Source organism: Python bivittatus, unplaced genomic scaffold (genome assembly GCF_059951505.1).
Source record: "Python bivittatus isolate LINGU-HERP-01145 unplaced genomic scaffold, Pbiv_v1 ctg000080_np1212, whole genome shotgun sequence".
Lineage (NCBI taxonomy): Eukaryota > Metazoa > Chordata > Lepidosauria > Squamata > Pythonidae > Python > Python bivittatus.
In genome coordinates, this window is record NW_028277035.1 from 44,230,207 (window position 1) to 44,296,166 (window position 65,960).

The following is a 65,960-nucleotide window of genomic DNA, read 5'->3' on the forward strand; positions in this document are numbered from 1 at the left end:
ACTTAAAATGAGATATGTAGGTATGGTGTGAACATATAAATGGGATAAGAACACATCTACTCTAGCCCATTCTGGAGTGTGCCAGAATTGAATTGATTCCCCAAAGTTGGAATCTGCTTGCCTGAGAGTAGTTTCCATTTATCTTAGTGAGATTTCTCAGAAGATATGTACAGGAGTATTCATTTGTGTTAATATATTTTGACATTTGTTACTAGTGTGGACAGGGCAATTTATTTTAGGTGCATGAAACAAAAGTTTAATACTTTGTGTAACAAAAGGGGAGAATGCTAAAAACAAACTCAGGTATGCTAACAGATATTTTTACTGTACACGACTAGTCTACTATGGCTACCCTCTGACATGACAAAAAATATGAGATGGGATGACTGTGCTAAACTCCAGCATTGTTTGGAAAGGAATTCAATAGTTGGATGTGCTTTCAGCCATTTGTAGTTTCCGTGGTTCAACCAGCCTGCTGTAAGGAAGAAGCAGTACATGGCAAAATTAAAAAAGAAAAATTATCACAGATGATGATCCAGCAAAATGATATATAGAATCCTGGAACTCCATTGGTCTTAATATTCCAAAGAATGATATATGTGTGAAAGCTGCAACATACACTGTAATTTAAATGCATACCTGCAAATGGTTTCAAATCTAGTGAAAAATATGTATATTCAATAATCACAACATGTCCTTGTATCTAGGAGCAATATCAGATCTAGAAGCTCTCTTAGGCTAAACATGGTACGTGTAATCCCGCCTAAGGAAAGGCTTGCCAATTCTCAGGTCAATTTTGTCCTACATCATCAAAATCTTTGGGTTACCCAAATTGAAACAGAAATCATACTCATTTTGGGGCAGTAAATTCATGTGAATGGCTGCAAAATTTGAAAATATAGCACTTACTATGTAGTTGTACTAGTGAAAAATACATAAATTTTCTAGCCAAGAAATTTCTCTTGCCCCTGAACATTCTGCAATTTGAACAGCGTATGACAAGTTGATGTGGCTGCACAATTTGTAGTACTGCTTGGGCTAATTGCTCAACAAGGCAGTTGCTGTGCTGGCAATTGGCGCAATTGTCAATGTGTATGTCAATTAGGGAACAATACCCTTGCTTCTAAAGTCATGGCTTGAGCAATCCCTGTGCCCCATGGCAGGGCGTATTATATAAAATGGAAGATTTACGAAAGTGAAGCCCAAGTCCAGCTATTGAGAAATCAAAAACATCTGAGTCTAACCTTCATATATGTACTTGGGGATAGAAGGAAGAAGAGGGAGATTAATTGCGCAGTTAACTCTAAAGAAACCAACCAATTGAAAAAACCCGCCAGACAAGATTCTTAATATTTTTAATTGATTTCACCTCATACAGTTGACCTCCAACAGCCTTTGCACCACACTATGCTATAGGGGATAGCACAGGAAGAATCATTGCTTTTTTTTTTTTTTAGTGCCTTTGAGTCCTTGGAGATGTCCCTGCAGTTTTCTTGGCAAGGTTTCAGAAGTGATTTGCCATTGCCTGCTTCCTAGGGCTGAGAGGGAGTGACTGGCCCAAGGTCACCCAGCTGATTTCATGCTTAAGGTGGGACTAGAACTCATGGTCTCTTGGTTTCTCTTAAGTACGTCCTGAAAGTGGGCATGTGAGGAGGAGGGCTGGTATCAACGTGAGAGTTATAACATAACCCTGTTGGTATCCCCCTACAGCAGTTAGGATATGCAGAGAATTACTTAGAATAATCCTCACTATAATCTATCTCTGTTCATCCTACCCACAGTGCAGTTCAATAAACTAGTCTATCCATATGACATGAGTTTTTTGTAACCTCTTCATTGCCATTTAGTGGCTGTTCAGATTTGTACAGCCCAATTAAAGTAGCCCTACTCTTCCTTGAAAGGGGAAACCTGACTCATCACCTACCAGGACCTAGCTCCCCTTCTGTTTTGGATTAAGAACTCCTGGAAAAGTGTACCAAATTAACTGGGTAACAATGGGTGTCACACAATCAATACTGTCATCAGTGATACAACTCTTGCCAGCAATGAAGCCACTTTTGTAAAGATGCAGCATATTTAATTGATTGTTTGATTTATAAGCCACCTAACTTCAAAAGAGAGAGAGCCAGTTTGGTCTAGTGGTTAAGGGTTCAGGCTAGAAACCCGGAGACTGTGGGTTCTAGTCCTGCCTGAGGCACGAAGCCAGTTGGGTGACCTGAGGCCAGTCACTTTCTCTCAGCCCTAGGAAGGAGGCAATAGCAAACCACTTCCAAAAAACCTTGCCAAGAAAACTGCAGGGACTAATCCAGGCAGTTGCCAGGAGTCAACACTGGCTTGAAGACACACACACACACACACACACACACTCTCTCCCTCCCTCCCTCTCTCCCTCCCTCCCTCCCTCCCTCCCTCCCTCCCTCCCTCCCAAGGTTGCCTAAAGTAACATACAAACATCTGAAATCACCTCATACAACCAAACAGACAAAACAAGACGCCAATGTCAATAACAAACAGCAAACATCAGGGACGTTAGAAACATGATTAAAATATGACATGTCTAATATGGGTTTACATATTGCTCTGCCTCAGGGCCTGCTGGAAAGGCCATGTTTTCAGAGCTTGCTTAAAAGAGAGCAATGCCAGGACAGTGCAGACCAATTCCAACCGCCAATCATTGTGAAAGGCCCAGTGATACACAACAGGAAGGGAAGGGGAAGGAATGTGACGCAGTTCCCCCCAGCTTCCTCTCTCTGCCCCTGGACTCAGGCTGCAGTGCAGGAACTCCTACAGATGAACCAGCATGCAAAGCATCTTGGAACTCTTAGGGAAAATGTCCTGCAAGCATTATCAAATTGTCTTGGTATCTGTTAAGCCAACTATTATTTGGCTAGAGATGAATTGTTTCTTAGTAAATTGGACTAGGAAAGTACCTCCCGACTGGGTGCTTGCAAGGTGTACTGGAATGACATTTCCTCCCCCCGAAGGACACCTGGTGGAAAAGCCTAGCCTACGTCTTTATTAACCTTCATCCAGCCAGAACTGTCTCTGCACTCTGGTTTGTGAATTCTCTGCCACACGCCTGAAGGGAAGGAATCGGTATTCTAACAATACCACATGACTGAGCTTCATGTAGAGCAAGGTAGAAACCTGTGACACTCCTATCAGCCCCAGCCAATTGTAAGGGATGCTGGAAGAAGGCCACAGGTTCCACAGCCCTTATGTAGATTTAGGCAACAGGTAAACATGACTGAACCGTAGGATAATTCCATCTCTGACATTTTGGGAGTACAAGTCCCAGAATACCCTGTCAGAATAGCTTGGGATTCTGGAATTGTAGTTGCAACCAAGGACACCCAGTGGGGAGATGCTATTCTATAGTGATAAGCAATCGTGTCTCAGCACCACTATTTGATATAGTTTTGCAAGATAAGATAAACATACTGTAGAATAATTTGCTGAATCTCTAATCTGTACAACTTGTTGCAAAGTTGTCACAAAAGTTACTGAAAGGCCCAGGAAACTCCTGGTTCTAGAGTGAAATATTTTGGTAAGGATTAAAAAGAAAAACAGTTTTGCTCCTAAAACTGAGCCCAAAGTTAATTGAAATCAATTCAGGTCATCCAGAAATGCCTATCCAGAAGATGATCTATCACCAGCCCAGCCACATTGTGTGATAATGGGCAAACCGAAGTATGGCCTTTAATTATTTAGATCATAAAGAGTATTTTTGAAACGGCAAAGATCACATTTTCTTGCAGAGAATTCATAGATTCCTGATCAAAAAAATCCAACCCCCCTCAGCTAGAAATTATCAGTGAAAAAGGACAAAGGTCAAAAAGTCATATGGGCTTCTGGGCAACAAAAATTAAAATAGGTGGTATCTGCCCCTGAATATTTCTGTGTGCAGAATATTGGGATAATCACAGCTTCTCTCACTCCTAAACACAGTGGCTTGTAAACAATGGAGCAAGAAAAACTGACGTGGCAACACAATTTCTTTATGGGGATTGGAACATCTTTCTGGATGCTGGTCCCTTTCTATTTATCGATAAAAGATTTAGTAGGATTTAGCTCCCAATACAGTAACTGTTGTTGAATATCATAGACTCATAATCTTGGCTTGAATACATCTAATGAAGGAGAGCCCAGTGACCTTGCTGGGTAGCTCTAGGTCAGTGTTGTCCAAACTTGGCCACTTTAAGATGAGTGGACTTCAACTCCCAGAATTCCCCAGCCAGCCATGCTGGCTGGGGAATTCTGGGAGTTGAAGTCCACTCATCTTAAAGTGGCCAAGTTTGGACAACACTGCTCTAGGTCGTCTCCCAATAAGCCAAGAAAGCTTCAATGTCTGATGCTGCTTACTGGTGAAACACTTCCATTAGAAGCTCAAATGGCTGGAGTTGTGGCTGGGCCCATACATCGACTTAAATCACTTTTGGTTGAACCACAATTTATTGAATAGATATTCCCTATAAACTTCATTTATACAATCTGCTACATCATAAACCCAAAGTACAAAAAGTACCACCCAAGGAGAACATACCACTGGCCACCAGCCTTTTGCAGTTCACAAAGCAACCCCTGAGTGAGGAGAGCTAAACAAGTCAGACTTTTTTGCAGTTTGGCTGGGTTGGGGGAGTGAAGGATCATCAAGTGTACTTTCAGCATTGCAGATTCTTAAGGCAGGCATTGCAGTCCTTAAATTTTTAAAACCTACCTTTAGATGGAGAACCAGTTTGGTGTCGTGGTTAAGGTATCAGACTAGAAACTGGGAGACCATGAGTTCTAGTCCTGCTTTAGGCACAAAGACAACTGGGTGACCTTGGGCCAGTCACTCTCTCTCTCTCAGCCCTAGGAAGAAGGCAAGGGCAAACCACTTCTGAAATTTTGCCAAGAAAACTGCAGGGACTTGTCCAGGCAGTCGCCAGGAGTCAAAAACTGATTCCAAGGCGTGCACACACACACACACACACACACACACACACAAATACAATAATACCTTCAAAAAGGCCTTGGCCTAGCCAACTTTTGAACCAGGCCTTCAACATGCTATGCAAAATCTAGTGTGCCCCTCAAGCCACAATCAGTTTGCATACCTCCAATAAACCACAGTGGATAAACCACAAAGGCTGAATTCACACAAACCAGTAAGCTAGAATCATACAAGTCACACTGTGGCTCCGTTCAGTGAGTGAAGCCAGGTTGTATCTCCCCACACTTATCTGGATGGAGAGGATTTGGATCCAGTTGCTCACGCTTTGTGCCAGCCTTTGATTTAGGCTACAGTGCATTATGAATGGGGCTGGATTTCATGGCAGTCCAGAAACAGCAGACGTTCTAAAAGCGGGAGTTGAACTCACTGAGATGGGGCAATTCACTATGTTTTATGTATGCTTTGTCATTTCATTTTCTCTGGCTCTTATTCCATGCTCAAGTCCCATTTATAGTGCAGTTTTTGAACTCGAAAGCCCTAGATGTATCAACATAATCCTTAAGACCTTTTCCAGAGCTTCTACTCTGGGTGACTGCACCAAACCAGGTGAGGCAAGTGGCCACTCCAGAGAGCACTTTAAGTGGTAGCCCATGGCTTATTGTATAGCCTTCCTTGACATGTCTGCCTGGCACCTCCGCTTAGCCCGAGATGCTCAGTTGCAATCAGAGTTTGAGATTACTGTGAGAGTTGCATCCACAGGCATTTCCTTGGCTCCTTGTCATGACATTGTTTTTAAAAACTTCACCTTTAAAAAAGACGGGACACTGGCATGCCACAAAACCAAGTGTGAGCCCCGTTGGCATTCCTAGAAAATAAAAACAGTGGGAGGCAGCAGCTCAGAGTTTTGTTTGGAAGTGTGCCTGTCTATCAAGAAAAAAACAAAAGACAAACGTCAGCTAGGCCAGTAAAGAGTGTCTCAGGTTGGAAGGAGAGGAGGGTGTGGAGAGCAACCTCAGTGTTGGGCATGATGGCCATCAGATGGCCCTTCTGTAAATAGAAGAGGGTCTCCCCCTACACCCCCCCCCCCAGTCATTATGTGAACGTGCTCTTAGCTTTTCCGTGGTGCTTACCAACCCAAAGTGATTGGTTACCCTACGGGTTTGTCTCATGCTGTGATAGACCTTGAGCAGCAGGTGGCACTGCAGGAAAGGAGGATGTGGGGAGGGGGGAGACAGCATCAGCTGGAATGGGGGAGAGGTGGAACTTCGCTGCTTCCTGCCTTCTCCGATGTTTAGTTCCTATGCAAGCATCTGTTAGCCATTTCTGCTTTGTTTTGTTCTGTTCACTTCCATGAGCTTAGCATTATTCTTTATGTTTTATCAGAAGCCTCCCAGAAGAGCCAATGTGGCACAAATAGGATGTTCCTCTCTGGAGATAAGAGTTTCCCAGAGGCGCAGGCAAGTGTGAAGGAGATGATAAATGGCTGGGAGCTGGATTGCAAAATGCGAGGCTCCTCCTGCTGGGAAAGAGATATTTGACTCCAGTGAAAGTACCAAATGCATTAAGATCAAAGCCTGCAGTGAAACTCCATTAGCTTGCTCCCATTTGGAGCTTAGGGCTGGGAATATTATACAGTTCTCCTTTAACTGGGAGGAAGCCCCTTTGATGTACTCTGCCTCTGAGTATTTGTTTATTACATTAAAGCCCACCTTTTCAACGGTTTCTGCAGCGAGCCACACTGACACTGACACCAAGATGGTGACACGAGCATAATGATGACACAGTCACACCTAATCTGACACATATGTGTAAGTGGTGGCATTTGCATGCTTACAGCATCACACGTGTGTTGTCATTGTCTCTCCTCCCACTACTTTGCAGAAACCCATGCACCTTTTTCCATAGCTCTCATGATTCTCCCTTCTACTTCTGTCCTCAGGATAATCCTGCGGGATAGGTTAAACTCAGAGACTGTGACTGGCTCAAGGTAACACAGATGGTTTCTCACTAAATGAGGATCTGACTCTGGGCCTCCTTGCTCTATGCTTAGCAATCACACCACACTGGCATTGTTAATCATGAAAACAGCCTGACTTACAAAATAGCATAGCTATGCACACCAGCCTTCCCAAACTGTCACCTTGTAGATGTGTTGGGACTAAAATACCCAGAAATCCCAGCCATGACAAAGACACAGAGGCTCTGGAAAATGCCAGCTTAGGGAAGGCTGGCGAGTTTCTTTGCTATGACTTCCTAGGAGAAGTTCACCCTCCCCACCCTGAAACCTTCTGCATCTTGTTTGCTTAATTTTTCCCATTGCTACTCCAGCATACAGACCTGGGTAACAGAAGCAAAACAGTATGTTGGAAAAAAAATAGGCAGCTCACAGTAATTAGAATATTTCATAAATCTTAATCCAACTAAAAGGCATATCTCAACCTATTCATTTCAACTATGTTGGATATAGGCCATAGTCTCCATAGAGAATGTACAAATTAAGTGTGTGTGTGTGTGTGTGTGTAAAGCCCAAGTAAATATAAGTATGGTAGCAGCTGGGAGAGTATTAAATCTGTGATGCCCAAATTCTCTGAGAACATCCCGAAGCAAAACTGCAGAAAGCAAATTCACAGCCTTTGCAGAGATGATGCTGTGACAGTATACAGTAATGACTAAGAAAAGGAGCAGTGAAGTGTGAACCAAATGTCCTGAGTTTAATTCTCCTTCATAGAGGGCCATGGCAAAGGTACAGTCACATCTCAGCCTTAGCCCTTCATTCACAGTATGCGGATTACTAATAATGTGTACAAAATGCTTTGGATCCTGAAAGAGAATTCTCCTTGTTCTCTTCTTGCTTGTAAATATATCAGCGGTATTAAACAACTGATGGGTGGGCTGTAGGTCTCTAGGCAGACACTGGAGAGCTGTCTCTTGAGAATGCTCTAGCCCTGGACTGCGGCGATGGAGAAGGAATTCTTCTGGTCAGGATGGCAACCTGCAGCCATTGGGCCATATCCAGCCCGGGGTTCTTTTTGCAGACTGCAGGACTTCAAAGTGGCAACAGTGTGATTTTTCCAAAGATTTTCTGCTGGAAGAACAAGAAACAAGGAATATGAAATGTTTCATGGGTTTAACATATCTTCATGCCTAAAACCCAAACCAAAAGGGAAACGTGCGATGCAACAATTTAGGAGAATCAGCTGCTCAGCCACAGAGGTGCACTAGGTGACTGGCCAGTCACTCTCGCTCAGCCTAAACTACCTCACAGAGTTGTAGGAAAAATGAGGAGGGGGAACATAATGTATGCTGCTTTGAGCTCATAAAGGAAAACTGGGATATAAATCTGACAAAATAAATACAATAGGCCAGAAAATATTGATTGATTGATTGATTGATTAGATTTCTCTCCCGCCCATCTCCCCTACAATAGGGGACTCAATATAAACCAAGAAATGAGTTTCTATTATGCTGCGACTTTCACAAGAGCAGATATGATACACTTGAAGAAAAGTCAGTTTTATAGGAACAGAAATGGGAAACGTGGATACTTTTTACCTCCACTGCCTACAATGAATCTTGTAACACTGAGGTCTCTGCAATGCTGAACGTTTAATTGTGAGCACCACAAATGTACTTAAAAAAACTGTGCCAGCCTGGCCTCAAAACAGGAAACCAGGACAGACTGATAGGGTGCCTATAATGTTGTTTCAGAGTAATTCCCACCCATTTTCGTCTCTTCCAAGTCCCTTGAGCTAGCAAAGGAGCAGGCATCTTTCTGGACCTCTGAGACACCCAAGGTATGGATACTGTAGATAGCAGCAAGAATGCCACAGTAATAGTGGGAATATCCCTAGGAATGGCCATAGGCAGGGCCTATGTATTGTGTGCAGGAAAACCCCGGTTCAGTCCCTAACAAGGAAACTGTTGCCTCAGCAGTCAGAGTTTGCAATACTGGGCTAGAAGGGACACTGCTTTCACTCACTCAGGATAGCATCCTATGTTTTTACACAGCAAAGCAAGAGCTACGAGATCTGGTCTGCAAAATTCTGGTCAGCACTAGATGGCAGCAAAGAGGATATTCTTTCAGCTTTTGAGTGGTCATCTGGCTTTCTGCAGCCCGGAAAAGGGAACTCTCCTTACCTCATCTGGCGCCCATTCCAAAGGAAGTGTGGATCTTGCAAAGCCCCAGATCTTCCTTAGTCGTCACATCAGCTGAGATGAGCTTTTGCATTTCTGAACACAACCCTAGAAGCAGCATCATGAGAATGCCCTAATAGTTAATAATGTCAAGATCTATTCTTAAGCAGACTAGATCATGGGTTACGTTAAATTTTTCATGGTTGGGTAGATTTTGGCGGGGGAGTGGTGGTGGTGGTCTTCAAGTCAATCTTGACCACTGGCAACTACATGACCTAGTCCATGTAATCTTCTAAACAACATTTTTGAAGTAGTTTGCCATTGCCTTCATGCCGAGAGAGAATGACTGGCCCAAGATCACTCAGTTAGCTTCCATGCCTAAAGCAGGATTAGAACTCAGGTTTCCCTGAAGCATTTTAAACACTAGACCAGACTGGCTTCGTAGATTAGTGGCTCTTAAAAAGCTACTTCTTGTTGTTGTTGCAAACAATTCCCGTGATTCTTCCAGAAGCAGATTTTAAAGACTGGAAGAATTCTGTACTTAAATTCATCTTTCAGGCTGAACAATCAAGAGCTAATAAACCACATTACTGTATATTTGAAAGCTCAAACAGGAGAATGGCATTTCCTAATATTTCACATGATTTTGATGCCTTTCAACTTAGTTAATCCATTTAACAGCCTTAGACTATTCTACCTTGGGCATGAAATGTGAAGATAGATTACTTACTAAAATAAATTTGTTTTTGTTCTCCTAAAAAAAAGGATGAAATGTGAAGATAGATTACTTACTAAAATAAATTTGTTTTTGTTCTCCTAAAAAAAAGGAACACAGTTACAACTGATAATGTGTTTCTGAATTGCTCTTGGTCTGGAATAGGTAGCATTAAGTTTTAATGACTATGGTATTTCCTTTAATTCTATTGTCAAGTTATCCCAATCTGCTAGCTACATTTCTTACTGGAATGATAAAAAAATAGCAAGGTAGAAATTTATGCAAGCTTCGGAGAGTCCTACCTTGGAAGTAAACCTTTGATTGAAAGAATTAATAGAAACAACTCAGGGTTCTCATTGTGTTGTTTTACTGTGTAGAATGCAATTTGTAATTGGCTCCCTGAGATAAGTGAAATAGCCACCAGAAAATTAAATCTTTTTGAAAAAAATATATTTATAAATTTTAGATAATCCAAGCAAAGCCATTTCTGAAACTGACATCATTCTTAATATGACTGTATATCATCCTAAACAAATCCTTGAAGAAATCTGAGAGACAGATAAAAAGAAAACTATGTGCCAATTAACATGGAAAGGAATATGGCAACCCCCTCCCCCTTTCTGAGCCATTCCTATATTAGTTAGACAACACTGTACCTTTAATTCATAAATGGCACTATAGCATGGTTTAGCTTAATAAATACGGCATATGTAAGGAAAAAATTTAAAAGATACTAGACCGATACTCATCTCTGAGTAAGAAATTTTGCAATCTCTCTCAGCCAACTAATTTCTCTGGGGTATCGTGAGCGCTTCCTTTCATGACAGAAGTTAGGGGCATGGGAAACTTCAGCGGGAAGTGTGGAAAGCAGAGAGGAAATGAGCTGTCAAAGGTACTTGGGGGAAGGGAAGCTGGCAGCAGGACTAAACGAAACAGATGCTTTTTTTTCTTCCTGATTCTGAAGTTTGCTTTAGTCCATAACGCAGCCAGCCAAATAAAATATTTCTCTCAACTTTGGAATCCTTGAGATATGCAGTTTTCTTAGAATCATGTCAATCAAGGAGAATATGGGTCATGTAGGAGGGGAAAATGTACCCTTTTCTAGTAGCCTGCATATTCTTTCCTTTAAACTTTTTGTGCAATTTTGTGCCTACTGAAGGAGGTTGTAAAGGGTGGGGAATGAACTAGAAAGTTTGAGGATTTGCTACAGCAGCCTAGGCATCTTTGAGACAGGAAGAATTCAGTTCCCAGAATCCCCCCGTCAGGAATAGCTCTTGCCCAGAATTCTAAGATTTGACATCCACACTTAGGATGTTGCCAAGTTTGGCAAACCCTGTGCTAGAACTGAAACAGTTTATTGGCCATGCCTCTACCTCGTGGCAGAAAGGACAAATAGCTGAAGAGTTGATATAAATTGCTTCCTTCACACTGATGATGGGAAGAAAATGTTGAGGGCTCCACCATACTGCAATACCAAAGTGTCATTATGCAGTGCGAGAGCCAGCAGAAAACTATACTGGCTTGAAGAAGTGCTAACTGCATTTATAATGCCTATTTCACCTTAGCAATGAAGCAGAGAACGGGTTCTGTATGCAGCACAAGTTGGGGGAGGAGAGAAGTGGGTGGGAAACGCCTCCTTTGATGACAGTTCCTGGCAGCAGAAAATCTATGGGACTTCTGCTGTCAGGTTTCCAATCCCATCAGGCAGTGTTTCTCAATCTCAGCCACTTTAAGATGGATGGACTTCAATTCCCAGAATCCCCCAGCCAGCATGCTTAAAATTGCTGAGGTTGAGAAACACTGGCACTGGGTGATCACGCTAGATCAGGGAACTGGCAGCAAAGGAGGTCTTCTCTCCGATCACTCCTGCCGGTCAGAGGGGGCAGGTAAAGGAGAGGGAGGGAAGAAGGGGAAGCAGGGTTTTTTGGTGCCGTCTCTCCTGGCACCAAACAGACCACACCTCCTCCGTGGAGTGGCAGCTGAAGAGCTGCGTTCCCAGTGAGTCTGAAGTGACCGTGCACCTGCAACCCCATAGTAAAGCCACCCACAGCTCCACTGAGAGGGTTCCAGCTGCAGCTTTTCCCCTGTGAGAAAGTTGCCCTGGCCTTATGGAAGGGCTGTGGGCTGCAGAGCCCTTTTCACCCACTTCTCTTCTTCTTTGGGAATGGAAACAAAGGGAGCACCTCTTCAGCTACTCCGTGGGTGGAGGTGGGTCTTTTTGTTGCTGGGAGAACTGGCCCCCCTCTTTCTTCCCCTGCTTCTTCTGCTATCCATGGGCTGGGAAAAGAAGTGGGTGAGATGGCTTTTTGGCCCAATGGGACAGCCCTGGCTCTCCTGCCTGGAAAATGAGTGGCTGGCAGCCAGAGGGGATGGCATGTTCTCAGTAGCCTCAGGTGGCCAGTAGGACCAGGACAGGTCTTAACCCGAAATTTACCTCGGAACAATTGGCCACAGAGTGACCATTTTGCATTGCTTGTGCTGGTGGAAGTTGAAAAACAGCTCTTTTGAAATGGAGCAAGAAAAAAGGAGCAAGGCTGCTTTCACGGTGGGCCAGGAAACAGGTCTGAGGAAGATGCTGTGCATTTATGTCCTTCAGAAACACTTGGTAGGCAGAAACATCTTTGTACCAGGGCTAGCAGATAAGCCCTTAGAAAGAAACCAGAAGGGATGTAGACAGTCAAATCTTTCTCCACCCACCTTTCTGCCCTTGCAGCTCCATGCAGCCAGCAAAGCAATTGAAGTATGAAGAATCCCCAGTTTAAGGACGACCCATAGTTAAGAACAGAGCCTTTTGTAGCAAAATTCTAGTTAAATACACAATGGATCGAGTTCATTACACAATACTACTTATACAGTATTATACAATAATACTGTTCCAGCTTACATACAAATTCAACTTAAGGACAGACCCTGGGAACGGAACTCATTAAACTGGGGTCTACATGTACTCCAAGGCCAGAGTTTCCACTGAACATCAGGCCTGCTGTGACTGGTGTTCCTTAAGATGCCCAGAAGTAGTCCACTCTGGGTTAATCTAACATGCAAATCTTATTTTTGTTTTGCAGATGTGGGGGAATGGCACAGATGCATCAGGGGAGTCCTTCCCTTTGAGAGAAACACCAAGCTCTCTCCCTAACAATTCAGCACATTTGCAGTGTGTTGCTGAAGCAGCATTCCAGCACTTACTGTTACCCATTGTTTACAGCCTGGCTTGTGTCCTGAGCCTGGCCTCAAACAGCGTGGCCTTGTGGAGTTCTTGGGTCTCCCGAGCCCAGGCCCCACCTGTCATGATCTTCATCTACAACCTAATTATCATTGACCTGCTATTTGCCCTGTCTCTGCCATTACAGGCAGTGTATCATGCCAGGCACAATGACTGGCCCTTTGGAGAAGGCCTGTGCAAAGCCACCAATGCCCTTTTCCTGGCCAACATGTTCAGCTGCACCCTCTTCCTGGCCTGCATCTGCCTGGAGCGTTATATGGCTGTTCTCCATCCCGTCCTCTACCTGCACCTCAAATGGCCTCTGTATCGTGTGCTGCTCTCCATGGCTATCTGGTCTTTGGTAGGGATTGGATTACTGATATTCTTCTCCAAGAGCACCGTGACTCATCGCTTCTCCAATGGAAACACTGCATGCATGGAAAATTTCCCAACCCAGGTCTGGAGTGGAAGTCTGGCAGCCATGGTGCTATCTTCCTCTGCCCTGGGCTTCTTCCTGCCCTTCCTTACTATCATTATCTGTTCCATCGTGATTGCCCGCCGAATTATGAATCTGGGCCATGGTACAATACAGGCATCTTCATTGCGTAGGCACTCCCTTCAAACCCTCTTGATGGTGACGAGCCTGCTTACCCTCTGTTTTCTCCCATTTCACACTATCCATGTTCTGCACACCCTGGGCCGTATTGGAGTCCTTTCAGCCCCAGGGCTGCTGCACTTCACTTGCTCAGCCCAGCGTGCAGCTATGGCCCTTGCTAGTGTTAACAGTGCTCTTGACCCTCTGGTATACTATTTTAACATGAATCCTGCCAATCGGAAGCTACCATGCTGTAGCATAGGCAGCCAAAATCTTATGGAGCCAGGTGAGGTTGCTAATCCAACAGGGGAGGGCCTTAGAAGGAGCATGATTCTCAGAGACTGAACCTTGTCTGAGGCTTCTTTCTGACACCTAGGTGAACGTGGTATCTTTTCCTGGATATTACTCTATAGCTCCTCTTGGGCAGAGAGAGAGAGATTGAGAGAAAGAAGGAGGGAGAATTTTTATCCATGAGTTCTTACTGACTTAATGCTTGCCTTGACTGGCATGATGTATCACTAGCCCAACCTATATCTTGGGCTTGACTAAGTTAAGATATAGAGGAATGGATAAATCTATATTTCCCAACATTGTATTCACCATAGCATTGTTCTACAATTCCCACTGTCCCCAGATAGAATTTCCATGGACAATGCTGGTTGATAATCAGGTTGAAGAAGACTAGATTAGAATGTTCTTCCAAGATCAAATCAGAACTGTAGCCCAGGAACAAAGAGTCTGAAGTGGTGGGAGCAAAGGCTGGTCTAGAGGAGAGGAGAGAGAATAAAAATAACCCAGGAATCCAGACTAGAGCCATCAGATGTGTGTTACAATGATCTGGGGTTAGAACTGCCCCTTTCTGCTGCCATCTACTGACCAGCAGGTGGTTGCAGCCCAGTTCCAGTCACCCTAATGCAGACAACAGCAAGACAATAATTGATTTGGGAAGCAACACAACAGTATGCCTGTGTGACTATGACTGGCTTTCATGCATTGGGCTGAGCCATAATGTAGTTTGGTTTGGGCTTAGTGCACTGTTGAAGTTAGCATTGTGCTTTGTAAACTATGATTTATAGCTTTATGCAGTGTGTGAATTCAGCCATTATAATTTATTCAACAGACTATGGTTAACAAAAGCATGGCAAGGAGAAACTTTGGAGGCAAGAATCAGAGTTCAGAGATAACGTGAGGGAAGGAAAGCTTATCATGTTAATCAGGACTGAAAGCATTGTAATTGTTGGGATTGTGATTTTATATTTATTTATATAATTGTGCGATGTTTTGGCTCAAAGTCCAGAAGATTGGGAGATAAGTAATCTGTACAAATCAGCTTTGGAAATAACGTGAAGTAAATTGATTAATTTGTTGCATGTTGTCATCTCCTTATACGTTTCCCAGCTTAACAGCTAAAACATCAAGAGCTGCAACAGTATACAGGATATAAAAGACATTTTTCTCATCTACTTGATTAAAAGGCCCCATTAAAGGAGGCCTGGCTACACTAGGCATAGCATGATTTCTTCACTTCTTGCCACTGCCAAATCTGGACATAGGTGTGAACCAGGTCTTTTACAGAATCTTAACTGATATCCATCTGGGGAAGAAGATCTGGAGAAAATGTAAAGCTTTCCATTTGAAAATGTTAAGAAGACAACACATATCTATGGTGTTGATAATGGATTTTAATACAGACTTCTTATAATGTGAGACCTATATGGATATTCTATAAAGTGTGATGATATACAAATAGTCCTATTTCGTCAACAGTACCTTCTGGATAGTAGAAATGGGGCACATTCATTAAGGACACTAAAATACAAAACCTCGGGGTTAGGGTTATAAGTAACTTTTAAAATTTTTGGAAGCAGCTCTCAGAACCTGTCTAAAAGTTATGATCAAACTGTAGTTCTTTGTAATGGGGCAGAAGGGGGACATAAATCCCATGTATCTAATAATCATATCAATTGGAGCTTATTAATTTAAATTCAAACATAATGAAATAATTTTTTATTGTCCTCTACCAACTTTTTGGGAGAGTAGCCCCCCAGCTTGCTATGCAAAAACCCAAGCCAGACGTATTATCTAAATTAGGCAATAATGGGCTCTGACAATGATTCATCATGTTAGCCCTTTCAGATGAGAAATATGAAAGTAGTTAATAATATTTAGGACTTTTAAAGGAACTGTATTATTTCTACAGGCAAGGTGAATCACAGCAACCATAAGATAATTCCCAAATTTCTCAGTATCGTGAGCCCCTAACATTTTAAAAAGGATTGGCCTTTCTCATTGCTTTGTTATTACAAATTCAGAATTGCTCTAAACTGAAGTCCTGAGAAATGCAGTCATTTTGTAAAGTGAAACAGAAAAACAATATTCCATATAAAGATTTTTCTTTGAGCTGAATGTCATTTCTTAACAATAAAGGGATAGAAATTTTAGTCCCAGTTGCTTTATTCAGAAAACTGAAGACATAAGGATAAACAGCTTAATATCCTTCCTGAGTGTGGATGGTGCTTAGAGATAATGTTTTTTTCTTTATTTAACTTTGCCTCTCTTTTTAAAATATTGCGAATGCAGTAAATGCTTTACTAGTTCAGAGGCGTTAACTGCAGTCCTAAACGCATAACCACACTTCTGTTTAGTTAGTGCTTTTTTGTCCAATGTTTTACTGAATTAAGTAGGTATATGTACTCATAAAAAATTGGGAGAAAATTTCACCCATAGTATAATACACATCAAGTGCTATTAAAAAGGAGTCAATAGAAGCTAAATGGTGCTTTTGGTGCTTAAGTCCCACTATTTTCAATACAATTAACACTAAGCCAAAAAGTCACATTTTTCTCACTCTGCCTGTCCGTTTATCTTGGGCAAGGAGGAGTGAGACCCCTACCTTCATTTCCCTCCAGTCTGTGGTTCTTGCCATCTTTTGTCTTTCTTCCTTTTAACTGGTTTTATTATAATTCTCTTGCTTTGGTTATCGTGAGCTGCCCAGAGTCATTGGGAATCAGGTGGCATACAAGTTTGATAAATAAATAAAGTAAACAAGAAAGCCTGGTGTGTGGTTCTGCGTGTGCAAAGCCTGATGCTGTCAGATTAAGATCCAAGCTTTCGTTCCTATTCTGCCTGGACAATAAGTCTGTCAATGTCTCCAGGCAGGATGGGGAAAATGTTTCTGGCTTAGCTCTAATGTATCTAAAATTTAACATCTGGTTCTCATATGAATCAGACCAAACTGGCTGGGTAACATCTCTGGCTCAAACAAAACTGCACACAGATAGTGCATATTCTGTTTGGAAAGCATGGAAAGCAGTCCATGAGGTACATCCAGTCCAGATGCTCCAGCTGTTCCTCCATGGAGTTGCCAGTCTATTTGCTCAAGGCAGGGTACTGCTATCTTGCATACACCATGAATGATAGCCAGTTATGCAATAGGCTAAATGTAGGTATGTTTCAGCACATGGCTACTCAGAATGAAAAGTCCCACCAACCCAATGGTACTTACTTCCAACAAAGTATGTGCAAAATTGCAGCATACAATTACTGCTATGAATAAACTTCATTCCTTAGGAAATGTAAGGAAAACATTTTTACAAACCTAGTAAGCCACAAGCTAAACTTACTGGACTGGCTGCTTCTGAAACTCACACACAGTACTGTTCTATGCAGATTGTCTTTCAGTCAGAAAGAATGGCCTCCAGAAAGTAGAAATTGGGATCAGAAAGTTTCTCACTATGGTCAGGGCAAAGGCAAGAACCACAGGCTTGGCCACATGTTCATGGCTATAAATACTTACAGTATGGTATATACAGTACCGTTAGGTGAGGCTGAATATCCCAGCAGTAACTGGAGAGCAAGACCCTCATGAGAAAGCTTTTTATTGTAAGAAACACATTTAGGTTGTTTGGTAGAAAGCTCTTATGGGCTGGAACCTTTATTCTCTGACTGCAGGGCCATCATTTGTACCCGAAACAAGCAGAGCAAGAGTAAACCTGTCAGATCCCACATGGCTGCTACTTATTTTTGTACAAAAGAGGTATGTGAAATTTGACTGGTAGCTGACAACCCAATACCAATTTGGTAGCTGTTGAAAGTATTGAGAATGACTGTTCTTGTCCTCAGAATGCTCTGTTAAGGCACTCCTGGCAATTTAACTCCTGAAGAAAGAGAAACTGGGGCTGGTTTTTAGAGGGAAGAAGACAGAATCTTTGAAAAATAAGAGCTCAACAACACATTGTATTGATCTGCAAGCCAAGCTCTCAACATCTTTTATGATGAGCATATTCAGGGAGGAAGCAGATGAGAGTGTGATTTGGATCAGGGCTCTGATAAAAACACTTTCCTCCCATGCTGATTCCACATTTCCTCCCATTGAGCTTTGAATAGCCACAGAGGAGGAACACACAGGTGGTTTATGGGTAAATGGGGCAGCAAGGCAGGGAGAGGGGGCAACATCTTTCATCATCAGAACCTGGACCAGCAGGCCTTTCCAGTAATTGAAATGTCAGAAGAAAGTTTCCCCTGCTGGAAACATACACCTTCAAAGTTTCTCTGCATCTTTTATGCAGGTGCAGCTGGGATCCTCACAATTGGCATCCTTGCCAATTTTCTGCTGATAGAAGGATACCTGAGACATAGAGGAAACATGCATGTTCCATTGGGGACTTACAGTAAATCTTTTTTTATTGTTGACTCTTAGCTGCCTGTTTTGATCCCGTGTTTATCCCCATGGTGCAATCTCCATCCTGCTGAGTAAACCTGACACAAAGACCTTTGCTTTCAGGTGTATCGATCAGGAACTGTTTGTTCTGTCTAAGGCAGTGAACAAAACCTCTCTATTTCATCCATCCCCGGACACCACCATGACAGCTCAATTGCCGCTTCTCCTGCTGTTTGTGATTTTGAATCCAGGGGAGCTATTCTTGGTGAGATTCCAACACATCAAATTTCATATTTATTTGATTCTGTTAGAATTTATGCCCAACTCCCAACCGTCACATATAAGGTATTTGTCTATAGAGAGAGAGATAATTGGAGACAAAATGGGAAAGGAGCGAGACAAGGTCTAGAGTTGTGAAGAATATGATGCAGAACTATTTCCCATCCTACTCCACCTGAAAGGCACCATAATATTTCAGACCTATTCATGAGACTTGTGATATGCCCTCAGGTCTAGTGACTCAGCACAAGGCTGGGATTTGTGAGTCTCAGGGGGCTTTTTTCTATCTATTGTTTTGTGACATGAGATATGCTTCATTGTTATTCATTTGTCTTGTAGGAGAAAAATATCCATTGTTGAAAACAATTGGTTTCCGCAGCACTCAGCTAGTCTATTGTGCTCAATGGCATTGGTGGACCACCTTCAGATATGTCTATTCCTGTTAGGGATTCTGTTTGAAAGTGCGTGGAAGCCATATGGACTTGTTGCCATGTCATCAGGGATGGCCAAGAGCACATTCCTATCCCCTCCTCATGCCTACACCATTCTGTTAAGAGATGGAAGATTTTTAAACATTTACATTTATATTTCGGACTCCAGAGGTCAAGTAGCACAGCTCTTAATTGTTCCCAAGGGAGTTTTCATGTTGACTTTTAAAATTTTAACTTCTCCTCCAAAATAAAACCACCCACACACATACTAAATCCCAAATAAGAATTGGAAAACTTTCACAAGGCTATTTCCTCCCCCACAATGTTGCTTCACTCTTTTGTGAGCTTCTTAAAAGACATAATAGATATGTGGATTTTTCCTTCTGCAAAGGTGATCTCTCTGTGCAATTTGAAAAGAAGCAGAAAAAAGGAATCCTGCTGCAAAAAGGCCATTAACCTTCACATGAGTTATATATGGGATGTAGTTAGAGAAGCAGACTCCTCAGTTCAATGTTCATGCATATGCGTATGCATACGTGTATGAGTGGGTGGGTGGTTCTGTTTTAGTAAGAGCTAGCACGTTCTAGTGTCCGCCTTGTGAGGTGGTCCAGACAAGAAGCACAACCAGGAGTACTTGTTCTCTCTTTATTGTAAGTTACATTAACAGGATCTTGCAAGTCTGAAAGTACATCTCTCCCCCCTCACCTTTACAGTCCAAGAAACTAAGGAGGGTCCCTTCTGAGATGTTTGCACACCCCCATTTCTTCTGCGGACTCAGCTGCCATTTGTTTGACTGTTGCCTAGTCTTTGGCTCTTCTTTCTCTCTCCCAAGGTCATTCCTACATACTATTACAATAAGCCATAAGTTACTTTGGTGTAGTCCTGGTTGCTTCTTTCCAGCTCTCTTCCAAAGAAGTTCTTGTCCAGCTGGAGAAAGGAAAAAGGTTTTGTCATCCTTGTCTGGGAAATATGTAGTTTCTGACAATGACATTATCTGCTGGATTGCAGGTTCCACTTCCTTGCTATATAGCAGCTTTCTCTGACAGGGTGGTGGAAATTGTACATGTCTGTATTGGGGAAGGCAGCTGTAAAAATAACTGATAGAGCCGGCTGTTATAACCTTTTATGCATTCACTTACTACATCACAATTTACAAACAGTTCTAAGATTTTGTAAGTGGGCAATATTTTGCTTGTCTTAAATCAAAAGGACATTACAAATGAATTGCAAAACACAGGTAGTTCTCACTTACCGACTGCCATTGGGACTGGCAACTCCATTGCTAAGCAACATGGTTGTTAAGTGAAATGTCACGTGACTGTGCTGTACTTATGATGTCAGTTCCTCTACAGCTGTTAAGCGAATCACAGTGGGTTGCTAAGCACGATATCATGTGTCTGTGACTTGCGACTTCCTGCCAGTTTCCCCATTTTTTTATATATATAATTTTTATTAAAGAAGTTTTTCCACAGAGTAAAAACAATACAAATTTTAAGTTAAAGATAAGAGAAATAGATAAAGGTAATAGAAAAGTAAAAAAGAAATAAATAGGAATAGAAATACAAATAGAAATACAAATAGAAATACAAATAGAAAAGAAGGAAAAAGAAAGAATAATAAAGAAGTGGTTTCCGGTCTTCTTAACAGCATATAAGTACATTTATATTTTACCTTCTCTCTCTCTAAGTTTTCATCAAAGTTTCCTTCTTTCCATAATCTACCCTCTCTAATAATCAAATCCATAAATCATCAGTTCGTTTTTTAATTTTTTCAGCAAAAAGTTCATAAGGGGTTTCCAGTCACTAATAAATGTAGTAGTTGATCTGTCTCTAAGCAAACAAGTTAATTTCCCCATCTCTGCTAGTCCTGTCATCTTCACCAACCATCCCTTCATTGTGAGTATTTCAGAATCTTTCCATTTTTGCACATATAGTTGTCTCATAGCAGTGATCATATATAATCTTCCATGGCTTTTTGCTAGTTGTCTGTCCATTAATCCCAGCAAAAATGTGGTTTCAGTTGAATCTTAATGTTTAAAATTTTTTGTATCACCAAAGAATTTTATTTGATAACATTTGATATATTTGAAACAAAAATTTTCTGGCTTTTTTACAAGTCCACCAAGCATGATAAAATGACCCTTCATGACGTCCACATAAATTGTCAGTTTCCCTTTCCGACTTTGCTTGTCGGAAGCCGGCTGTGAAGGTCATAAATGGTGATCACATGACCGTGGGATGCTGCAACCGTTGTAAATGCGCACTGGTTGTGAAACGCCCTAATCATGATCATATGACCTCAGAGACTTTGTGACAGCCACAAGTTCAAGGACCGGTTGTAAACCTACTTTTTCAGTGCCATCATAACTTCGAACAGTCGCTGAATGAGGCAGTAGGTAAGTGAGGACTACCTGTATATTGGAAGAAATACTGAGCAAAAAAGCCAAAGAATGTGCATCATTTAATAAAAAGCAGAGAGTTTATAAAAATGGACAGGATAGAAAATGTGTAAATACTTTATACCGCTTTTCTTACAAAAAGGTGGAAAGCTTTTCAAGATAATCTTTTAGACCTCACTGAAACCATGGATGACCGTTTTGTTCCTTTTGAAACTAATTCAGTGTGAGCCCCTTAGCAGCTTTCAAGGTGTTTTGTTATCCCGGAAAGCGCCCCAGTAGGAGAAGCTGCTTTGCAGAGAATATATGTCAAGTTATGTGAGGTTGTTGTGACACAGCCATTTGCTTTTCTGGCAGGGTGTAATTGGCAAGCCCCACAAGGCAAAACATGGAGGTGAGTATGGCTATCGTAATCTATAAAACCTCTGAAAGTTGGATGTGATTGAAGAGAGAGAGGCCTTCTTGTGCCAGCCAAGGCAGGGGAGCTCTCCTACCAGGCTCACGTTTGGAGCTTCTAGCTCAGCCTGGAAGTGGGAGTTTCCCCCAAAAGCCTCCTTGAGGGCTGAGGGGGACATGGCGCCATCTGGCACACCAAATCTTTGGTCCTGGGGGCCAACACAGCGCCATGAGCAGTACCAAGAAATTGGACCTTGCCTCCATCATCTCCCAATCAGCGTTGCTTTGGAGTATTGCTGGAAATCAGAGTGACAGCTAAAGCAAGAGCTCGGGCTGGGCCACGTCTAATAGGAATGGGAGAGAGGCGAGGGGGGCAGGAACCAGCTGGTCAGGTGAGGTTCTGGTAGCTGCCCAAAGTATCAGGAATAGGTGGCTAGGTGGCTTCTACCACCTCCCTCCCCCCGCCCCCACTAGCACTTAAGAAATGCAATAATCTTTCACCAGGGAAAGATGTAAGGGAATGAAAGCCTCATTACAGGATTGCTGCCCATACTTTTGAAAGAACTGGCTGTATACAGTTCTCACAAGCAGAGACCAAGTGGGGGCATTCTTGAGAAGAGGAGTGAGGAAGGATCATAATTTATAACTAAACAATGTGGGGGGGGGAGTATAAAATGGTAAAAAGTTGCTGCTGGAAGGGAGTAACCTGCTGGTGTTTTGTCTGTCTGTCTGTCCATCCATCCATGGGTTATGTGTGGAACTGTCTGAAGTTGTGAAATAATTAGTAGGAATGTGCGGGGGGGGGGGGAGGGAAGATAATAAACGATCAAAATATTTTTAAAAAGAACAAATTAGACCTAGAAGAATGATGCAGTGTAGAGTGAGGATTTTAGACCCCAAATCATGTCCACTTTCCGTACTCTACAATGTCATGTTCCCCACCAGTTTTCTGTCCTTCCTGGGAGCCATTCTTAAAAGTCCTCACTCAGCAAGCTCACTTCTCATTGGCTGCTTGGATTTACTCCTTGCTATATTTTATCCTTAATTTTTGGGTAGCTTCTTTTACTAAATTGAGGTTTCCCCCCTCCCCAAACTGCCATACATCTATTTTATGTATAGATTGTGCTACAGTATTTGGGCTGCATAAGAACTGGTGGTCAGTAATGGAAAATGAATTATATGAAGATCCATGGAGGGAGAGTGATTTGTTGCCACCGGGTCCTCCATGATATTTGCCACTGGCCCTAAAGCCAACTTGGTGTGGATGTCTTTTGGGGCCTCTTGTTGACAAAACGTGATGCCCTTCCAACAGATACGCTCGATGGAGTCTGAATTCCATGCAACGATAATTGCCTAAAAAGGCTGTGTCCTGTGTTACAGTCAAAAGGTGCGTAAATATGATGGGAAGTTAGATAGCCCTGCCAGGTGACTAGCTGAAATAGGAGAGCTGTATGGCAGTCTTTTTGCACTTGTATGCACTGGAAATAGACCCATCCCCTTTTGCTTTGCAGTGACAGCACCCAGTGAGGAGCCCTGCCATTTCCCTTTCCGTTATCAACGCAAAATGCACCATTCCTGCCTCCCTGGTGCCTTCCTTATATCTCAGCCCTGGTAAGTATTGATTGGCCAGAAAGTATTGAGTGCTCACATGGACAGTGAGGACCCTGGAGCGTGCAGGAAGCAGAGAAGAGGACCCTTTGGCCTTGACTGACCTTGAGAAGTATAAGAGAAGTCATAATGTGCAATTGTGGCATTGGCCCACCTACCTCGCATTCCTTGCATGACACGAGACTCTTCCCTATTAGGTGCGCCACCACAGAAAACTATGACCGAGACCAACAATGGAAGTTTTGTGGGAAAGAGGAAAGGCCAACAGGTGAGTTAATGGTGTTTATTTATTTTTTAAAGCCTGCACATTATGGTTCACACAAAGGACTTTTTCAGGGGCAATATTCAGTCATTCTCTTAATATACCTTACATGAAACCACAGATCTGCTATGGCCACAATCAGCAGTGTCAAATTTTATGCCCAAGAGCACATGATTCTCATGCTTTACTATGGTTTTTACACAGTCAAATTTCTGATGTTTCTATCTAAGAATGACAGTCTATAGCCATCTCTTTTCAGGGTACTGTGATCCTAACCCCTGCCAAAATGGGGGTGCCTGTGAAGCTAGGAAGAAGGGGTTCCACTGTATCTGCACAGCTGGTTTCCATGGGAGGCACTGTGAGAAAGGTATGATTCTGGAGCTATAGCCCTGTCCCCATCCTGTCAGGTAAAGAGGTCTTTGCACGAGCCAGGTAAAGGTAAGATCATGCTTTTCCTTCCTGCACCTACAGGAGCCTACTGTGCATCAAACTGTGTGACTGAGAGCCATACTTCCCTCTTAGAAGGAGCTCCTGGGTTTCCTATCATCAGGGTTGATAACTTTATCTTTCTGGTAGAATATAGGTCCAAAACAATAGAGAGAGTTTTATGATGTAGTAATGGCACTTTTAAGAAGCCAGGCAACTTTTAAAGTCTTCTAATGAGGGCTATAGGCTTCCTCTGAATCACAGAGTGGGGCGGGGGGAGGGAGATGTTTTTTTAAACCTGTCTGGTGATCAGGCAGTTCTGGTAAAGGATGGTGTGAACTGAGTCCAGTCTCACCCTGTGGCTTCACTTTACAGAAGGCTGCTTTGGAGCGCAAAGATTGTTTCATGTTGGCAAGAAGGAAACATGGCTGCAATACTTTCCCTCTACTGGACTGAAGGACTGCCGCTGTGACAGAAAGAAGATTCTCTGCAAGACTGTGCATGGAAAGGGTCAGAAGCGGCAGATGCAAGCTATAAACAAATTGTGTTGAAACAAAGGGGAGAGTTTTCTCCATTGCATATTGGCCAAAGTATCAGCTTTACTATCTGATGAAGTAAGACTACCCTAGGGTGGTTACTTTTTTCCCTGAGGTTCAAATAGAAACTACTATGTTTGGTATTACCTACTATCAGCAGCTGGCAGCATCTAACTGACCTTGGCTGATGTCAAAAAGTTAAGCAGGATCAGGCCTGGTTACTTGGCCTGATTACTTGGATGGGAGACCAGTAGGCAATCCTAGGGCCCTTGGCTAGATTAGGAAGTTGAAAAAAGATCAAATTTCAAACTAAAAGTAGTCCCAGAAGTCAAGCTTGATCTGAGGAAATCTACCTTTTTAACATACCAAGTCAGATAGCACCATTACATTGACCACTAGAAGGCACCACATGACCAGTTTCATCCATTATTGGAGCTCACTAGACATGGGTAGCCAGATGTTATTCTACCCACATCTGATGAGTCCCAGTAAAGGATGAAACTGATCATGTGGTGCTTCCTGATGGTCAAGGTAACTGAAAATACCACACAGGATATACTCTGTGTAAAAGATAGAGAAATCCCTCCCTCCAAGAGGGGGCATAGAAGTCATGTAAAACCTCATACTTGAGGGCATGACATAACATCTGTATCTCTCTGCTCTGATAGCTTAAGGGAAGGTGGACTGCATGTACCATTCTAACAGACAGCAAAGTGTTTCATTGCTTAGTACCACCTACTCTATCATGTTTCTATTTCTTTCAAAAAATTCAGAGGCTATTGGATTTTTTTTTTTAAGAAAAAAATATTTTGGGATGCATTGATTTGGAGATGTTTGTGTGAGAATGGTCCTTTCACTACCTACCGTCACTTTCTATCCTCTCTTCTTGAAATAGCTTTTTTCTTTAAAATAGTTCAGATAAGAGGACTCCTGCCGGATCAGGCCACAGGCCCTTCTGGTCCAGTATTCTGTGCGACACAGTGGCCAACTGGATGCATTTGGGGAGCTCACAAGCCTGGATTGGGTGTTGATAGCCCCCCTCCACTTTTACTTCTTAGCAACCAGTATTTAAGGTGTGCTGCTACCTACGATTCAGAAGGTAGTGGACAGCCACCAGTATTACTGGCCATTTAAAACCTGATGTTCCACAAAGCGGTTGAATCCCATCCGCTGGCAGCAAATTCCATACAGCTTAACTCTATGTTATATAAAAGTATTTCCTTCTGTTGTTTCTGAATATCCTTGAAAGAGAGGGTGAAAACCTTTTCTCTAGCCATATGATCTAAGCCATGTAGGATTTCACTTAGTGCACACGTCTCTCCTTGATCTCTTTCATTCCAAACCAAGGAGCCCTGTTTGCTGAAGTCGTTCCTTATAGGGGAGCTGCTCCAGCCCCCTAATTGTTTTGATTGTCCAGTTTTGGACCTTCCATGATGCAACTTTGAAGGTGTAGGGACTGCACTCCAAGTGTGGTCTCACTATAGATTTCCATTAGGGCACGATTTTATTGGCAGCTCTGTGTTTGATTCCCTTCATACCTACTCCAAGCATGGAATCTGCCTTTTTTATAGCAGCTGCACACTTTAAAAGACTCTTGTAATTTTGCTATGTGCATTTGTATGCAATGTGCACTTAGGCCCCCAGTATTACAGTAATGCTACTTACAGATCATGTTTGCACAACATTATTGAATTAAGTGATTTTCTGGGTTCATATAATTTTATTTTTATTTATTTATTATTAAATTTGTATGCCCCCCATCTCCCCCCAATGGGTGACTCTATATATTGAACTGTAAATTAGCTAAACAGGCTAGGTTTGCATAACAAATTAAGCCCCAAAATAAATATTCCCTCTAGCCTCCAGGAGGTTCTCTACCACCTCAGCTTAATTTTGTCTCCCCGCCCCCCCCCCCCGGGCAAGTGGGCATATCTCCAAATAAAGCATGAGAGGCAGCCACCCACCATATGATTTTGTAAGAAAGCCTCTGGATGTCTCTGTGGGCCAAAGACATTACTGGTAGTACAAACTGTTGCCTTGCTCTGGAAAGCTAGTTTCCTCCAGTTTTTAAGAGTATTTTAAAATAAAATAAAATAATAATCAAATAATCAAATCAGGTAATCAAATCAGGAGTGGTAGGGAGCCTGGAAGGCACCAAGGAAGGTGGGCTCATTGGAGATGCAGGTGCTAAGCCAACACAAGCTACAATGTGCTAAGCCAACACAAGCTACCAATGTGAGCCTAGTCATGGTCTGGGCTGGCCTGACAGCTTCTTCTGTGTCTTTCTCCATTGGGACCCACAGCGTGCAAAAGCAACCCCTGTCTGAATGGAGGCCAGTGCATACAGCTGGGTCAGAACTTGGTCTGTGGCTGTCTTGAAGGGTTTTCTGGGCCGCTCTGTGACATAGGTATGTTTACAGGTCTTACTTTCCATATATCCATCTTCACAGTTTGCACTAAAGCTGTGCTAAAGAATGGGCAGAGAATTGGCAGATCTGCCATACGCCAGCAAAAAAATAATAATAATAAAAGTGAAATTATGAGAAAAAGTACATCTGTTTTATTTCTGCCTTGTTTTTGAATTCTGGATAAGATACCCAATCAAGGCAATTATATTTTATAGTTTCCTAGGCTGTCATGAACAGATGGGCTGCTACTGCTGGATGTGTGATAAAGTCAAAGAAGCTTTGAATTTGAGTTGTGGGTTACAAAAGCATGGTATATCCGTTAACTGTGAAAGAAGAGGTTAGGATGATCTCTGCAATAGGAACTTCCTAAAAGGCCAACTTTATTCCTCTGAGCCAGCATGAACATCCACTTGCTGTAAAGCTGTTCCAAAGAACAAAAAAATCAAGTGCCAGCAATACTAGTAGGCAGCAGGATGAAGTGGCTGCTTCAGATGGTAAACACTTGCAGTTGGTAGTATAAAGTGTTGGCGAGGAAGAAAACAGAGGTATTTGTTCCATATTCCTGATCAGATACTGCCTATTTGCTAATCCAACTGCCAGACATACAGTACTTATCTGTTATATGTGGTCCATCACTTCAAGCCAGGGGCATTGTGGGGAGGGGGGTATTAAGAAAGTCAAGATCACATCTTGGCCACCATCTTGACTTCTTTGAGCCCTCCCTGTGGATGCTCCTCTCTCAAACAACAAAATATTTTAAGCTGCCCCCTGTATGTGACACAGAAATAATGGTAGGAAATCCGACTCCTAACATTTTTCTTCAGTGTTTCACAATCCATCTCTGATCTCTTTATGCTCTAGATCACACTCAGATCTGCTACAGTGGGAATGGGCACCGATACCGAGGCATGGCTCAGAGCAGTTCCTCGGGGGCACCCTGCCTGCCCTGGGACTCCCCCATCCTGCTTACGGAGTACTCCACCAAACTCAGCAATGCAGTGAACCTGGGCCTAGGGGAACATGCCTTCTGCAGGTGAGACACGGTTTTAATGTGGGCCTTTCCCCACCTACCCTCGAGGTGTCATAAAACAATACTGCCCCACTGCCCATCCTTATTTTGCCTCTACTGCATCTCTTTCAAGCCATTGCGCCCACTTGACTTCCCTCCAAGGGTGACCAAGCCTAACAGACTATACGTACCTTCAGGCCATCCTTGGAAGGTGTCAGAATAAGGGGGGAAACACTACTTCCACAGTGGGTCAGCTAAGGATGACCTAAGGCAGTCCCACCCATGGAATGGAGACCAGATGAAGGCAACCTCATTGGGACTCAAGAAAAAAAAAAAAAAGAAATTGACAGGGCATGTTTATGCTGTAGTTAGAGGTGCAAGTGGGGAAAGATAAATAGACCCATTTAATGAGAATCAGAGATTCTGATTATATTCACAGATATTATATTCACAATATAAGGGATAGCAAAGTATCCAGGGATGAAGAAGCTACAACTACCCTAAGCAGTGGGACAGGTGAAGGATAATTGAAATTATAGGATAGGGAAAGTTATATTGTCAAGGAATGCTACTCTAACTTGAAAAGTCTTAAATATTTTCTTTGGGCAGAAATCCAGATAATGACACCCAGCCATGGTGTTTCTTGCTGCGAGACAGACAAATCACCTGGGAATACTGTAATATCACCCGCTGTCATCCCCAAACTGCTGGTAAGGCAGATCATTCTCTCTGAAAGACCCGAGGCATGGCTGAATCCCAGAAGTGAATGAGTCAGGCTGTTTTTCGCACAGGTGAACTGATAACCAAAGAAACAGGAGCACCCTTGGAGACGACGCCCTCAGGCCAGATGGATAGCAAACCCTGGTCTGGCACTGGCTCAGCTCCAGTTTGCGGACAGCGCTATACAAAGGTCATTTCCTCACGCAGCCGTGTCGTAGGGGGTATGGTGGCACTTCCTGGTGCCCATCCCTATCTTGCTGCCCTCTACATTGGAGAGCAATTCTGTGGAGGAAGCCTCATTGCTTCCTGCTGGGTCCTAACTGCTGCACATTGTCTGGAATTCAGGCAAGTCTCGGTGTCTTTTCCACACTATGACTATCACTCACCGGTTAGGGACTTTTGGAATTTCAGTATACTTAGCAGGATCTTCCTGATGATCTTGATGACTAACCAGGCCTGTCATGGCAAAGGCAGCCTGCCAGCAGATGTCCTAGTTCCAAGTTGTTTAGGACCGATCTGATTCAATAGTTCATTGGCAGCCATTGCTTAGCTGTGGTGTAACACCTGCACAGCTAGGTGCCTTATTCGGCAACCTAGCTACCACATTCTGCCTCAGTTGCAAGTTCCTGATCGATTGGAAGGACAGCCCCACATCTAACATATTATAGTTATCTAAACATTAGATTACTGGTGTGTAAACAAATGTAGCTACGTGTCCCTGTCCCTTGGCCTAAGTAGATGAGCCCATTAGCCTAATTCAACAACCCTTGAAGCATTTAGTTGAGATCTCTGGCGTTAGTGATCTGTTCTTTTCTTGATGGTCCGCTACATTGGATGGGGAGGTGTAAAGAGAGAAGGAGAGAAAAGGACATGTAAGAGAAAGAAAGACAGATTGTTAAAAAGAATCTCTGCCCCCACTTTTAGCTTTGGCCCTGCCTATTGCTCCCTTCCTCAAAATATTGCCTACTTCTGCCCTAGAGAAGTTCTCCATAACATAGTGCCCTCTAGTTGCTGGAAGTATGGGATTTCTAGTTCAACACATCTAAAGGTGCATTATTAAAGGCTCCTTTAGAAAATCTAGATCTCACCCTGAAAAGTTCTGCTGACCATACATTTTGTACTATAGGCCAGATGTGTCTAGAATTTCAGTGGTGCTTGGACAGATCTTCTACAACGCCAGCACTAAAGGCACTGTGAAGTTCCAGGTACAGAAGTATCAACTGCATGAGAATTATTCACAAATCACTAAGCAGCATGACATTGGTGAGAACCTTTTCTTTTAAATCCAGCCCTCAAGGGTTACAGATATCCACTCCATCCACCCTCTCCAGCTTTGTAAATGAACATCTCTTAGCATCCAGTCTCTCCCAGACTTAGTGCACAGAGTGACTAGTTCATCTTAAATTATCCAAAGGGTGCTTACTGCACATCCCAGGTTCCATCAAGGGCAAGCAGCTTTCAGAAGCAATTCAACCTCTTAGTTGATGGTTCCTAGTTGAGGAATCAGTGGGATTACAACTGACCGTGGTAGCCGGGACTGATAGAAGTGATAATCAATCACTACCCAGAGGGCCACAGGTTTACTATTAGACCCTAATCCATACAATGCAGCTCCAGCATGCTATAGTAAAAATAATGCTGGATTTTGGCACAATTTGGTCATATGTTTCTTGATGGAGAAGTCTCATTTCAGCCTAAGTCTCCATGCCTTCAGCCATACTCCATCAGCAGCAATACCAGCTTTTTCACTTTTTCACTCAAACTGCCTGCTTCCTGAAAACCTCATATATGAGTCCCAATTCACTTTTGGCCTGTTATCATTCTCCCCAGCTCTGATCCAATTGAAGGAAAAGTCCCCAGGACATTGTGTTGAATTTTCAAACTCCATTTTACCTATATGCCTGCCTGGTTCCTCAGAGGCAGCTAACAGCAGTGAACGCTGCCAAATTGCAGGATGGGGACACATGTATGAAGGTAAGGAGGAAGTGATAAACAGATAACAGATAAACAGACTTGAGGGTGACCTGGTTGGCTGACCATCATTCTGCATCAAGCATCCTCTTGAACTTCATTAGAGGAAAAGTATGATGTCGTCTCATTTTGTCTCCAGCCCCTTAGAACTTGCTTGATGAGCCTATGTAACCCAATACTGTGTTCCCAGATGCAGAGCCAGATACAATAATAGGAGAACACAAGGGCCATAGCCCTCTCATTTCTTCCCAGCAATGGGATCCTGATGCCCAACACTCTCTAAAAGAACTTTCATGCAGTGCAATTTCCATTTCTCAATCTCGTCAATGTGTTTTCACATGTTTTGTCTTCACTGTCTTCATTCCTGGAGACTTCAGAATTCTGAGAACAAACAGAGAATACCAGGTGCCAATCAGTTATCTCTCTTATTGACCAATAGGAGAAAGCAAAAATCATCCTTCAGTCAAGACCCCACCTGCTGAGTTACAGCAGTTCCTGGAGTAACAAAAGCCCCCTTGTCTGTGCTCCATGCAGAAAGGGGAAAAAATAAATTATTATCCATCCTTCCTCAGTTCCCTGTTTCAGTTTTCATGCTGTCTGAGCAATTTGCAAACCTGACCTGGCTGGCCACCCAGAAAAAGGAGGCTGGCCACCCAGATGTCCTTCCTGCTCTTCTAGATAAACTTACATTGAAAGCTGTGAGGATGTTATACTGCAGATCTGCAGCCAGGTGTTTTCCCCAACAGCTTCAACCATGAGTATAGGTTTCAATGAAGAGCCTCCATATGTGTGAGTGTGTATGTGTGTACTGGGGAGAGAATAATGGTTCATTTGAGCCCAGAGGCTGGAAGGCATGATGAGACAAGACTTTAGTTTATAGAAGCAAGGAATATCAAGGAGGGTCATTTTTACAGAAAGTGTGAAAGTAAAAACTGACTAGAGAATTAAGATTGAATCTGCTAAAATATTGCCTACGAAACCTACCAGAGAGCTCTGAATTCAGGCCACAGGAGGTAGGTAAGGCAAGTAGTCTGATATGGTGAATGGAAAAACAGCCCAACTCCTACAGAGTTCCAGTGCTGCAAATGGTAAAACACAACATTTGCCATTTGAGCTGCTCTGCAGCCAAGCTAGAAGAAAAACAGCTGACCAAAGGGGAGAACTTTGTGGAACACAAGTATGTGGGTCCAGTGCGAAAACAGAGTAAATGTCAGGTGTGAGTAATCCTGACAAAAACTGGAGCAAGTTCTCCCGTGTGTCAGTGCATTTCTTCCCTTGGCCTCTCTCTGTTCTTCCCGTTTAGGAGCTGACAAACTCTCTGTACATCTGCAGGAGGCAGATGTGCCCATCATTCCTAATGAGCAGTGCCGTTCCCCAGAGGTGCATGGGTCCCACATTACTGAACACATGCTATGTGCCGGATACCTGGAAGGAAGAATTGATGCATGTCAGGTAAACCTATCTGAAGTAAAGGCAGCCTTGGGGAGCCTTCTGGAAGTCCAGCCTTTGAGGCAGAGCATGTCAAATGTGCTAGGAAAGTTTCTTGTGAACCTCCCATATAGCCACATATTCAGAGCCCCTTGTTCAATCTTTGTATCTTTGCTCAATTTCAGGTTGCACCCTTTATCCCAGAATAGATTTGAAGAAGAAAGGGCTTCCATATTGTAACCTGGATTTCAAAGCCAGTCTTTCTGTGACACTGTGTAGAACTAATAGGCTACATTGCACCTCTCTCCAATGTTATTCTTTTCTCTGATCCCTATCCTGGATGTCCTGTTCTGCCTTCCTGCCTTCCAGTGGAATTCTGATTTCAGGAATGTAGGGTGGATTAAGCATAGCTATTGGGTAATCCCCCTGGCTTTGTGGTCCTTTCCCTTTCGGGATGTCATCAGGTGATAGGAAACAATCTACCATCATGGCTTTGCAGTGATTTAATATATGAGAAGACCTGTGAGTTTAGCATTGGTTGAAACTGGGTGTCTCTCCAAGCACACCAAACAGCTGATCTGTGGGGTTGGGAGTGCTTTCCTGGGTTATACTCCCAACACAGTGATCAGCTGACTTGTGATCTTGTTTGACAGTGGATTTGGTATTGTTTTGTGCTGACTCAGACAGAACGGGGATCCAATTGATATGTCACCCATATTGTCCACCGGCCTCCCTGATGATCTCTGGAAATTCTCAGTTCTTTTGGATACTTCAGTGGCTCAGGTCTTCATGGCAGCTTTGATAACACCAGGATTCTTAGTAGATCAGAAGACTAAGACACTGAGCAGGCCAGATGATCAATCCAGTTTTTGCTTCTGAGCAACTGGATAGGAAACCAGTGATTGGAGGGGTGTGTATTATTGTGGTCACATCACTTCATGCTATAGTTTGGATCGGCTGCCACTGCTCTCTAGACCAGTTAAGATGGTCTGTCCCTAAAGACATCTAGAATCAAAGTGCTTTGGGGTTTTCCAATGGATATGACTGGTGCTTCTGGTGAAATCCTATGGAATTGTGAGATGGCTGAGGCCCATAACGCCCTCCATGCTCATGTAGAGTTCACAGTTCTTGGTTGACTGAGGAGCCTGGAGCAGTGAAACCAAGGGGAGATGGCTAGAGCACAGATGGCTCGAAGCTCAAGTATGAATACAATCAAACTCAGCGGAGAGTGCTTTATCAGTGTTTTTATTTTGTTTTTTACTAGGCCTAATAAATATGCAGAACTCCTTGAGAAGAAAACAGCATTTTGAACATTTTTGTATAATAACCTCTCTTTTGTATAATCAATGTTTTTGGTTAAATCATTAACCTCCCAAATAATTGTGAAATTTAAGGGGTTTTTTGTACATTGAAAATGGTAGTTATGCATTTACAATAGTTTATTTTTCATTGTATTGCCAATTTTATACACTAGTACTTTACTTCTAAATCAGGGATTCCAATTTTTTTTAATTAACAGTTTCCATGGCCTGAAAAAGTTTGAAAAACCCTGGTCTGACATTCAAAGATTTACATCTGATTATACTGTCCATATATTTAGTTTCTCCCCAAAACATGAATTAGCCAGCTATTCATCAATTTGTCAGTGATTGTCAGTACTATCTTTCTCCTTCATTACTAAATTAAAATAGCTAATTTCCAAAAGTAAGGGCAGAACAAAAACTAAATTTATTTTAAAATTGAATAAGTTTAAAATGGAAATTGAATTAAATAAGTTCATATAATTAGTCCCCATGTATTTAATTTTTTTCCCTTCCATTGCATTAAACATTAAAATGTGGGGTCAAAGTTAGGATGGTCTCAGTTTTAAGAAACACTGATGATTTTAAAAAATAGGATAGTTCAACAGCAACCAAAAAACAAAACAAAACCTTTTTCAGGTTTAGTGGACTCATCAACCAATGCTTTAAAAAGGCTGCTTATCATCTTTCCCATGCTGAAGTTGTAATAAATATGAAGGAACATTAGTGCATATGCTTTGGTTATGTTCACTGGTAGTTTCTTTTGGCTAGATATTATTACTAACCAGGTTAATGTTTAAAGAAATTTATTCTTAAATTATATCCCCACATTTGCAACCTGCCTATTTATGAAGAGCTTTGGATATGTTCTGTAGCAGAAAAGATGATTTTAAGTTCGTGGAAGGATGTCTATGTACCAACCTCTAAAAGTTGCTTTGGGGGGCCGCACTCAAAACTCTGGGGAGCAGGAGATTATGTACCCCTGCTCTAGCCTCATGGGTTGATCACATTAGAAAGCACCATGCTGTGTCCTTAAACTAAGAGTATGTATGAAACATGGACCTAATATTTTATTCTGCTGATATTGCCTGTTTTATCCATTATTTCTCCGTACTTTTAATAACCTTATTAGATTTATCTTAAGTAGAAATGAAGGGGTCCAGGATTTCTGAGTGCCTGCTGTTTTGAGATTCCGCTTCAGTGAAGTCGGACACCTTTTATAGCTTTCCTGATGCCAACAGCACCCTAAGTGCTCCCCCTTCAGAGCGAGCGCTGCAGCAATTTCGTAGAGAGGACAGAGGCAGGTTTGAGACAAGCCCTGTGGGGAGTCTGCGTTCAAAACAAAACGACTGCAGCCAGAATCCCCACAGCCAGGAGGCAAGACACGGCTGTTTATTCACCGGGTCTCAGGAAGGAATGGGGCTGGAGCCAGCTGTAGCGGATGGACTGCAGCCGCTGCCGATTTCAGTGAGAAAAGTTGAAGAGGTAATAGGTTCGACCCTGGCCGTTGCTGATCTATCATCCTCCCCTTCTGTGTTGTAGGGAGATTCTGGCGGGCCCCTGGTATGTGAAGAGCAAGGCAAGGCCACCATCCGTGGCATTGTCAGCTGGAGCACAGGCTGTGCGCAAGAGAACAAACCTGGGGTTTACGCCAATGTCGCTCACCATCTCAGCTGGATTCAAAGCAACATGCATTAGCAAGCCAGAGAGTGGATGCCAGTGAAACTGAAAAAGAAGCCTGTGCAGCAGCTCTCTTCCTGTGCTTGGGCGTCTTTCTCTCTCTTATTGTATGTGCAGTTCCTTAGGCTAGATGCTGAACATTACAGAACCAGAGGACACCAGTTGTGTGTGTTGTATACTGGATAATAAACCACCCTCCGCCAACATGTTCAGGCTCCATGTTATAGGTTGGGAAAATCTTTACTAAGGAAATGGGAGCGCTACTACTTGAGTGTGACTGCTCCGTCATCTCTGCTAGGAAGGGTATAAATTCCAGAAGGGTAGCTGTCCACACTGTCTCCTGAAACCTCACATTTCTTCTCCATGCCAAATGCATCTGAGCAACAGGCATCTCTTCTGGGTCATTCTTGAGGAGACACTGAAGAGATAGGTTTCCCCCCCAATGGACAGAACCATGGAAGCTGGAGCTCAGCTAATGAAGTCCTTATGACAGTGTTGTCCAAACTTGGCCACTTTAAGATGAGTGGACTTCAACTCCCAGAATTCCCCAGCCAGCATGGGGAATTCTGAGAGTTGAAGTCCACTCATCTTAAAGTGGCCAAGTTTGGACAACACTGCCTTATGAATACTCAGTGTTGAACTCTCAGTAGAAGAACTTTTCACCTAGGAGTACCAGAATTATGAATCTAGTTCATGCCTATTTGTGTTTTGACCAAGTTCAGCAAAATCTGCTGGGGGAAGGGAAGATATGGCTCTTCTCAGCAGAGGTTATTTAATCTCCGTAAACTCTGAACAGCAGAGGGCACTCCGTGTCCACACTAATTCTATTAGGAAAATCAAAAGCATGGAGGGCAAATTTGCTCTGGCCCAGATGAGAGACTCATTGAACACAGGCTTTATGGCTTATCTCATGACATAAAACCAAGCCTTATGTTCGGAGAATACAGTTTCGGGGATATGTGCTAGTTGTTTCAAGTAACCGAGAGCTGTCACACAGAACATGGAGTAGATCGGTTCTCTGTCCAGAGAGCCGAAAAAGAAGACACAACGGATAGAAATGGCAAGAAAATGAAAGAATGAACAAACATTTTATTACAGACCAAGACCAGATAATAAAAAATTAAAACAACCAAATGCAATATGAGAATCCAGCAAAATCTAACACATTAAGGAAATTACTTAGTTCTGTTATTAGCTGTCAGCACAGCAAAGCCTTATGGCTTGGACAAAGAATTTAGCAAATGTGTAAGTAATTTCAGAGTGCTTATTTTTAAAGAAAAATTCTAAATACCATTGGTCTGGATGGCCAGGCAGCCTATCTATTAAGGATTAGTTGGGAGCACAATTCCTTGCAAAAACTCAGAAAGATATGTTCCAAGGATACAAATGTCCAAAGGCACAGGGGCACTGTCTGTGGGCAAGACAACAATCTAACCAAATACTAGAAGAAACTTCCTACTGTATGGTTTTTGGACAGTGGAATGGGCATACTTGAATGGCGCTAGGCTCTCCTTGTTTGGAGATATTTAAAGCAAGACTGTAGGATGATCTATGCAAGTATTTGTCTGCGCAGAGCTGAACTAGTAGGGAAAGTGGGGGCACAGGCAAATCCCACTCCCAATGACCATATGCACCAGAGTCTTAGAAAGATCTTAATGGATTTAGTATGATGATATCCATTAATCATCACTGGGTGTGATCAGTTAATGAGCTTACAATCTTATTTACTGTCGGCCAAATGCCTGTGTATTACTGTAGTTGATAAGTTACTGCATAAACTAGGTGTTTGGATTATATGGTCTTCAAGATCAGTCCATCTGTACAGGTAGGCCTCGTTTAGTGACCACAATTGGGACCAGCAACTCCATCACTAAGCGAAGTGGTTGCTAAGTGGGAAATCACATGACCATGACTGTGCTTTCCTTTTCCTCACTCCCCCATCCTTTGGAATGCTCACCCCGGCACTGGAACAATTAGCAAGAAGGGAATTACTGTTTGTATTTACATTCATTGGAAGGGAAGGGATTACAAAAGAGTAAGTAGACTCACAATGGGAAATACACATTAAAAGCAATGCAGTGGCACCGGCAGCCCCGAACATGCTTGGAGCTGGGAGCCATGAGTGTACCACACAAACAATCCAGTGTATTCTATATTGTGTGCCTTCTTACTCTCTTGTAATCCCTTCCTCTCCAATCTCTCTGCTCTGCAAGTTTAGGGGGGAACAACAGGTCAGGCATAGGACAATGCGTACTGACTATAATGGTGATCCCATGACTGAGGGACACTGCAGAGGTCATAAATGCGAACATTGGTCATAAAGTTTTTTAAGCACCATCATAACTTCCAACAGTCACTGAACAAGGCAGTCGGTAAGTGAGGACTACCTATACTATTATATGATATACATGTTTAGAATTGGTGGGAAAAGTGCAAGGGAAAATGGAAAGTTGGATCCAGGACAACAAACGGATTCTCCTGATTTTATAAGATTTTTACATTGGATCCTCCTGAAATGACTATCAAATAATAAATCTGTCAGCATTCAGTGATCCTTAACAGTCCTGAATCTGATCACTGTGAGCAATGTAATATTGCAGAAACAAAAACAAAAAAATGTTATGTGTAGTTACCTTTTTCATAAAGTGGCATTATGTTTTTGTGAACAGTGGCATCAAAATTGTCAGGTCCAGGATTATGATTATTCATTCTATGCAGATATCTGTGATCTACAATGTCATGGAGAATTCATGTGGATCCCATGTAAAACCCCTATGTTCTGTGAGAATTCATGCAGAAGATCCATATATTTGCAGTACCAAAAACCTTCATATGTTATGTGTAATTTTATGGTAATTCCATGTGGTTCCATGTAAAACTCATGCAAAATTAAGAAAAGCCATGTTTTAGATCCATATTTTGCACTATAGAAAGTGGCAGAAAGTGGCAGATCTGCAATGGTAACAGCTCACTGTGTAGATGGATGTGGTGATCTATGATTTGCTGTTGATTCAATAGGGATCTCATGTAAAAAAAATGTGAAGATTTATGTTTGCTCTGAGCTGTGCCCAAAACATTTGGAACCATGATTGTCTTAGGCATGCAGATAGCTGTGATCTTTGATTTCGTGATGGTTACATATAAATCTGATGTACAGATATGGAACTTCAAGATGATCTGTGTCTCAGATCCACATGTTTGCACCCTAGGGTGCCAAAAAGTGTCAGATCCGTGCTTTTGCATATAATAGTACCAAAAAATTCTGGACCCATAATAGATAGTATTTTCAGTTAGCCCCTATGTAAAACGAACTCATACTTGATTTCAAGGATCCAACTGTTACCCAGATATAAGTATCTGAACAAAGTTTATGCTTCATGTGAACTGACACAATGACCGTATTGCACAAGAAGTTTAACTGGGTCAAGGAAGGGCTAAGGTATTGTGTAAACAGCTAAATCCGCTTGGTGCTGGGTTTAGAGGGAATTTATTTTAGTCCAAAACATCCCTGGGACTGTTTAATCTAATATGCTCAGTCTCAGCCATGTTATAGAAACAGGGAAGAAAGGGTTAATGAAGAATTAACTTTCTCTTCCTGCTGCCAGCAGGCAGACAGGCACAGTCATAGAACAGCTAGGCAAAAAAGAAAAAAGAAAAAAAATGGAGCTGCTGTAGCAAATCCATCTTTATTCCTGTTTTTCTTTTCATTCCCTTTTCAGTCACGTGGAGGGTAAAAAGGAAAGTAGCAGAAAGTTGATGGCTTTGTATTTAACCCAGTCACTGGCTGGTATTTGTTGCTCCCCATCCCAGCCCTGGAAATGCCCACTCTTAGCATGTGCTTCATGTGCTCTTTCATATGTTCCCTCCATAAACAGTTGCAAATACTTCAGAGTTGGGCACCTTTTGGTGGTTGGGGGCTGTCTCCCTTTATGGGTGGCTGAGAGCCAGAATGGATGGAGCCAAGATGGGCAAGGCTGGGTTTTTTATACTTTTTATATTGGGGAGCTTGATTTTGTTAATTTTTTTTTTAAAAGGGTGTTTAACCTTCTTAGGCATGTTAAGCATATTTGAAGCCTACATGTCATTTCTCCTTGCTTAAGAAATCATGTTTCTGTCTGTGCCTTTTTGTTTAGATTTTTTTAACCCGCCTTTATTATTTTTATAAATAACTCAAGGTGGCGAACACACCTAATACTCCTTCCTCTTATTTTCCCCGCAACAACTCTGTGAGGTGAGTTGGGCCGAGAGAGAGCAGCTGGGGCATCTGCTGCTGCATTCAATGACAGCACCTCTGAGGGCCATTCTGGAAGTGGCTGGAAGTAAAGAAAAAATTATTTCTTTCCTCCCTTTGGGGGTGGGCTGTTATCAAAGGGCTGTTGCAACCATATCAAAATGTATAAAATCTGCTTGCTAGGCATGAAGGCAGGGGCATCTGTGGGGGGGAGCGGTGTCAAAAATGTCAAGATGATGATGGTGACCTGACCAAGTGACCAAGCCACTGAACCCTGCCCCTTTTTTCTAGGCATTATACATGCGACGTACATAAAAAATGGATGAATGTCATTCTTGCAATTGCAGTCACCGTCTTGTGTTTTTTCACCCCTAGCCCCACCCCACCACCAACCCTGGTGGAAGGAGATGGGGCAACTGCCTTTTTCCAGTCAACCTTAAACATCATGACTGCACTCACATAATATGTTTTCCTGGGCGAGGTGAAGATTTAGCATTGCTAAATATACTCAGCTTGGTTAGTGGTCACCTTGGATAGGTTCCTATGAATCCAGAAGATGGGTTACTTCAGCAATCAGGTTAAGTGGGTGGAATGAATGCTGCCTGAGGGTGGGTATCTGTGTGAATACTCCTAAGTGTAGGAAATGTTCCTAAGGGTTGCTGGCTGCAGTTTCTCTGAGATAGAACTGAAAGAGTAGAGAGACCATCATCCAGCCCCGCCCAACTTGCACCATGATGGTTGTTCAGTAGAATCTCCTTCCGAAGCCCAGCAGCTCCAGGCTTACAGCATCACAGAGTTTGGAAGCTAAAGGGAGCGCAGGAGCTTGGAGTAAGGCCCTCTGGCTTGTGGAATCCAGCTCCCATGGCGCCAACAGCTGTTTTTAGATAGGTTGAGGGTCAATGTTTCAAGTTTTTCTATTTTGAGCCACAAAGCTGGGGAAATTAGTCAGCCTTTGGCTCTGCATGTCTGAGCCAAGAGGGCTGGCCAGTCTGGTCCTTTCCGATCCACACTACATTCCACCCTGCCTCTTGAGGAGGCTTTCCCTGCTCTGTCACTTAATCTTCTCATGCCCCCTTGCATCTCCATCTTTCCACACATACATCAGCTTCGGCTACGTTGCCCTGGTGGAAATGTTGTGTGAGAAGCCCCACATCCGCTGGGCTCTTTCGGGAGGCTGCGAGGAATTCTCGCAGGAATCTGGGCTGCCTCTCGCCATCTGTGTGCTTCCACCCTTCTGCCCTTCCAGCAGCTGCCTCACCAGCAGATTCCCAGAATGGGGCTTTGCTCTAAATATGACCCAGTGCAGCCAGTGCCAGCAGAACAAAGTAGCTACAGTCCATGTGCATCCAACTTCACTCTTCCATTTGGTGGAAATTAAAAGAAAAAGGGTCACAGTGATCATGGCCCATCAACAAAAAAGAGAGCAAATGAGCTTGGAGAGGAAGAAGAGATCTTCTCCTCTCCCTGATCCCCCCCCCCAATTTAATATTTTAAATCTATGCAAAGGAGTGAAAGGCAGAAGGCAGAAAGCTGGTCCCCATCTCCCATCTTGGTCCAACAGGCAAGCTCAGGACCACTCTACCCCCAAGCTGATACCTCTAAAGGGAAATTGAAGAATAGGGTGGGATGTAAAATGACAACTGGATCGGGGATAACCAAGAAACATCCTGAGACTATATTGCTCTTCTTGCTTCCTTGCACCATCATTTTTATCCAGCTCCCTGTGGTCCCATCTCCTCCTTCAGACATCGAAGCTCATTTCCAGCCCTGTTGTCTCCCATGCCAGCTGGCTGCCAGCACGTGGAACTCAAGAGATGTAGGATGGGAAAGGGTCATTGTCATAAATGTTGTATTGCAACCCGGTCAGGCTCCATCCTACTGCCTAGGATACAGACCCGTTTACCCCAATCTACATGATCCAGGCATCTAATATTTGGTCAAATCCTGAACAATCCCAAGGGCCACATGGAAATCCCAGAGCAGAGTAAACTTTTCAGTGAATTTATACTTAAATGACAGAATGTAGGCAAGTAGAATTTGCCTAATAAAAAATTAAAAAGCAAAAACAAAACTGCCTGCTGAAAATGCAGCACAGACAATCCAGGAATCAATAGCCTCACAGAAGGTGTGGCAGCAGGACTACATGACCCAAGCACAGCTTCAAACAATAGGCAGGTGAGAGTGATCTGGAGCACTGCTGCCAACCCCAAAGTTTCCCCCCACCCCCATGTTGCAAAGGCCATTTTTTAGAAAACATGTGCTAAACTCCACTTTTCCAGCCATATAGTGATTGTGGATGCAAGATTGTGCATCTTTAATGATGGCCAACTTCGCCCCTGTACCCCTTTGCAGTGTCCCCAGCTTAGTGCAGGGCAATACTTTGTAGAAGATGTTTGTGGAGATGTCCAGGCTGCATTGAAAGGACTGTCCATCAGGTTTATCAAATGCCAAAATTGCTCCATTAAAAAAACAATAAAAAACAGAGCAAAAAACAAAATTAGACCAAACCTTTATTAGGACCAACCAAAACGCCACGGAAGAGCACAAAATTTTAACTCTACAGAATTAGTGGAAGGGGTTGTTGATGCCGAGGAAGGACAGTTTCAGCATCCCAGGAAGATGAAAATGAAATGTGAAGCATGGAGACATTTTAATTGACTCCTGGGTAGAAAGAACTATCAGGACAGAATTTTGGGCTGGATGCTGGAATGTATTTGAAACATGACAGGTAAAATGCTTTGTAATGAAAAGGCAAATCTTAGTGTCAGGTTCATTGGGATGTTACAAGAAACAAGCTTCCTTTCCTTCAGGTTCTTTTTCCTTCCTGTTTACTGCTGTGGTCAATCTGCACATGAGAACCCAGCTCACCCAAACTTTCAGAGAGAGAATAGTTAGACACCAGCTGCCCTTCTAGGTGTCTGGAACTGGGATGAGTAATATGGTACTAAACGGGCCTATCTCCGTGGATACCTGCCTAATTTACGCCACCCTTGGTTTGCTCTGTTTTCTGAGAAGAGTGAGCTACCAGATGTCACTCTATTAGCTAGTAAAAATGCTTGCCTTGTTTGTAGTTTTATTGTTTGATTGGTCTCCTTAGCAACATAATCAGTAATGCTTACAGGAAGAGAGACTTGACATGAAATCACCCTCATTGATAACTATGTGTCCCAGTAGAAGCAAGGTAGTAGTCTTAATGTGGACCTATTAGGGACTGAAGGCCAAGTCCACAGAGTATTATCCAATCACAGGGGGCAGATGAGCAGAAAAGCCATTTTTACACACAGGGAAGCATATTAAAAGAGCAGTCTTGCGACTGCAAAGTATATTCTGTGAATCAGCCTTGAGTTACAACGGTCGCCAGTTTTTCTGCCCTTAAAGAGGCTCTAAGGCTTTAATTAAGTTCCCGACAAGCAGAATTTGCCTTGTTTCCCCCCCCCCCCGCCCTTACTGTACCAGGAGGAGATACATCTGTTGAATGTCTATTCAGCACACAGCTATTAAAAGCTAAGACAACAAGGTTAAGGTTAGAATATGAGGCAGGAGCCCAGGACCTGAAACTGCACCTTGTGGGACTCAGGGCAACTGCATGTGTTACTCTGCTAAGCATATGGGGGCATGAGAAAGAGACCCCTCAAGCTGATTGTTGGGAGGAAGTGCCTAAGCGATGGCAGGCTGCTTGGCTGTGGCACCAGCTTCAGCCTGGGAAACTAATCTCAACAAACCGGAACAACAGGAAAAACCTCATTGCTGGAGGCAGGCAACTGCCCTCATAACACCTGAAGGGCAGACACCTTTCCTGTACCGACAGGAACCTCTTTGCCAAAGCCTACCCCTGGCATCTGCCCAGAAGCAGGATCAGGGTAATGTTTCCCTGAGCCAGGTGGCTGTGTAAGCTGTACAGCATCTCCCTTGTGGAGCCCAGCTCCCACTGGGCCAGCAGGCAGGCTAGGCAGAGGACTCTGAAAGCGGCAGCTTCACACCACCAAATAATATACGTACCGTCACCCACTATTCTCCTCCTCACTCTCCACCCACCTGCCTTTCTGCAACCCCAGGACCTCCCTAGGATAAATTGGTTCCTTGCTCAAGTTGTCTACTCTACTGCCCTTAGGAGAGTTCTTCCCAACTGGATTCTCCATCCAGATGCATGGGGTGATCATCCCTCAAAATCCCCGGTCAGCGAGACCAGTGGCTGAGTATATGGGAGTTGTTGTCCAGAGGGCACTGGGTTGGGAAAGGTTATCTTAGGACATCCATGACTTTGCTCCTCCCCTCTTTGCTCTTTCTGTGGAGGAAGTCAGCCAAAACTCCAACTGCCCAGGCCCCAAAGTGACAAGGAAACAATGTGCAGAGGCAGAAGGCTTCTGGATAGGACTATGTAAAGAGACAAAACATGAGGGTATCATCACAACTCTATCACACTGTATTTGTGAGTCTTTCCCTCAGGGTCCTCTGGCTGGCCACTGTTTCTGATGGAGTACTAGACCACAAGATGGATCTTCTTATGATTTTAATAGGCCCCCCATTCTTTCAAATGCCACCACCCTTGTTTTGACAAGGAATAATATACGTGAGACAGAAAAACATTCAGGAAGGATCGGCTGTACATTTTTAGTTCCAGTACCAAAATAGTTCAGCCTGCTGAATCCCCTTTAATAGAATCTGCTTCTGTTTCCCCTTCCCACAGAGCAGCTGGGATAAATGAACGTTCCCTCCAAAGCTTCCGTGAGTTAGAACTGGTTTTGGAGCCTTCCATTTTAGGATTATGGATGGAGCCCAACTGCTGAGGTGGATCAGTATAACTTGCACCCCCAAACCAAGGATTAGGGTTAGCAAAACCCAGCACATACACCTGCTGGTTTATTACAGCAACGGCCAAAATTTTGAGGAAGTCTGCCACAGGGAGTCAAGGCTGCCATAGTAGACATTATAGTACATCAATAATTTCACCTCAGTCACACCCTAGTCCCACTACCTCCATTATTTAGCTTGCTGAACAATGGATCAGGCAACCACAACAAGCTAGAGAAGCAGGCAGGAGTGTAAGACTGACTCTTGCCAATCAACTGGCTCACAGAAATCTTACTTCTTGTGGCATTTCTGCATTTATGCTACACGCATGCTTGAGGGTGGGGAGGTCTTCAGTAAAAAGCGGCTGCAGAAATACTCTGCTCCCCAACCTCCACCAGTTACCTTCTCTGTGACCCCAGGAGGACATTTCGTAGCCAGCCCCCTGTCCATCACACCTCTCTCAGGCCCCAACAACCCTCTAGCAGAGTCCTCATTTTCGGCACAGGAATGAGTGGGCAGGAGACAGGAGTTGCTGGAAGGCTCTGCGAAAGTCACGGTTAAAGACAGTGTAGATGATGGGGTTGAAGCTGCTGTTGCAGTATCCAATCCAGAAGAAGAATTTGAAGAGGGGCTTGGAGATGCAACAGCCTTCCCCAAGCACAGATTCCAGGCTGTAGGTAAAGAAGAACGGGAACCAACAGAGCACAAACGCTCCAATGATGAAAGACAGGACAAAAGTGAATCTGCGTTCCCGGGCTTGCATCAGCCGATTGGTGGAGAGGGACATGTCCCTGCTTCTGCGCTGATGGAGACTGGAGGGAATTGACCAAGAAAGCCTTGGGGTCCTTGGTGGCCGAGCACTGCTGTTGCCACCGTCATCTGCTCTCCATTGCCGAGAGAGCTGGGACAAGCTAGGCTGGGGACGAGGAAACTGGCCTGGCTCCATCCCCATCTTCTGCATTTCCCCAGGAGGCTGGGTGCTCCCCCTGCAGGGATCATACTTGGCCACAGGGATGAAGCTGGGATAGGACACCCGCCGCGCTGCAATGACCACTGAGTTCCTATGTTTGGCCACATGATAAATCCGGCAATAGACAGCAACCATGATGAGGCAAGGGGCATAGAAGGAGGCTGTGCAGGAGGCCAGCACATACCAGGTGTCGTCATGCAGGAGACAGACCTGCTCCTGGTGTCTGGATTTAAACAATGGTGGCAGGGATACAAAGGCAGCAATGGCCCAGACGGCCCCAATCATACCTTTGACCCTCCGGGGGCTCCTTTTCAGGTTATATCGGGCAGCTCGGGTGACTGCCCAGTAGCGATCCAAGCTGATGGCACAGAGATGCATGATGGAGGCGGTACAGAAGAGGACGTCCAGCGACAAGTAGAAACTGCACCAAAGGCGGCCAAAGCACCAGTAGCCCATGACCTCATTGGCCAAGGAGAACGGGATAATGAGGGTGGCTACCAGGATATCGGCTGTAGCCAAAGACACCAGGAAGAGATTCTGTGGGGCCCGAAGGGCGCGGCTAGTATATACAGCTAATACAACCAGCACATTCCCTATAAGTGTCACAAGAGCCACAGTCAGAACTGCCACAAGGATGAGAGCTGTGTCCAGAGGCGAGTAAGGAAAGATGGTAGGTGCCTGCTCACTCTGATTGCTAGATCCATTTTGCTGTGGCTCCATCCCATTCATTCCCAGACCAGGCCATACCCCAACTGCCTGTGCAAGGTTCACCAGCTCCCAAGTCTTGCTCGGGCAGGGCAAGTTGTACAGCCAAGATAGCTGCAGAAAAGAATGGCACTGCCACCAACCTTCTTCTCAGTAGGCACCATTCTAAGCTAGGAGCCAACAGCACAGACCCGCAGTGGCACTGCAGAATCCAGCGTATCACATCAGACGTTAAAGCAGAACCACAGTCTTCAAGGAGGCATGATGGACCTTGAACAGTAAAATAGATCCTGGAGAGCCCTTCTGGATCCCAGACTATTTTGGGACAGGCGGCAGATCTGATAGTTCCCCAACTCACTCCAAGTATTGTCACCAGTTCTCCCTGTTGCTGCAACCTTTCCAGATTGGGTTGATGGGAATATCCAATGCAATCTTGGTGGGCAGACAGAAAACTCCACTCTTCTTGATACTTCTTTTTCGCTGAAATGATGTGAAGCTCAGTAGTGCTGCTCCAGCTCCGAGTCTCTCTGAGTCTGGTCTTTGCACTCCCCTTAGGGGAGGGAAGGGAGGGGCTGACAGAGCGGCTGGCCGGCCTGCAGGCACCCAGCCAGCTTTGGCTGGTGGTGGGAGAGGCCGTTTGCTGCCAATGTTAATGAGCTTCAGAGAATCTCCCTTGTTGCTTACTATTGCCCCACCTGGTAAGTGCAAACTGGCAGCAAAGGGGCAAAGGACTGTGCCCAGCTGCCTCAGTCAAATATTCCAAACTACTTTTAAAATTATAACTCTGCAGATCATTGACCTCAGCATAAATTCCTGCTAAGAAAGTGTATCGAGGCTTGCAATCCTTGTTTGTCCAACTAGATGGAGAAGAGATGGGTTTCTTTATTTTCTAATGTTCCTCCCTACCAATAAAATTTTCTGCTGGGGCTGAAATATGTTATTGGCTTAATGACAGAAAAAAGCATTAACTTCTTCTCATAGTATTATCTTTTTCCTTCAATCTGTTAGAAGCCCACATCCATCTGGAAGGAATCCAGCAAATAGCCACATTGGCTGAGGATCGTAGGAGTTGTAGTCCTAGAGAGAGTTGTGTCTCAGCAAGGTGGCAGTGCTGGCCAACTTTGGGCTCTGAAGCTAAGCACAGCTAGGCCCAGTTAGGACTCGGATGGGAGCCTCCGGAGAATGGTAGGACCGGAGAAGCAAATAAAAACTTCCAGGAAGATGGTAACGGCAAGCCACATCCAGACTGTTCCCCCCAAAACACGCATGCTGGCATTCAGTCACCGGGCATCAAGCCCAACCTGAAGGAGACTTCATTATGCTTCTAGTGGGAAAAATAAAGGAAAAAAAGATGGGTACATTTTGCTAGGAAAACTCCCTCCTGGATTCTGTGGCCGTGGTTGCCTAGAACTGAAACAAGTACTTCTGCACACACTTAGAGGAATCGTCTTCATTAATCCATCAAGTTCCTAAACTGAAGGCTGCATTTTTAAAAGCTTTTGGGCAACCACAGTCTCAAATTAGCAGGGTTTGAAATAGATCAGTTCTCGCCTTTGTTCTTCTCAGCTATCTGCACTGTTCTTCTCATCTTGCTTTTCTTCCAGCAGGTTCTGACACAGCCCCAAACACACCTTTGCCTCCTCACTGGCAGGTGTAGAGGCCCGTTTGAACTCTTTTGGGAGATCCGTCTGGCCCTGAGCATCCGCCCCTGGGCTGGCTCTTCATGGAGCTGTAATTCAAATTCCCATTATCCCACATTGCCACCCAGTGGCCAGACCTGTCAGTGACACCGACCTCGCTTCTGAAAGAGGCTGGCTGAAGTATTACAGAAATAGCGTTAAGTGCCAAATAAAGGAGTAGGTTGAATATAGCTCACCTACTGACGGGCGTTTGGGAAGAGTGGGCGGCTGAATCTTTTTAAAGGAATTGTTTGCCGAGGGTCTTTGTGAACCATTTATAGCCACACAGTTTCTTTCTCAAAACCAGCCTGCAATGCAAAGTACAGTATCTCAGGGAATTATTCCTATGCTATATTAAATACCAGATTTGCCCAGAACTGACTTACAAGTAGTTAACAAGACTGCCTAAGGTGTGAATCTGGAAGAACTATATTTATGTGCACAAACCCACAGACGAATGATGATGTACAGATCACAAGGTAATAGTCCTGTGTTTCTCGGAAAAGTCATTGGGACGTGTTTCACTAAATGTGATGGTTTTTCATGGAAGCAACATTCCTTGGGATCATTTCTGGGCCATTGCAATCTAGATGACAGATACGGACTAACTCAGGGCTTCCCAAGCTGTGGGCCAGGACTCGGGGAAGGGGGTTGCAAGCCACTTAGAGGGGGATCACATTTTTTTAAACCTGACCAGGCTTGCTCAGGCACAGTGGGAGTTAGTGTGAGCAAAACTTTGCTCTGGCCTTTGCTCATTTTGTCTGTGCAAGCCTGAAGTGCACAGTTATGGTGCTATATACATTTAATTATTAAAATAAGTGAGCAAGAAGTTATTTCTTCCTGAACTCTAATCCAATGAAATCATTTATTTGTGGTATGTGTGTTTGTGTGGACACACGTGTATCATTTTATGAGTTCACACCACCACAAGGGAACCCTGAGCTGATTTCAGATTTTTAGAAAGGGCCATACATGATTATCAGTCATTTAGAGGTTCCTTGTTTTAAAAATATGTACGGTATCTGTTTTAACTGGACACTTTTGGAGGTAGTTAAAAGTTACACAAGTTTTTATTTTAATTTGGACTCAGACCAAAAAGTGCCTTACTGTACAAGAAAAGGAGCATCTTCAACAGCCCATTTCTGTTTTTTCAGATACACTGGATACACTTGGATACATTGTTAATTTATTGCATTTGTAAAATTTGGATGCGTGATTGATCATTGTCATGCAAGGATCTGTACATCTGTATTTTGTTCATGCTCAGGCCTGTCCAGAGGTTTTATGGCATGCAGAATGCTGGAGGCTCTGCTACAGAATCTGTGCACGTGTGAGGCTTTGAGGAGGAAGCGCCAAGACCACCGCAGGAAATGCAACAGTTGCATAAGGCAGTCCTATGCATGCCTGCTCTACATTCCCAACTTCCAAGGGCCCTGTTGCCGGAAAGGAAGACAGGAAATAACCGTATTTGCCAAGGATTTTGCTTTCTCAAAAATCCTCGTTGAGGGCTTCTTCTCACTGTTGTTTTTTGGCAGGGAAATGTACTCTCCCTTTAGTTTGCTTAATGGAATAAAAAGTCTCCATGTGTTTGAATTCCAGTGGGAATCACTTCTTAATGAAAAATCACTATGAAAGGCAAAGGCAACTGCTACCAAAGATCCTGCTGCCCAACCACGTGGGATAGGATTTTGCCTTCTTGGGCACTTTTTCAGAATGATGTTGCTCCATTTCCTTGTATAACAATACATAGTGGGTATGTATTGTAGCCACGGTATGGCTGGGTGAGCCCAGTACCACCTACAAGCACTGCATTCAAAACCCATGGTGTAAACAAACTTCAGTTCCTTGAGTTCAGATGCCTAGGCAATTGTGGTTAACCAGTAACAAAAAAATTGATTTTCTCATGAGGTGAAAAAGAAAAGAATTTGGGTATCAAATCTATGGCTCATTGCAGTCTATTAATATCCTGGGTAACAATGGTTTCTATTTGTGCCCGAATTGGACCCATAAATGTCTATTGTACTTCCTTCTCCAAAATGTAATACTATTCCTGGGACCTGTTCATCAAGAAATAGAAAATTATATATTTTGATACTGTATAATATTCTAGCTTGCTTAAAAAGCAGAGGTATCAGTGAACTTTACTTTTGAAGTGGTGATTTAGAAACACACCTGGATGCTCAAGTCATGCAACAGGGGACTGCAGCTTCAAACACTGGACAGAAGCAGAAAGGCAAGATGTCCTGGGACCATGTGCTAATGCAAGGATACAAGTGACAGGGTGCACGTTCTGGTGACATAATCATAAAGTAAATGTGAACATGAGACATGGAGAAGAGCCTATGGGAACATCAGAAAGTTTTCTAGTGCTTGCCATTTTTTTTTTTAAATAAAGCAATCAAAGCAACCAATGTTGTGGCTGCATCTGCTAACTCAGCCCATTTTCAGGGTCGGCATCAAGCTTCAAAATTCAGATTCTGCTAATGTGCTAGCTTCACACACACACAACCTGCAAGCATTTTCTTATGTGTTCAGATTCTCTGTTAACATAGGATTTCCTATTCTTAAAAAACAAAGGGAATGGCTCCGATCTTATTATGGCTGATAGCTGCTGATCTGCATTATACCATTGGTTCAGCTTCAGCTGAGATTCAGTGGTAGCCAAGAGAATAGTGTGTCACGTTTTATAAATAGAACACATCAAGTTGTTCACAATCTGGATTTTTATCTGAATAATTATCTTTGTCTACATGAGAACAGTTATATAATAAAAGCTACAGAACCAAATGTCTCCTAGCCACTATCCAGTTCTAGTCTATCAGAACTTTTCAGAGCCCAAATTGAAGTGTTCCATAACTACCCAGCAGAAATACAAGCAAAGTAAATGTAGCAGCTGATTGCTTAGTGATTCCAAAATTATTATTGTAAAGACTATTTAAGAAAGGATATTGTGCCAGTTTCTATTACTTTCTTGCTCATAAAGAACGTTGTGGTCAGAATTTATTAAGATAATACTGCAGGGTGGAGAACCTGTAGATGTTCTACAAGTTCAAAGAATCTCTAGGTGTTTTTTGCTTCCAATTCTCACCAGTTTCAATTAGCAAGTATAATGATTTTGGGATGATGTGAGTTGTCATCAAACAACATCTGAAGGACCCTGTTGTCAAGTTAAAAGGGAGAAATCTTCCAAGCACTGTTTATTATATGTAATATTGCAAATACGTTGCACATTGTGTAAAATACTACTCAGAGACCTACAGTTCTGTTAAAAGATAGCTTCTGAACATATGGAACTCCTGTGTTACATAGATGCTAAGGGCAATTGGGAGTGAGTTTCTGCTGCACTGTAAGTAAGCTCTCCTACACTGTATATAAGTCTGCACACTGAGAAATCATTCACTGATGCTCATGACAAAATGACATGTGGTAATGCCAGAGCTCCAGTCATAAGGGCAGCCACTGGCACAGACTCCAACATTTGCACTTTCTTGTTATGCTTTTTCTTTTCATTATTGCTCGTCGGCTGAGCACCGCTGTCTGCAGGCCACAGTGGGAGCTGTGTTCCTGCACAGGTCACAGGCGGCTAGCACGCTGCAGGGGCAAGATGTTCAGCTGGGGTGAAGGTCTTGGTGGTGGAGACCATTCCTCTAGGAAGACAACGGAGGGCTCCGGCAGGCCTCTTCTGACCTTAACTCCTGGCAACTTCTTTTTGCGTTCCTCTTGGCTGCCTGAACAATGGGCAACACAACATGTTGTGGCTCTGGTCACCAGCCCATCCAGGGGTTGCAAAGAACGAAGCCAGTATGGCAGGAAGTCCCAACTCTGAAGCCACCTGGGAAGTCGGTCAGGGCTTCGTGACTGCATGATGTTGATAAAGGCCACACAAGCTAGAAGGCTCAGGAACGGAGCTCCCACTCCTACCAACACCTGCCATCCTGCCACAGAGAGTCCGAAAACCAACGACGGCAACAAGAGGAAGCAGATAATCAGGTAGAAGACAGCAAACCAGCGATACTTGGCTGTCTGCTCACCTAATGCTTTGGCCATGTGGATGGGGAGGCGAGTGCAAGGCAGGGGATACCACAGCAAGATCCCAAAGATGTTGAAGAAGAAGTGGCAGAGGGCAATCTGAGGAAGAAAGCCAGAAACACAGCAATCCTCTTGGGTGCAACATTGAGAAGGAATGCGTACCAGGCAGGGGGTGGGGGGAACCGGGGAGCCCTTTCGCTTCTGATTCTTTCTAGTGCCTCTCTACTTTGCCGTTGCTGTACCTGCCTGGCTTTTCTGATAGAGGGCAGGAATGACAGTCTTTAGTGGCATGTAAAAAACATCCTGAGGCTGGAAAATCTATTGTCATACGCTATCTTCTCTAGTTCAGCAGACTAGAGAGACGGCATCTCCTCACCTGGAAGGCACTGGCCAATTTATCTCCTGGACTGGCCAGGGCTGCTAGGATAGCCGTGGTTGTAGTTCCAATGTTAGAACCAAGGGTGAGGGGATATGCACGTTCTAAGCTAATCACCCCGAGACCTGTCCCACAAAAGAAAAGAGAGACTGGTCAGAAAGCAGCAATCTCCCCCCCCACAATACACACCTAAAGGCAATACCAAAGGAGCTCTCCTTATTCCACAAAAGCAGAGTTCCTGGAAAAGAGTGCAGTTATTACGCATTGCCTGTGTTCACTCAGCTCACTTAACCAGGTGACTGCATTAACTATCTGGTTTTGAATCCTGCACTAAAGAGAGGGTTGGGCTAGAAGACCCTCTGACATGGACTAGATAACCTCTAATATCACTTCCATGTTTCTGTGATGTATCTACTGAACTATAGACCAAGTGACCAAAAATCACCAAGATGAACACTCATCAAGCTTAGTATATTATGCATACAGACCTGCTAGATCTTAACTGACCTGGCTAAATATGTTATGGGAATATAGACACAGCATCTTGAATCTCAGTAATTCCTGGGATAGGTGTGCTTCGGATCATCATCATCTCACTAAGTGTGATAGTAACACCTTGCTCGTTTATTCCATATATCCCAGAGTAGCTACACCCACAAACCCCAGATTCACTTCCCCCTATCACAGTGAATGGGAGAGATGCAGCTGAGAAACATTGCTTCTCTTCTCCTCCTGCATTGGGCTAAAGAGTCTACATTAAGTCTCATCCTGAGTTTCTTTTTGTTCAACACAGTCCCTCCACCTTGAACTTGCTATTGGGAATTTGGGGGAAGACATAGGGGACTTACCTATGAGTGGGGTGATTGCTGAAGTGAAGACGGAGCTGCTCTGCATAACAAACGTCATCCCAGCACCAACAAGCATGGCAAAGTAACCAGTGGCCCATCCAAAAGGCGATGGCAGATCTGCCCAAACCAGTGCAATGTCAGAAACAGCAAGGAGAGGGAAGGATTCACACAGGTGGGCTCTATCACAAGAACTTGGTGACCTTGCAGAGGCCTGACAGAACTTTTTGACCCAAGAAATCTCTAACCTGGTGGGAGAGAACCAGGCTATCAGCCTACCTGTGTTAATGACCTTCTGGATAGCTCTGGCCACCTGGCCTTTGAGCACAGAGTTGAGCAGTTTAACCAACATCATAAGACAGGTGCACAGTACAGTCAAGGATCCAGCCAGCAGCATGAGTCCTACAGCCAAGTCTGGCAGGGAGGAGTCCACAAACAGGTGATTGCCTGGACAAAGGAGCAGTGGTCAATGCAAGAGGCAGGGCCTGCTTCTTTCCCCTCTCCTGGCTTTTGAGAGCCCCTTGTGGCCTGACAGGGAGAGTGGGGCATCTGTGGCTGTAGCCATTTCTTCCAGAGCTTTGTTGCCTGAAGTTGGTGGTGCTTACATTTCTGTGGCATGATACTGCTGAAGTTTCTAGCACTTTCCAGACTGTCTGGCACAAGGGAGCTGCAGTTTAGGGATCCTCCTCTTGTGCCTGCTGAAGAAATCTAAAAAAAAGGGGCATCACAATATTAAGCCTCTTGCAGAAACGTTGGGGAGATGAGTGTGGAACCCCCCACTCATTCCCAGTCAAGAACAGTCTTATCATGATGCCATTAATACTTGATGTCTTAGCCATTCAGTTCTTCCATCTCAAAAAATATTCCCTTTGTTCATTCAAAAGTGTTCCTTGCAGGCAAAACGGTGCTAAAATGCTAATTTTAACACCAATTAGCCTCCATAACACTTTTCATATTTCATCAGTCAGCACTCATTTAGCATCCGTTCCAGGACAGTGACATCTGTTTAACTCCCCCAGGAAAAAAGACATTCCCCAACTTCTTGTTCTGGTGCTATTTCCTTCCCTGGATTTCATTTTTCCTAAAGCTACTTTTTTAGTGATTACATTCCGGAAGTTACATACTGTGTGTTCCAGGCAAGCAGCGTTTTGCTCTGTAGGGTGCAAGCAGTTTAAAGCTAAGAGCCTGTTTGGCAACATCCGCCCCATCCCATTTTCTCTTTTAGCTTCCTGAAGAAATTTGCAGGCAAAGGCCAGAAATCCATCTGGGGGATGTGGTTTAAAGGGCACTTCCCAAAGGCACCATTTCTACTCTCCAAGCAGGTTGAAGCAGATCCTGTTCTCTCTTACAGGCCTCCATATGCTGAGAACACAGTACACCAATCAATATTCTCCTTCCAGGGGGCTGATAGGAATATACCGAAAACATAATTCAGTCCCTGCCATTCCTCAGCCATTGTTCATCCTGGAACAACAACAGAAAATGCCTCTCCCTTATTCCAGACAAAACGGAAATCAAAAATCACCAAGGCCCCTACCCCCACCTGTATCAGAATATGCCATGTACATTTTTGTCATTTACAAAAAGTTCTGAGCATTTATAATTAAGTAGAAACTAGCTGCTTGGCTGCAAAATCACCACTCCTCTGTATTAAAAATCCCACAAGAACTGTGAAAGTGACATGAAGTCATATCTAGTCCACAGTCGGGTGGTTTCCCCAGCATTTTGAACATGGCTGCAGTCAGCAGATAAAATGGAGACAAAGCAGCAATGTTCTAAGCAAAATGAACCCTTTCTCAGCCGGAGGAACTAGAACCCATTGTAAGGGCACTTCTCTACCACTGTTATTTCCCCTAAGCCGAGTAACCAAAATGCCCTAATTTTCCCCTTCACGCAAAAGGGAAAGAGAAGAAATTTAAAACCCGCAAGCAGCCTGGCCCTTTGTATGCCCATTGTCCCTTGCTCAATTTTACTTGTGCTGAATTAAGCCTGGATCCCCCTTAAAACAGGGGCCTCAATCTCGCAAGCCATGTTATGCAGCCCACAACGATACTCTGTGGGCGCTGAGGATGCTGCCCAGTGGAACTGAGGCATTGAGCTCCTCATAGACATACAGAGGGGCAGATGGACAGCAAAGCCTCACAGTTCACCTTGGCCCAGCCTGACAGCCTCCTGACCACAGGGGAGCATGGTCAGCTGGGCCAGACAGTTGGTGCCCCAAGGACTCTCACGACAATCAGCAAGAGCCTGCAGGAACCTGTGCGCTGGGTGACACTGAGCTCTCTGGGCAGGGACGGTGGGAAGGTGAGGCCTGGCCAGGAAAGATGGGCCAAGAGGCTGCTGGGGCTTTCTATCAGGAGGAAGGAGGAAGGTCAGTCCTGGCCCATTCCCAGGAGTGGGAAAGACCATGAGTGAGCAAGCAAGCATGCAAGCAAGATCCCTCTGCCAGACAGGGAGAATGAAAAGGGGAGGGGAGGGGAGGAAAGTGAGTAAGAATAGGGCCAATGGAAAGAAAGATCTCTCTGTTCAGCTAGGAGGCAACAGAAAAAGCATAGTGGGATTTGGGCAGCTCTGCGATGGGTTTCCTGGATTCTCTTGTCCCAGAAAAACTCTTTAAAAAAGCCAACAACGCATATCAACCCAAGAATAAAACTAAATATTGGTGTTCTGGTTAATGAAAAACACTGGCAGCTCTGTTTCTCAAGTAGCACTGTTTAACTGTGTGTGTATGAGTGTGTGTGATATATAATTTATGTTTAATAGCCTGCCATGCTATTCTTCATCTTCTTCACGTTTGACTCACTAGAAATGTTTGTATCAATGTATGAAAAAGCTTCAGCACAGCAGTCCTTGGTCCTAGGAACCATTCTTGGTGAGCCATTTGCCATGATGATTTCAGGTCAAGATCCCTGCCCTGAAGGGACTGTTAGGGTCCTGAAGCTCTGGAGCCAGGGGGAGCTGGCAAGAGCTCCCCCTTGTGGGGAAATAGAGCATCCACATTCTTCAGAAAGCTTCAGGGTGGCAAAAGGAAAGACAAGGGTTTTTGCAGTTTGAGTTAGAACACAGCTGAGCTGGAAACAGATTGGCTCCACATCCAGATTCAGCACAGTCCTCATACAGAAGTGCTCTAAGTTTTTTCCCCATAGCAGAAGAGCACAACTATAAATAACTATGAACATCTTTCTTTTTAAACCTATATCCTTTCACCACTGCAGAACCGCCCATTCAGTTACCGGATTCTTTTTTTTAAAACCTGAACCAATATATGTGAACAGAAAAGTAACATTAAGAGAAAAAGCACACTGAATTCATTGGAGGCTGAACTGCCATTACAAAGGGGTTTCCATTTGTGCACATCTGTAGAGATACAAGATTTAAAACAATGAACTGAAAGGGCACAAAGCAATTGGCATTCCTTCACCTGCAGAGGTACCAGGTTTTCCTTAAAAATCTCAGTGAAATAGCAGACAGCCTAATTTCCTGCTCCTGACTTGCTATAGGTGGCTTGCGACATGCGCTTGTGTTATACACACTCAGGATAAAATATGCATAACCTTCCGAATACCTCTTACTGCTCTGGAAATGACAATATTATGCAAGGATATAATTATGGGGGTAACATTAGATTACATTATAAACACACTGGAGGTTTTTTCCCCTGTTATCTCCCATGTGGGGAAAAGAAGGGGTTTAGAATCAAAGTGATTGGAGAGATACAATTCTCTCTAATCTCCACACAGTGAGATCCATGAATTTATTTTTCAGAAAAGCAAAAGTACAGGATCGATTGATCCTTAGATAGATTTGGAAGGGTATTAGACATTAATGCTCATTAAAATGCCAGTGATCATAGTTATGATGGCTACATTGCCTCTGATATCAAAATTATCAGGTGCTGGGGAATAGCAGCAGGAGAAGGCAATGGTCTTTGTACCCCCTTTGTGGCTTCCCAGAAGTATCTCACCAGCTACAGTAGCAAACAAAATGCTAAAGTCGAGTGGTCTGATCAGTGAGGGTCTTCTTATGTTTAATGATCATCCACTGTGATTCTGTATGCTTGCTTCCAAAATCTAGTATAAATCTAGTTATTCCAGTAGTGCACAGTAGAATGTGAATAATGCTTCTAGATCAGAATATTCTAGACTTGGAACTAGGGTACCTGAAAGATCACCTGCGACTATATTGGCTATCCAAGTACTAGGTCTCAGATTAGGGCTAGAACTAAGACTAGTATTAGGACTAGGTTACCCTCAGAGGTTCCACCAAATGAGATACGTACAATGTGTTAATCAGAGAGAAACCCTTCTCAGTGGTGGCATCCCTATAGAACAGGAATTTGGAACTTCTCCTGCATGACATCTGCTGTCATCTCTTACATTCTTACATTCCCCCCCCCCCTCCATTCTATCTTTCCTCTCCTTTGGTACTTTTCTCACCTGTGGAGCTGGCACTTCACACCACACCCGAATCAGACTTTTGTTATGCAAGCTTTCATTGCCTGTGGCAATCCCTGTGATCACTGACTTATCCAGCTGAAGGAAACAAGAAAGATCCTTAAATTGTGGCAGGAGTAGAAGACACCTCTTTCATCCCACCTCCCAAGGCTACTATATAGAAAACAAAGAAACAGCTCCCAGGAGAAAGACCAAGAAGGAGAGGTTGTGTTTAGATCAGCCTTTCCCAACTTGGTGTCCTCCAGATCTTCAGTGCCATAATCCTCCATCTGGTATAGCACACACACCTGGATAATGAGACCAGTGAAGGGCTCCGTGATTACTTTCAGGATCTCTGGTGCATCCTGTCCGCTGCGGAGGTTGAGAGCTGCCACGGAAATTTTGGTGATGTGGTGCAGATAGCCACTGGCCACTTCCAGAGGCAGCAGAATCAGTACTGACAACCAGTTGAAGCAATCATGCACCGTGGCCCCTGCAAAGGCCCTGTTAGACAATAGATAAGCTACTGCTGATGTGAAATAGAGGAGTTGTGGCATAGGGTGTATGGATGGGTCCTACCTGAGCATCCATCCAAGTCATCTGCATTGCCAAGTCTCTTCTAGCCCCACTTCTGCCCATTTGCTTTGCTTACCTGAATTACCAATTTCTCCTGGGTTAACATGTGCTTGTTCTTTATTACTCCCAACTTAGGTTTTGTAGCCCCAGCACCCCCAGCCTCAGCCATCTACTGAAATCATCTTATAGTTGATTAATACTTTCTCCTTCTCCCATCCTGCTCCTGTCTTCATCTAGTTCTACCAGCCACACAACTGGCCTTCTTTCCAGGGCAGAAGCTGGCTACATTCTAGTTCTCCATCTGTAGTCACTGTACTCCCTCCGGCCCACACACGGTAATACTTGCCTCTTAAATTCATTTCTGTCGCCAGCTTGCATGAGTGCCACAATGGTGTTGGTGACTGAGGTCCCTATATTGGAGCCCATGATGATGGGAATGGCTGAACCTACATCTAGCACTAGAGAGCAAAGAGCAAAGAGTACCTGGTGAGGACTCTGGCTTTAAGATGCCTTTGGTGGCATCATAAACAGAATGAAAGTTCAGGCACACCTTTTCTCCTGGCCAGACTCTTCCTCTCCAGTCCTACGTATATCTCTAGCAGACACTCAGATTTATCAGTCTCCCGCAATTGCAATTACATTCAAAGGCCTTTCTTTATTATCAGGCCTTGCATTTCATTACCAATGCAAATGTTACCAGAATAGAAAACACGGGACCTGTTACAACCAGATACAATTCTAACTCCCCTTAATATAGGACATTCTGATTGGGAGTGCTGGGAGTTGTAGTTCAATGACATCTGGAGGCCACAAGTTCCTATCCCTGATATAAAAGAAGAATAGCTATCAAAGGTATATAGCTATGCCAGTAGACAGACAGGAAAAAAGGAAGGACAAGGGAATCTACTTCTTTTGCATATTTATGCAGCCAGACCCCCATATTCAGTCTTATTTTAGTCCATCAATGTTACTCACACCCTGAGGAAACCATGCTCACGATGATGGAGGTGGAGGTGCTGGAACTCTGTACAAGGACAGTAACAAGGATTCCTACCACAAGCCCTGCCACTGGGTTAGAGAGGATAGTATTGTCCTTGAAAATGTCTCCAGCTACTTTACCTGGAAAAGAAGCAGAAAGTAGCAAACCAGATCTGAACATATGGCATCAAGTCTATTCCAGCTTGCTCATAAAGCAAGTTTTAGTTAGGGTCTATTAATTAGTGCTTGAACATATATCTTGTGTATTATTTCCCCAGTTAAAAGATTCACGTTTAGAATGAACTCTTTCTGGAAATATACCTCCAGTCCAGGCATGGGGAAATCTACAGGTAGTCTGTAATAAAAAAAATTAAAAAGCTCTCCCACCTTTCTAAGTCTGGTTGCTAAAATGAAGAAAACTTGGAATGGACTTTTCTATACAAGGACTGTGAGCAGTTCTGATACTAAAAGCAAGCCCAGACCCTCATTTGTGTTACAGGTAGTCCTCGGTTTACAACCACAATTGAGACCAGAACTTCCATTGCTAAACGATGTGGTTGTTAAGTGAATCACCACAGTCGTTAAGCAAATCTGGCTTCCCCCATTGACTTGGCTTGTCAGAAGCCCCCTGGGAAGGTCGCAAATGGTGATCATGTGACCACAGGACACTGCAACCATCATAAGCCCGAGGACCAGTTGTAAGTCACTTTTTTCAGCACCGCCATAATTTTGAACAGTTGTTAAACGAATGGTCATAAGTTGATAATTACCTGTAATTCTGTTGTGCCTGACTCTACTTAGTAGTCCTTGAAGTCCTAGTTAAAAAAAGAGATCCTAAAAACCTGCTATCTACATGTCCCTCCAGGCTATATCATTATTCTGGGGGCATCAGGCAAAGTTAGTCTATGATGGCCCTTACTACTAAAAAACAGCATTCCTGCTCTTGGACTGGATGAGGACCATCTTTCGTTTGCAACATCAGCTTAGGATCATCTGCTGGAAAAATATCCTCCCAACCTTGCTGGGTTTAGAAAGTTAGGAACAGAGTAGTAAAAATAGTTAAAGTACTCTAAATTAGCCAAAGTAGCCTGCAATAAAAGAGAAATACATTTTCCTCCTCCAATGTTTGTCCATGGCCACATCAATTCTAACTATTTTCCATGCTTAAGAAATATTCAGAATTGAAAACAGGAGATATCTAGGATATCTAGTGATACCAGTAAACTTGTGGGAATCAATTAGGGGAGAGAGACATATAATAAAACAGGTAGCCAATGACTGCATGTAAAAATCTGCAGTAGCAGAAAAGAGTTGGCTATGGAAAGGGCTTCACCACTAGAAAGTCAAGCAAAATAAGTATTCTCAAAATCCAGAAAGAAGGTTCTGGTCAAGACAAAGAGAACTAGACTAAGAACTGAATCTTGCTTCAACATTAGTAATAATAGGTTATGCATGCAGGAAACGTGTGTAATGTGTGCAGCACTATTTTGGAAGGGAAGGGAAGGGAAGGGAAGGGAAGGGAAGGGGAAGGGGAGGGGAGGGGAGAAGAGAAGAGAAGAGAAGAGAAGAGAAGAGAAGAGAAGAGAAGAGAAGAGAAGAGAAGAGAAGAGAAGAGAAGAGAAGAGAAGAGAATGTGAAATTGGCACTTATAAAGTAGCATTAGTAAAATATGGTGGAATTGTTGCCATACAGTTGATAATGTGGTAGAACTGAACAAATGAGGACTGCCTCAAAGTGCTTGCTAATCCGAAGTGAACAAAATTTGCCCTTTTGGAGAAGAGATTGTGGACTCCTCATCCAGCACAGAAAAACATCTGGAGGGATGGGAAGGGGCCAGCCTCCAGAATCTCTAGTGAAATTAATTTACACACACCAGCTTTCTGCATCAATAAGCCTACTGACCCCTGGGACAATTGATGTGGAGATAATTAACCAAGGCAGCTTCTGCACTTTGATCTCCTTTCTTGTTCAAAATTTACTCTGCATGTCTCTAGATAACATGTTCCTACTCACGCTCCCAGGGCTTTCAACCCTTCCTTCTACTCTCAGTTCAGCTCTCTTCATCTTCTGACTCTGACCTGTGCAACAACAGTACTTCCCTGACTGACTGGTCTTGTTTCCATAATGGAGGGCAGCATGCTGAGGTTTCTAATGGTAGATGGGCTTAAGTAACATAGGTTTTCCTATCGCCTTGTTATTCCCTGAATAAGGCTTGTCTGTATCTTCTTTTACACAAGAATGCTTTCTTACAAAAGTTATACTGCTCCTAACTTCCATGTTTCTCACTCCATGCATTTTTTCCACTGTAAAAGCTGTCCAGTGCCCAGCAGAAGCAATGTTCCAGTGTTGATCTTAGCCTCTTTCTTTGGGGCCCAGTTCCAGCCGCACCCACGCCAGCAGCAGAGAAAGACAGGTGAGGTGGGCTCCACGCAGAAGGACATGGAGCAGTGCCTTCTGAGGGATCATTAGGGAGAAAGGGCTGGGGGTGGGGGGGGGAGGGGAGGGGAGGGGAGGCAGCCAAGCATCATGGTGACCCTCACCTCCTGCCAGCTGGAAAGCAGAGCTCAGCACATCGAGGGAGCACACAAACAGGTATAAAAAGGCAAACATCAAGGGGACCTTGAGAAGGGAAATAAGGATGGATCTGGTTCTTGTGCATTTGCCCAGAGCTGCAAAGGAACAACAGAGATTAAATACAATCATGCAGTAGGTTCAGTCCAATCCCATCACCGCAGAATATCCAACTGTGACCCGCTGGTGCTCCATTCCCTTTTTTTCCACAACACTAAGCTTTCCATACAGTTGTTGCACACTGGAAAAGTTTATGTTCCTAGAGGAGCTCCAGATGGGGCCTGTCCTTTTAAATTTTTTAAAATCATACTTCATTATAACAAATGAATAGCAACAACAACAAAAAGACATACCAGTGATTGTGCCTCAAAAAGAGAGAGAGAGAGAGAGAGAGAGAGAGAACCCACCCACATACATTACTGGGATTAAAGTAAAAAGAAAAAAAGAAAAAGAAACTAAGGGAAAAAAAGATCTGTGTAGTATCAATATAAGATCAGTTCAATCCTTACATTTTATAATTAAATCTAGGCCATATAGAAACACATTGCTTCATCTTAGCATTTTTAGGATATGCTGGCATTTCAAAAATTGACCACAAATACTTAGCTTGAATCCATTCCTGAACTTCAGGGGAATAGGTTTTTTCCTCATTTCCATGCATTTACTTTCTCTCTTGAGCCCCCGCATTATCAACCTGCTGATAACCTCACATTTAGGTTACTGTCATGTGCTCTGCTCTTAACGGCAGAGAACGGGGCAACCTGGATGCCGTGTGCACCTTACCCCGTTGCTGAAGCTGCTGCTAATCAGCTACCAGGCCGGGCTCAAGATTTTGCTTCTGGTGGCAAAGGCGAGCAGTCCGGACCGGGATATGGAGCGGACTGCCTTTGCCGTGGCAGAGCTGAGGAGTCGTTACATTTTCCAGCCTTCCCTAGGAAAACGTTGGACGAATGGTTCGGTTTTGTTTTCTCTCCCTGGTCTCCAACTACCTTTTTACTGAACATGGATTGTTTAAATATTGTTTTAATGTGTACAGGTATTGTGTTTATTACTTTCATTGTTTTTCTTGCGGAGTGCTTCAAAGTGTGATTGCTTGGAAAGAGTATATAAATATTTTAAATACAATAATTCACGAAAGGGTTAGGAAACTTAAGGCTCCTGAGACAGGGGAAGTGCAGCTTATTTCTCACCACTGACCAGGCTGGTTGCGCTGCTGGGAGCTGAACCCGGAAGGCCCCTGATTTCCACATCCCCAATTTCCAAACTCTGAGAGGAAACGTGAAATTAAAAGCAAAGCCTCCAAATGGCCCCTGCCTCAGCGTAAAATGAGACTTTTTGTCAGCAAGAGGGAGATGAAAAAGAGGTATCCATCTATCAGCCTGGCATTCCGATCCCAAAACAAACCCAATTATTGCGACTCTAGCTTGGGTTGCTTAGTAACAGTAAAGAACGTGCCAGTCATTTTTCTATAAATGGCAAATGCTTTGCAACATAGAAGAGAACTGAAGTGGGAACACCACTCCCACAGTCAGAAGAGATGATTGAGAAAAAACCTGCAGAGATACACCTAAACAGTGACATGCGCCAGTATAAGACCGAGGACTGACATACAAGTTTTGCCCACAGTTGTTTTTGAAAGGAGGTTTAGGGACCCTGCAACAGTATTCTCTTTGTGTAATTTATTGTTTGGAAATACTGTGGTTGTTGCTGCTACATATCCTTAATGGTTTAGTCCTGACACATACAGAGTCATTACCAATTCATGACCAAGTTGCAGGCTTTTTTGTTGCACAAAAATTACTCAAGTATTCTGATCATTGCTTTTACAGTACTACAGTATTTCAGATTCTGAGTTTGACAGTGAGTAATAGGATGTATGTTGGGTCAGTATTCAGGGCAGAAGAGGAAGAATATCCAGCTGTTTTAGGACCCGAATTCCCATCAACTCATACTGCTAGCCATGTTGGCTGTGACTGCTGGGATCCATTAACATCAGCTGGGACGAGTTCCCCATCCTGGTCTAGGGCAACGGTGGGAAGCCTAAGAGACATGTTTGCCCCACTGCACTTGCGGTTACTAAAGCTGCATTCCCATGCTGCACAGCCCAATAGGTAGCGTCTCCTTAGATTTTGTAAGAGGGAAGCATATCTAGACTCTTGCCTTAAAAGAAATAGCTATTATCCAAGTGTTGACCAATTGCTCACACTGAACTGCAGAGCAGGTCAGAATGACCCACAGATCTTAAAAGTGGCCACAAACAACTAACGCTGTGTTCCTCTTGGTTAGCTGAAAGAAAATCCCCAGCTTGGATCCAGACCTATGTTGCTGATATACGTGGGGGAGCTTCATGTAAACAGATTTGCAGTTGGGAAGTTTCAGTCTTCAAGTTACTGTTGTTTTTGCAAAAATTCACTTAGCCTCCCTGAACAGGTAACCATTTGAGATTAATTTTGCACCCAAGGAGTGTCCATATTTGTATGTATTTGTTCCTATTTTTAAAAATTGGGTGCTGCCCTTGGGGGTAAAACTATCCCAAGCTAATATGTTGAAAATTAGTTTGACATCAAAACAACCAGAAAGAATAAGGGGCATAAGGAAGGAATTCTATAAACAATGCCCTGTCTCTTGTTCCAGTAATTAACAGCTCTTGGTGTCGGGGCACATCCAGATAGCCAGTTGGATTCATTTTCCTTCTCTCTGTGAAGTGGCCCAAAGTAAGCCAACATAAATTTGCTCAGTGATTAATAAGGCCAGTGAGTGGTGATGCCCTGTTTACTGTAGGGTAAGTTAAGGTAGAGAAATTGGTGGATTTCCTGCCAGCAGGGAAAACATGCACCATTCACTTTTCCTGATATGGGGCGGGGCAGGGGCAAGCATGACTTTCAAGAGATGGCTAATGGTTTATCCCTCTCTCAAAAGCTGATTCATGGAGTGGGTAGGGACTTTCTGCTCCTGCTTCACCAGAAAACTCCTGCCCATTCAACTGATGTCTTGCAGGGGTGGGGTGAATGAGGTTCTTGGTAAAGCCTGCTTCACCAAGCACCCTCTACCATCTGTCCCCATGGATCAGGCTTTGTAGATGACCTGTGCAGGGGGTAGGAGATCATAGGCAGGTACTTCTGCTTATGAGCAATCTGCCTGTCAGTCAAGGCTTTTTTTCTATACATGATAACCCATGTAGAAAGAAGTCCCCATGGACAAACAGATCACTCAGCACCCAAAACACACAGCCTGGCACAGCAGCCAATAGATCCTGGGCAGAGCCCAGCCACCACCAAATAGGTTGTGTTGGGAGAAGATGGAAACCACCACTTTCACATTAGATCAGAAAACTCCAAAATTAGGTGGCCTTAGCTGTGGAGGCCTGTGATCTTCTACAATGGTTAGAGGGGCACCCTTGAGCTGAAGTTAGGGGATGTGTGGATGTGTCCATAATCCCACAAGCAGAGGCTCTGAGTCTGAAGCTGATCCTGAGGGCTGGACAAGTCCCCCAAATAAAATGGATGCAAAATGTTTAAGTTAATTGCCAGCACTTTGAAGTGAGCTTGAAATGGCTACCACACACAGTATAGTGTATTTTATATTCTCTAATTGCAGGCCTCGGGGGCTCAGTCTGATGCTTAAGAATGATTCACTCTCTGGAGGATACAGTTTGCTCTTTCTCCTCCTCCTCCAGTAAAGATCTCCTTAAATTTGGGAATGAACTGCTCCCTTGTAGAGATGTCCAATCTTCCTATACTAGAGAAGGGAGAAGAAGCCTGTCCACACTGGAAGGTTATGCTCATCTTAGCTTTCTACGAGAGACTGAAGGATGACATGACAAGAGGAAGCATGATTCACTTATTGTCTGTTCTGAGGAAGACAGTCTGATATCCATGGTCATCAAAAGTACAATTTAGGTATTCTGCACTAAATACACATCTGGCTTTCTTTCAAACATGTTTTACTCCATGTTGTCTAGGATTAATGGGAGTCACAGTCCAACCCATTTGCAGGGAATCGGGCTGCCGTGTTTGCCTCTTGTATGACCAGTTTTGCTAATTGGGGTCTAAATATTTTGCAGAGGTAGATCCTCTGCATACAGACTAGCTTCCTGAAGTCTCCTACAGTTCATTGGACTCTTTCCCACAGCTGCATCTCTCCTCCTAGTGATGGACTTGGTTCAGGGTGCCTATAGTATCCAATTCTCTCTCCAAACTGAGAGCCAGTGTGGTGTAGTGGTTCAAGTGTTGGCCTAGAAACCAGGAGACTGTGAGTTCTAGTCCCGCCTTAGGCATGAAAGCCGGCTGGGTGACTTCGGGCCAGTCACTCTCTCTTGGCCCAACTCACCTCACAGAGTTGTTGTTGTGGGGAAAATAGGAGGAGGAAGGACTATTAGGTACGTTAACCACCTTGAGGTGTATATGAAAAAAAAAGGCAGGATAAAAATCTAAAACAACAACTGCTGCTGCTGCTGCTGCTTATTAAGCAGCAAGGGACATAGTCTGTAGCTACCAGTCTTGAGCTACCTGCTTGCCTCCTCTATTCAGACATCTGTGCCTTCTGTTGTCAGGAAGATGCATTGCAGTCACTTGCAATATGAGGGCCATAGAATACAACAGAATCATAGAGTACATGATGGAATAATAGAGTTGGAAGGGCCAGTTAGGCCATTGAGTCCAACCCCCAGTCAGTGCAAGAAGTGAAA

General features: G+C 43.6%; 4 protein-coding genes across 4 annotated transcripts in view; 2 read left to right on the forward strand and 2 right to left on the reverse strand.

Moving 5' to 3' along the window:
- Positions 1 to 12,847: 12,847 nt before the first annotated feature.
- On the forward strand, positions 12,848 to 16,139 carry LOC112540305 (uracil nucleotide/cysteinyl leukotriene receptor-like). Its single transcript, XM_025164742.2, has one exon. The coding sequence runs from the start codon at positions 12,848 to 12,850 to the stop codon at positions 13,922 to 13,924; it is 1,077 nt and encodes a 358-aa protein (XP_025020510.1). The 3' UTR covers positions 13,925 to 16,139.
- A 2,274-nt stretch (positions 16,140 to 18,413) lies between these two features.
- On the forward strand, positions 18,414 to 35,312 carry F12 (coagulation factor XII). Its single transcript, XM_025164578.1, has 14 exons — positions 18,414 to 18,504; positions 21,702 to 21,738; positions 23,252 to 23,351; positions 23,546 to 23,616; positions 23,870 to 23,977; positions 24,412 to 24,546; positions 26,876 to 26,980; positions 27,842 to 28,013; positions 28,599 to 28,699; positions 28,781 to 29,054; positions 29,836 to 29,972; positions 30,540 to 30,683; positions 31,984 to 32,132; positions 34,952 to 35,312. Exons 1-14 carry the CDS (start codon positions 18,442 to 18,444, stop codon positions 35,105 to 35,107), a joined length of 1,752 nt encoding a protein of 583 aa, XP_025020346.1. The 5' UTR covers positions 18,414 to 18,441; the 3' UTR covers positions 35,108 to 35,312.
- A 6,501-nt stretch (positions 35,313 to 41,813) lies between these two features.
- Positions 41,814 to 46,323, reverse strand: LOC103065281 (alpha-2Da adrenergic receptor-like). Its single transcript, XM_007420318.3, has one exon. The coding sequence runs from the start codon at positions 45,808 to 45,810 to the stop codon at positions 44,602 to 44,604; it is 1,209 nt and encodes a 402-aa protein (XP_007420380.2). The 5' UTR covers positions 45,811 to 46,323; the 3' UTR covers positions 41,814 to 44,601.
- A 4,315-nt stretch (positions 46,324 to 50,638) lies between these two features.
- The window catches only part of SLC34A1 (solute carrier family 34 member 1), a 22,419-nt gene continuing 7,097 nt past the window's right edge, over positions 50,639 to 65,960 (reverse strand). The window contains exons 2-11 of the mRNA XM_025164592.2: positions 61,243 to 61,371; positions 58,700 to 58,843; positions 58,071 to 58,182; positions 57,457 to 57,652; positions 57,152 to 57,247; positions 53,321 to 53,423; positions 52,995 to 53,162; positions 52,719 to 52,835; positions 51,871 to 51,995; positions 50,639 to 51,593 (exon numbers count right to left, since the gene is read on the reverse strand). Coding sequence (XP_025020360.1) covers positions 51,039 to 51,593; positions 51,871 to 51,995; positions 52,719 to 52,835; positions 52,995 to 53,162; positions 53,321 to 53,423; positions 57,152 to 57,247; positions 57,457 to 57,652; positions 58,071 to 58,182; positions 58,700 to 58,843; positions 61,243 to 61,371 — 1,745 coding nt within the window. The 3' untranslated portion in view covers positions 50,639 to 51,038. The remainder of the gene's footprint in view (positions 51,594 to 51,870; positions 51,996 to 52,718; positions 52,836 to 52,994; positions 53,163 to 53,320; positions 53,424 to 57,151; positions 57,248 to 57,456; positions 57,653 to 58,070; positions 58,183 to 58,699; positions 58,844 to 61,242; positions 61,372 to 65,960) is intronic.

Coding starts and splice junctions, on each gene's coding strand:
- LOC112540305 (XM_025164742.2), top strand. CDS start 12,848: ATGTGGGGGAATGGCACAGATGCATCAGGGGAGTCCTTCCCTTTGAGA.
- F12 (XM_025164578.1), top strand. CDS start 18,442: ATGACAGCTCAATTGCCGCTTCTCCTGCTGTTTGTGATTTTGAATCCA. Junction 21,739..23,251: donor CCACAAGGCAAAACATGGAG/GTGAGTATGGCT, acceptor TTTGCTTTGCAG/TGACAGCACCCAGTGAGGAG. Junction 28,700..28,780: donor CTGTCATCCCCAAACTGCTG/GTAAGGCAGATC, acceptor TTTTTCGCACAG/GTGAACTGATAACCAAAGAA.
- LOC103065281 (XM_007420318.3), bottom strand. CDS start 45,810: ATGAATGGGATGGAGCCACAGCAAAATGGATCTAGCAATCAGAGTGAG.